General features: G+C 34.1%; 7 protein-coding genes across 7 annotated transcripts in view; 6 read left to right on the forward strand and 1 right to left on the reverse strand.

Annotated features, from left to right (window-relative positions):
• Positions 1-150, reverse strand: part of LOC114737069 (uncharacterized) — a 2,457-nt gene extending 2,307 nt beyond the window's left edge. Inside the window, exon 1 of the mRNA XM_028924966.1 lies at positions 1-150. This exon is cut by the window's left edge and continues 82 nt beyond it. Coding sequence (XP_028780799.1) covers positions 1-150 — 150 coding nt within the window.
• Positions 151-6,244: 6,094 nt separating this feature from the next.
• Positions 6,245-7,268, forward strand: LOC114737071 (uncharacterized). Its single transcript, XM_028924967.1, has 2 exons — positions 6,245-6,503; positions 6,649-7,268. Exons 1-2 carry the CDS (start codon positions 6,245-6,247, stop codon positions 7,266-7,268), a joined length of 879 nt encoding a protein of 292 aa, XP_028780800.1.
• A 12,419-nt stretch (positions 7,269-19,687) lies between these two features.
• On the forward strand, positions 19,688-21,432 carry LOC114737072 (ankyrin repeat-containing protein BDA1-like). Its single transcript, XM_028924968.1, has 3 exons — positions 19,688-19,855; positions 19,942-20,220; positions 21,052-21,432. The coding sequence occupies exons 1-3, from the start codon at positions 19,688-19,690 to the stop codon at positions 21,430-21,432; spliced, it is 828 nt and encodes a 275-aa protein (XP_028780801.1).
• A 1,246-nt stretch (positions 21,433-22,678) lies between these two features.
• LOC114737073 (ankyrin repeat-containing protein At5g02620-like) lies at positions 22,679-24,774 on the forward strand. The gene is made up of 2 exons (XM_028924969.1): positions 22,679-23,188; positions 24,214-24,774. Exons 1-2 carry the CDS (start codon positions 22,682-22,684, stop codon positions 24,772-24,774), a joined length of 1,068 nt encoding a protein of 355 aa, XP_028780802.1. The 5' UTR covers positions 22,679-22,681.
• A 10,379-nt stretch (positions 24,775-35,153) lies between these two features.
• LOC114737074 (delta-latroinsectotoxin-Lt1a-like) lies at positions 35,154-36,538 on the forward strand. The gene is made up of 2 exons (XM_028924970.1): positions 35,154-35,750; positions 35,939-36,538. The coding sequence occupies exons 1-2, from the start codon at positions 35,154-35,156 to the stop codon at positions 36,536-36,538; spliced, it is 1,197 nt and encodes a 398-aa protein (XP_028780803.1).
• An 8,026-nt stretch (positions 36,539-44,564) lies between these two features.
• LOC114737075 (ankyrin repeat-containing protein BDA1-like) lies at positions 44,565-48,306 on the forward strand. The gene is made up of 3 exons (XM_028924971.1): positions 44,565-45,161; positions 45,292-45,609; positions 48,127-48,306. The coding sequence occupies exons 1-3, from the start codon at positions 44,565-44,567 to the stop codon at positions 48,304-48,306; spliced, it is 1,095 nt and encodes a 364-aa protein (XP_028780804.1).
• An 11,230-nt stretch (positions 48,307-59,536) lies between these two features.
• LOC114737076 (ankyrin repeat-containing protein BDA1-like) lies at positions 59,537-60,373 on the forward strand. Its single transcript, XM_028924972.1, has one exon. The coding sequence runs from the start codon at positions 59,537-59,539 to the stop codon at positions 60,371-60,373; it is 837 nt and encodes a 278-aa protein (XP_028780805.1).
• Positions 60,374-60,948: the final 575 nt, after the last annotated feature.

Here is a 60,948-nt window from a genome sequence, read left to right on the forward strand (position 1 = left end):
GTCTACTGTTATCCATTCTTTTATACTGGTTACCCTTACACTCCCTCCAATATATTTAACTATCCCTTCACCATTTGCTTCAAAATGTCCACCAATGTGCACGTAACAGAACAACTCCTTCCCACAGCTTCTTCGGTTATTGAAATCCATTTTTCATACTAATCTGCAGCAAAAATTTACGTTTAGTCAGTACGTTAGCTTCACTAATAAATATTTACTCATTTATTCCATCGACTCAACCATTTACATACCAAATTAAAAACCAGTGACCTCCTGTCTTCCCAACATCACTTTAGGGCTTCACAACTTCACTTTAGGGCTTGACGACTTCAACACCGAAAATCATGGTATCGTCATTCCCTCATTCCGCGGCAACACCTCAACGTTCACGGTCAAACTAACAGCCATTATCCAACCTACACTCTGCCAAACCACTACACTCTGACCCCTTCCCCATCGCAACCAGCACCGTGCACTACAAATGACAGATGACCGTTCAGACTACGAAAACAAAAATATCCCACCTCCAACTAACCACAACCTCCTACATTGTGATATCTTTCATCTTCAACTACACCTCCCATTCCCTCCCTTCCTCCAGCCTACTCACCCACACAGCAGAGATGAAGATGGAGAATGTGACGATGTGTAACTCTTACGGGGAACAATACAAGAAGGGTTTACTCAGTAAGTTACTCGCATTATTGCCAATGTTAGAAGATCCCAATATCACACATACTCGTTCGGCTCATCCTACTCCACTAGCTCTCCCGCCACCCATTAAAATCCTGGTCTCTGCCTTCATTAACAGTGATGATGAGTGAGGGGCATTTCAGCCATTTAACACACATTTCATAATTGCAAATTGGGACCGGGTCCTCTGGAGCAATTTCTCAAATTCAGGGTCCCTGATTGCTATTTTATATATTGGGGGGTCTTTATTTGCAATTTTCCCTTATTTTTATGTGACCGTTAAATCATATGGTTTGCTAGTGTTTTTAGGTTGTGTTTGGGATAGCGATGGCAGAAGTAATTTTCTGAGATTAGGTTTTGGAAAAAAGTCAGTTTGAGAAGCTGAAACTTGTTTGACTGATAAATATAAAAGTAAGTTTAGATGTAAAATGACTTAAAAGGATATGAATTTTATTAAATAGTATATATCTAATATTAGATATATATGTATAATGCGACTATTTTTTAAGAAGTAAGAAAGATAAAATTATTGAAAGTAAAGAAATTTAATTCATTATTAGAAAGAAATTATATATATAATGTGACCATTTTAAAAGAAGTAATGAGAATAAAATTATTAAAAATAAAGAAATTTAATTTATTGTTAAAAAGAAATTATATATATAATGTGACCATTTCAAACGAGGAGTATGTGTGTGTGTGTGTGTTTTTTTTTTTTAAGTGAGGTGAGAGAAAATTCGTAAAAAATTTTAACACTCAAATAAATGTTCTAACAATATTTTCTAATGCCAAAAAAAGCAACTTCAAAGAGTTTCTTCCAGCAATCTATTTCAGACTCAGAAGGCAGATTGATCAAACATGTGTCCAAACATGTTTTAAACACTACCTCTTAACTTATTAGGCAGGGATACACGTTTGGAGACCCAACCATGATCTCAAACACAGCCTTAATAGTTAAACCTAACAGCGGATAACGGTCAACAATCAAAGTATTTTTGTTATGACGATAAACTTTGAACATATATAAAAATCAAAAAAATTTCAGATTTTAGTTCTCCTTTATAGATATTTTCAGGATATTTAAACATCTTATTAAAAAAAAACCTGAGTAGATTTCAAAGCAAAATGTTTTTACCCTGTAATTGATTAAAAAGAAGAATATATAAAAATTAATTAAGTAGATATAAGATTTTTACAAATTTAATTAGCAGTTAAGAGTTAAAAATACCCATAAATTTATGTTAAAAGTTCTTCAAACATTATAGAATTTTTAATAAAAGCATCAGAATACTTTCAATATTTTTTTGGTAGACATTATAAGTATCTTTTGAAAATAAATTATTTGTATCAACAGCATATAGAATTGTGTATCTATTCTCAAGCCTATGTTATCATGTGTAATAGTCAACTTAAAATTTCTTTTACGTTTAGGTTCAATTTTTTGGGAGAATTTAAAACACTACTTTTGATGGTGGGACCTATAATTTTTTAATAAAAACACCAAAGTACCCCAGTTAAAAGGAAAAAAACCTATTCAATTCGTGGGTCCAAGTGTCCAGAAAATGGATGTTTGTTCATCACAACAGTACTGGCATTATTGAGATCTTTTTAAATTTAAACTGATAGATTTAAGCTGAAAGGTAAACTTTTGGTATATTTTCAGGAATATTTTTTATTCTTAACCCTTTAAATAAATATATTCCAAAATTTATCTCTATTCAATTCTAGAATATGCATTTCTTCCTAATAAAGCATGTTTATGTAGGGAAAAAAAACAATAAAGCAGATAATTTAAAATAAGTCTTCTGAAAAAGACCCCTGCATAGAAGAAGGGGAGGATCGAATTAATGGAGCCAGCGAATTCACACCATGTAATTCTTTTAATTATTTAATTAAAAAGGTGGGTTATGTGTTTGGCCCGTTTGGGAAAGCGGGTGCACAACTTGTGAATATTATGACCTATTATAAATTTTACACTATTCCATTAATGGAATTATTTTTTTCTTGGTCACAGCATTAGGGTTGGAACTAGATTATGCTATATTTAGTTAAATAGACTTGAACGTGAAATAGAAGTCTAAAACTTAAATTTGAACCTCATCCGGAGCTTGAATTCGTATACAAATGAGTTAGTATAATTTCTTATTTTTCAAATTTTTTCTCATTTTGATTTTTGGTCTTTATAATTTAATAAAAATCTGGACCATTTACTAATTGAGGGATCAAAACCTATGACTTAAAATTTCAAGGACTGAAACCAAAATTTATGCAAATCTAAGGACCAAATGGTAAATTAACTCAAATTTTTTTAAGGCTTAATCTTAAATCGTTAAAAGGTTTAACATGGAACTTTTTTTAAAAGATTATGGGATAATTAATCTCCAGGTTTTTATAATTTCATTTGATTTTTAATTAGTTCCTATAAAATTTTTTTCTTTTTATCAGATCTTTTTATTTTCACATGTTTTAAATTAGATCCCTCCATTTTTTTTAATCAATTCCTTATAGTTTCACTTATTTTTTAGTGAGGTCCTTTGTAGTTTTAAAAAAATTATTTATTAACTTTACTCTTTAAAATTAATTTCATTTTTTAAATTAATAATTTTATAATTGGAAAAAATAATTAATATCATGATTTAGTACTTAATAATTAATCAGAATAATCAATTGTACTTAACTATAAATTATTTATAATTATATTCTAATTTCAGAAAATTTTATTATTATAATTTGAATTTTATAATTATAAAAAATGGAATTGAAAAATAAATAATATATATGTTTAAATTATTTATAATTATATTCTAATTTCAGAAAATTTTATTATTATAATTTGAATTTTATAATTATAAAAAATGGAATTGAAAAATAAATAATATATATGTTTAACTAAAAATTTAAAAGAATATTAACATAAGATTATTATAATAATTTATTATTTATGGACTATTATTATTTATAGAATAAAAAATAAAAACTACAAGGACCTAATTAAAAATAAGGTAAATCAATAAGGACTTGATAAAAAGAAAAAAAAATTACAAGGACTTGATTAAAAACATGTGAAATTATAAGGATTTGATAAGAAGAAAAAAATTATAGGAACCTAATTAAAAGATAGTTGAAACTATAAGAACTTACATATTAATTAGGAAAAATTACGCACAGGTCCCATAGAAGAGAGTTTATTTATCTAAAGTCCCACAAAATGTCAAAATTACTGACAAGTCCCAAGGAACCTCAGAGTAATATATTCTACTTGTAAAATGACATTACTGTCCTTCATATTCCAAATTCACATTTGCTTTGTCATTGCGATTTACAATCTCAGCAGTGACTATTATCAACCCAATGAGAGGGCGTTAACAACCTAAACAGTATCCGTTAACAACTTACTTTATAGAATCATATAACCTCCACATAAGAGTAAATTATAACCAAATAGTATAATACAACAACTTTAACACTAAAATAGAAAGCTTTTTGATATCATTAAGAATTTTAACTAAAAACCCAATAGGATTATAGCAAAATTTTAATGCGAAAATCCATTGACAACCTCAATGGTGAGTATTAATAACCTAAAGAGAACTGTTAACAATCTTAGTAGTGTCTGTTAACAACTGACTTTATCGGATAATATAACCTCTAACTATAACTAACTAAATTATACTCCTCCGGTCCTAAATGTAAGACCCTTATACACACTAGTATAAGGGTCTTACATTTAGGACCGGAGGAGTAACTAAATATTATTAAAGTTAATCTTATATAGTTGTTAGAGGTTATATTATCCTATAAAGTCAGTTGTTAATAAATACTGCCTAGATTGTCAACAACTCTCTTTGGGTTATTAATACTCACCGTTGAGGTTGTCAATGGATCTCCACATTAAAATTTTGCTATAATCCTATTGGGTGTAGTTAAAATTCTTAATGATATCAAAAAATTTCCCATTTTAGTGTTAAAGTTGTTGTATTATACTATTTGGTTATAATTTACTCTTATGTGGAGGTTATATGATTCTATAAAGTAAGTTGTTAATGGGTACTGCTTAGATTGTTAACACCTTCTCATTAGGTTATTAGTAGTCGTTGTTGAGGTTGTAAATCGCAATGACAGAGCAAATGTGAATTTGGAATATGAGGGGCAGTAATGTAATTTTACAAATAGAGTATATTACTCTGAGGTTTCTTGGGACTTGTTAGTAATTTTGACATTTTGTGAAGTCTTAGATGAATAAAATCTCTTCTGTGGGACCTGTACGTAATTTTTCCTATTAATTATCCTAAAGCTTATTGAAAATTGAGGCTTTAAATACGTTAAAAAGCACATGCCCCCAGTACCATATATAATTATTCAAGGATACTTAAAAGCTTATGTTATTATAAAAAATTACATATGATTTAATTATTAAATAAATCTAATTTAAATTTGTAATAAAAGAACAAAATTTTCATCATAACACCTCATAAAAACTAGGATCATTTGTTTATAATAGTAACAGAAATAATTATAAAAATTCATCAGGCCTATAGAGCAATAATCTAAGACACCAATATAATTTCTTCTTTATTATTAAATGACTCCTACAAAAGTAATCAATTCATTAATATTAAGCAGACATATTTAATACGGACTAGAAACATATTTTAGCTAGTGATTAGTATGTGAGTAGATTTTTAAAGCGGCGAATCAAAATAGGTTAGGGTGTTAAGTGTTACTCCTCCGATCCTTAATATATGGTCCAATTATTAAATTGATTTTGATTCTAAATATAAGACCCATTTTTCATATTTATCAATTTTCTCTAAATTAACTCTATGGATACTCCCTCAACTATAATCAAGTAGAAGAGAAAGATGGGATATTAAAAAAGATAATTATGGTATTTTAGAGAAAACATGTCATATTTTTTATAATTAACTAACTTACCTAATTTCATTGATCTAATCAAATTAGTGAAATAGATTTTATATTAAGGATCGGAGGAGTAATTGGAGTCTAGCTTACTTCCACCCTAAGTTTTGCTTTTAGCCTTCTTTTCATGAAAAGTCAACAAGTCTTCTCTTTAAAATAAATAAATAATTACAACACGGTAAAGCCACGGTGTGGGGTTAGTTATAAATACAAGCGACTAAAGAAAGCAATAAGTGTGATTTGATTATTTGTGGGGCAAAGGCCATGGACCAGAGGCTGGTGAAAGCTGCAATAGATGGAGATGTTCACACTCTGCACAACCTATTGAGGGAGGATCCTCAAATACTAGAGAAAGCAAGTTCAGTTCATTTTGCAGATTCACCTCTTCATGTTGCAGCGAGATCAGGGAAAGCAGATTTTGTGAACCACATTGTGACTCGAATGCCTTCATTTGTCACTGAGACAAACCAGCAATATGATCCCTTTACACCTGGCTTCTCTACAAGGTCAAGTTGAGACAGTGAGGGAGTTGTTGAAGGCAAATCTTCATGAAGATGGAGTGAATCAATGCCTTGGGAAGGAGGAGGAAGGCTGGACTCCGCTGCACTGTGCATCACAGAAAGGCAATATCATGGTGATGGAACAGTTAATGAGCGCATGTCCTCAGTGCTTGGAACAAGTTACAGCAAAAGGAGAGACTGTTCTTCATGTAGCAGTGAAGGCCAATCGATTTGAAGATGTGAAAGTGCTAGCTGACAGCATCAGTCATCACAGTTTGCACAGAGCGTTGAAAGCACAGGACCAAAAGGGCAAGAGCGCCTACCAACTGGCAGCAGCAAAGAAACAGTTGCAGGTATATATATTAAAAAAAGTGCAATATGTATGTGCATGTAATGAATATATACGGGTGTTTATATATATTAAAAAAAGTGCAATATGTATGTGCATGTAATGAATATATAAGTGTGTTTAGATATGTTGACTGGAATACACACATACATACATAAATATATGTATATATAACTGCGGCTGCAGGTTCTAGAGGTACTGAGGGAGATGATGAGGAGGGTGACAAAATAAGAGAGGAACGTTGTATAAACGTGGACGGGAAGGAGAGTGAGAGTGAAGAATGCAGAAAACAGGAGAGCAAGGACAGCAAGGAGATGCCGTGGAAGCTGGCTGATTTAATACTGGTAGTGGCCACCTTGATCATAACATTGACATACCAAGCTATGGCAAATCCTCCATCAGCCTTTTTCAAAGATGGCAGCACTAAAACAGACTGGGCCTGCCGTCTCAGCTCTTTCAGACATGCGTCAAATCTCGCAGACGCCCTGAAGAACTGTCCGGCTGCGTTGCCTTCTACTTTCTTGTTTTTCAACACGCTGCTCTTCCTCCAATCGATCTTCGTCGTGGTTATCACTTTGCGGAGCTCACGCTGGCTATTCGCCATTGTGCGAGTGCTCACGGTGTACCTCACCGTGATTTATAGTTGCATACTGTCGGCTGTCAACTATTACTTGGTATATCCTTCAACGGCTCTTTTAGTGATAGTGATTTTAGTTGCCATGCCATTATCAGAAAAAGCAATGGCGTTAATCTATAAAGATGGAAACATGATAAGGCGTTCACACCAACAGCAAGCTGAAGGATGATTTATTTCCAATGTATAATGAATTTGTTTTATACTATATATGGATGTAATGAAATCTTTCTCCTTCCCCACATTTTATGTTTGTGAACGGATTTTCACTTGTTTTAATGGGCTGTATGTGGTATTAACTTGCATCTGAATATGTACTCCAAATTGAATGAGAAGAGAATGATTCAATAAAACAAACCATTCATATGCTCTCACAAATTAATGTACAACATCCTGAATTATCCGGAATTATGTTTCCTCGTTTTTTCCTTGTTATTTGTCATTTGAGATTCACTTCAATGGCCAAAAAAAAGGCTTCTCACTTATTGTGTGATTTTTATTATTTATTGTGAATTTTTTGGGGTCAAAATATTTATTGTGAATTAACATTGAAGGCTCCTATCCACTTTTGAGGTTCGAATTTGGCCCATTTTAGATAAGGGTTAATTTTGCCTTTAGTACTATTAAAATTACTAAAACGACCTTCTGAAAAAAAATCCACTTTCATAAGATATCCATCTAGAAAAAGATGAACTCTTTGAAATATTTAGGTCTATTTGGTATGAGAAAAATGGAGGAAAGGAAAGGGGAGAAAATATTTTAATAGGCTTATTTTAAAAAATTGAAGAAGTGTGGTTAAATTTTTTAATTAAGTTTAATTACTTTTTTATCTAATTTTTTTAAAAAAATTTTAATCCCACTTCTTTAATTTTTTAAAACTAGCCCATCAAAAAAAAATTTCCGCCTTCCTTCCATTTTTCTCGTACCAAAACAGATCGTTAAAAACTGCAATGTCGTTGTCTTCCTTTCCATGATCCTCCGTCCCTCTCTTTCTTGTGGTGGCGTGGGCGTATCGGGGTTTTGTCGGTCTTGCAAATTTGGAGTTGTGTTCCTCTTCTTCAAGCCCCATCATTTGATCTCTACTTCTGTCGTTGGTGTTCTGGTTGTTTGGAGAAGGATTACGCTGCGCCTCTTACTTCTTCCACCTTCAATGTCGCTGCTGGTGAAGCTCTAAGTAAACTCAAATTCTTTTCTCTTTCTTAACCTGCATATTAGCTTTTGAGAGGAATCTTCACTTCATTTTTCTTCCCCTGTTTCGCCGCTACTATTGTGCGTGGTTGACATTATTTGATTATTTGCTTCTGCTCCTCTAATCGATACATACATGTTGGTATATTTGAAATGTCCTCCCTTTCCCTACATTTATGTCGGTAAAGTGTGCAACAATCAAACTCAGAAATACATGTAATATAATGACAGAACAATATCAAAGCAAATGCTATAATGTTCTCACCGCAATATGGATACAATCTTACTCAGAAATAGAAAATATGCAGAAAGGAAAATGTTAGAAGAGCAGACAAACAATTGCAGAGGGAGGGAGGGAGCCACAGAGAGAGAAGAGAGATTCCAAAGTCATTCTACACCTTCCGTAACCAATTTTACCCTTACTATACTGACTCTTCTGCATCCAAATCTCCCACTTTTCATGCTTTCCACTTGCTCCTATCTTAGCCTCCAGGGCCCCTAACTTGGCCCAAATACTTTATGACCGTTCAAAATGTTTGTGAAATTTTGTGACAAGAGGGATTTAATTAAAGTGAATATTTAAGTTAATAAATCGATTGTTGGAAAGCACATGATGTGGTTGATTAAATACTTGAAGAGAAGGAAATGTGGAAGTTGTTCTTCCCAAACTTATGGGTTAAGTAGTACGTAGTTACGATCGAGTACTAAAACTCTGTCATTATTCAAACTTGTAACTTTAATCTTCATAAAAAGGGGTAAGACTCAAGTTTTCTCACTGCTTTAAATGGTTGCAAATTAAGATTGTTTATGAAATTTATTATGTTGATGACTGCAAATACTAAGAATAAGGATCATCATGAAGTACAATGAAAAAGTTCTATCAAATGAGATTATATGAAATTTCTTTCAATAAATAAAAAAAATCTTTAACTGATGCCTTTCGTTTACGGATGTCAGGGGATTGAGGATTATATATATAATCTAGAGTTGAATATAGATATAAGTTATACTTTTCAGAATGCAGCAGTGTGCGAATGGCGTCCCATAATAATAATTTTCAAAAATTGTTTTACTATTTCTTATCAATTCAACTAAACATCAGATTCTCACCAAATGATCTAGCAAAGAAAATTTTATTGAAGGAGATGGAGATTATAGCACACTGCACAACCTATTGAAAGAGGATCCTCAAATACTAGAGAAAGCACGTTCAGTTCGTTTTCCAGATTCACCTCTTCCTGTTGCAGCACCATCGGGAAAGCAGATTTACTTAACCACATTGTGAATCGAATGCCATTATTAGCCATAGAAGGCAAAGCAGCAAAGTATGATCTCACTACACCTGGCTTCTTCAAAAGGTCATGTTGAGACAGTGAGGAAGCTTTTGAAGGCAAAACTTGATGATGACGGAGTGAATCAGTGCTTTGTGAAGGACGAAGAAGCTAAAATCTGCTGTATTGTGCATCACAGAATGGCAAATGAGGGTGATGGAAGAATTAATGAGCGCTTGTCCTCAGTGCTTGGAACAAGTTACAGGAAAAGGAGAGACTGTTCTTCATTTAGCAATGAAGGCTAATCGATTTGAAGATGTGTAAGTGCCAGCTAACAGCATCAGACATCACAATTTGCACACTCCGCTTAAAGGCTAGGAGGCTAGGACTAAAAGGGCAAAGAAACAATTGCAGGTATGTGTGTATATATATGTGTATTAAGAAATATTACCTCCAGTCCTTAATATACGAGTTAGTAGGGGACGAATTTTGTCTTAAATATAAAATCTTAATTCACTTTATCTCTCAATTTGTAAACTCTGCCTTCAAATATCCTTATTGATTATAAAATAATTACCAAGAGCTACTTCCGCTACACATGATTAAAGATGACAGTTTAGGGAAGTCAACCCGTTTGTTACAAATAATTAACTTAATTAATTTCTTTAATCTCCTCAAATCAGTTATTTAACTCTTATATTAAGGATAAGAGGTAGTATATAGTATGTGCATTCATCAGTATGCATGTTTGACTATTTATGTTGGTGGTATGGGATGTGACTGTGGCAGGTTCTAGAGTTATTGAAGGAAGATGATGAAAAGGGTGATGAAATGAAAGAAGAACATCGTATAAACATTGAGGGAATGTGTAGTGATGACACTGAAGCATCTAAAAAAGTGCAGAGCAATGTATCATATTTGTTTCAAGATGCAATCCCAGTAGTGGCCACCTTGATTATAACACTGACATACCAAGCTTTGGCAAGTCCTCCATCAACCTTTTACAAAGATGGTAGTGCTATAATAGACTGGGGCTGCCTTCACAGTAACGAGAATCACGGATCATTAGAAAGCTGCGTAAAATTCCTCAAGGAGTATCCAGCCATTTTGGCTTTATTGTTCATGATTTTCAGCACCTGGATCTTCTTCCAATTAGTCTTCATTGTGGTTAACACTTTGCGGGGTCCCATTACACTCCCTGTGCGACTTCTTATGCTGTTCCCCATATTGTGTTATATTTTCTTACTCGCGGCTTTCTACTATTATGCCGTATATTTTGTAATTCCCTTTGTATTTTTAGTGATTTTCCTCTTCTTATTCACAAAAAGGAAAAATCACCCAGAACCGCTCATAATTACCATATTTCGCTTGCATATTAGCGAAAATAAATGGCGTCAGAGGATGCATGTAACATGCTGAAATCTTTCTTTTTACGCATATTTTAAGTATGCTTGTTGTTTTCATGGGATTTGTGTGTGCGTTTTTTGCATATGAGTATTTACTCTCTACTAAATGCGAGGGGAATGATTCAATAAAAGAATTCTTGACCACTTGAAGCGTGCTGATATAATTAGTGCGCATCCCATGACTTCTCTTATGGTATTCAATACCAAACTTCATGCTACTGGCCCTGATTTTCTTGATCTAACATTTTACCTCAGCACAGTGGGTAGTTTCCAATATTTGTCTTTCACTTGCCCTGATCTCTCTCATGCTGTAAACCGTGTGTGTCAATTTTTGCATCAACCCAAAGAGTGTCACTGGACTGCTATTAACAGAATTCTCCATTATCTTTGTGCCACTTGTCACTTTGGGTTACATTTCAAAGGATCTAGTAACCTCTCCCTATTTTTCGCTGTTGTATCTAAAACTCTACCCATTCTTGAGGTCTATTCTAATGCAGATTGGGGTGGTTGTCTAGTAGATTCTCGATCCACTGCTGGTTTTATTGTCTATTTTGGTCCCAATGTGATATCTTGGAGTTCAGAGAAGCAGCAAACAGTTTCCCGGTCCAATACTGAAAGAATAAATACTTAACACAGTAACGCCATATAGTGAGGTTATAAATATAGCAGAGCAGCTTAGATAAGTCGAGGAAGAGTGGTGGTTGTAGATTAAAAGGAAGAAGTAAGAGGGCATGGATGAGAGGCTGGTAAAAGCTGCAAGAGTTGGAGATGTGACCACACTACACAACCTAATGGAGGCAGATCCTCAAATAATGGAGAGAGCATTTTCATCTCATTTTGCAGATTCACCGCTTCATGTTGCTGCACCATACGGGAAAGTAGATTTTGTGGAGCAGATTGTGACCCGAATGCCTTCATTAGCCACAAAGACGAACTAGCAAGGTATGATCCCATTGCACTTGGCTTCTTCAAAAGGTCATTTTGAGACAGTGAGGGAGCTCTTGAAAGCAAAGCTTGATGATGATGATGGAGTGAACCAGTGCCTTGTGAAGGATGATGAAGGCTGGAGTCCATTGCACTATGCATCACAGAAAGGCAAAATCAGAGTGATGGAGAGTTAATCAGCGAATGTCCTCAGTGCCTGGAACAAATGACGGCAAAAGGAGAGACTGTTTTTCATTTAGCAGTGAAGGCCAATCAATTTGAAGCTGTGAAAGTGCTAGCAGACAGCATTAAACGTCACAACTTGCACATAATGTTTAAAGCCCAGGACCAAAAAGGCAAGAGTGCCAAACAGCTACAGGTATGTGTGTGTGTGTGTGTGTGTATCTATGTATATTTTAAGAAAAGTATAATTTGTGCATCTCATCAACAAAAGTTTAAAGGGAAGCCTAGTCCCAAACAATTAGCCTATTAGATAGGAGAGTTTCTTGAACTTATAAACCACACTTGTGAATTCATAACATTCACTGTTATGCTCATTGGAAAATAACTGTGGCAGGTGGTAGAGGTACTGAAGGAAGATGATGAGGAGGGAGATGAAATAAGAGAGGAAAGTCAGATAAACATGGAGGGGGAGGCGAGTGGCAGTGAAGCATCTGAAAAAGAGGAGAGGAATGAATGGCAGTTGTAGGAGGATACAATACTAGTAGTGGCCACCTTGATCATAACATTGACATACCAAGCTGTGGCAAATGCTCCATCAACCTTTTTCAAAGATGGCAGCACTAAAATAGACTGGGCTTGCCTTCCCCATGACGAGACCCAGAGATCACAAAGCGACCTATTGTTCGGCTTTGCTGGCTTTCTTGTTCATGATTTTCAACTCTATGGTCTTCCTCCTATCAATCTACATCGTGGTTACCACTTTGGGGGGCCCAAGAGTACTCCCTGTGCGAGTGCTCACGCTGCTCTTCATGTTGTGTTATAGTATCTTGCTCACTGCTTTCTACTATAATACCCTCTATTTTGCAATACCCTATGCATGTTTAGTTACTGCGCTTTTCTTAATTCCCATATTAGCATGGATGACAATGCATCTGCTCCAGCAACGTGAACGATCATAGCCAATGAATCTACTTTAGCATATAATGTAATGAAATCTTTCTCTTATCCCACATTTTAAGAAATACGTTACTATTCCCGGTTATTAACATAATACCTGATTTGACTAATTTATAAGCGGTGCCATTGTCAAGTTATAAATAGAGAGGAGCAGAGGCAGGAGATTAAACAAAGCAACAAGTATGATTATTTGTGCAGCAAATTAAAGGCCATGGACCAGAGGTAGGTGAAAGATGAAATATATGGAGATGTTACCACACTGCACAACCTCTTGAAGGGGGATCCTCAAATACTGCAGAAAGCATGTTCACTTCATGTTGCAGATTCGGCTCTTCATGTCGCAGCACGATCTGGGAAAACAGATTTTGTGAACCCCACTGTGACTCGAATGCCTTCATTAGCCACAGAGACAAACCAACAAGGTATGATCCCACTACAACCGTGAGGGAGCTGGACTCCGCTGCACTGTGCATCACAGAAAGGCAAGATCATGGTGATGGAAGAGTTAATCAGCGTATATCCTCAGTGCCTGGAACGAGTTACAGTAAAAGGAGAGACTATTCTTCATTTAGCAGTGAAGGCTAACCAATTTGAAGCTGTGAAAGTGCTAGGGGAGAGGATCAAAAGGCTTCCAAATTTCTAGACACTGTTGAAAGCACAAGATCAAAATGGCAAGAGCGCCTATCACCTTGCAGCAGCAAAGGAACAGTCTCAGGTACTAGGGATACTGAAGGAAGATGATGAGAAGGGGACGAAATAAAAGAGGAAGGTCATATAAACATTGAGAGAGAGGGAAGTGATGACACTAAAGCATCTAAAAAAGTGAAGAGCAATGCATCGCATCTATTTCAGGATGCAATACTAGTAGAGGCAACCTTGATTATAACATTGACGTATCAAGCTGTGGCAAGTCCTCCATCAACCTTTTATAAAGATGCCAGCAGTAAAATAGATTAGGGCTGCCTTCACCATGGCGAGAATCACAGATCATCAGAAGTTCTCATAAACCGCCTCCAGGAGTGTCCAGCCATTTTATTGGCTTTATTGTCCATGATTTTCAACCCCGTCATCATCTTCCAATCAATCTCCATCGTGGTTAACACTTTGCGGGGTCCCATTAGACTCCCTGTGCTGTTCCTCGTATTGTGTTATAGTTTCTTGCTCACTATTATGCAGTATATTTTGCAACTCCCTTTGCATTTTTAGTGATTTTCCTCTTCTTATTCACAAGAATGAAAAATGATCCAGAGCCACTCGTAGTTACCATGTTTCGCTTGTATATTAGTCAAAATAAATGGTGTTAAAGGATTCATGCAACATAATGAGACATAGAAGAAATCTTCACACCGCTGGACAGGGTAGCGCCCTTTTGATAACGCAAATTAATTGGATAAACTCAAAAAAGCTCCTTACATCTGCAGATCATTTTAATAACTTAGCCATTTTTCTTGATGCAGTAAAATATCTATTAGACGTGACCTATATTTATAACAAGAAAAAATATCTAACACATATAACTCAGATCAATTGCCATTATTAAGTAAAGGGGCCAAAGAACTTTGATTGGCATGTAATGTCGGCATCTAAACCTTCAATTAATTAATGGATCCAGATTAATCAATTTTGTTTTTTCAACAACCTCTAGTCCTATTATAGGACCATTTTAATATCTTTCTGCCTACATTAATTAATGGGAAAATGACAGCAAAATACCATGTGAATTTCAAAAAGACAAATAAGGCACCTAAATAAACAAAATGACAAATAGGACATTGGGTACCAATTTGGAATTTAGATTTTTGGCCTAATGACTAAATTGCCCTGTCTGAAAGTGAGAGAAAGCAAAAAGGAAGACACTGATGAAACCCGGGACGAAGGAAAAAAGGATGTTGGAAATGCTATTATCTTACTCCTCCGCATCACTATTCTGTGGACATTGTTGATTTGGTGGGTTTTGGTAGTGGGAAAGAGGATTTGTAGCAAGAGAGGGAGTGAACCTGTAGGATTACATGAGTGAGTAGAAGTTGATGACGGGATTTGGATTATTCATTTTTGTGGCTGCTTCATGGTGAAATAGGAATAGGATTATTGCATTTGAGGGTTTATATTCAGTATTCAGTGAATGATAAAGCATAAATCAGAAAACAGTGGCAAGCAATCACGTAATGTAACTATTGTCATATGCCTGTTGGTTTTTGGTAAATCCCATTACGTGAATTGTAGATTTTATTATACATGTAGTTAATTATGGAAGTTAATACATTGCCCTGTCTGAAAGAACTCGTATTCCCTGAGATTGTCGCCGTCGAAGAGGTCGTTGAAGTAACATCAACTGTTATAAACAAGTAGGAAGCTTAAATATTATTCTTCATAGAGCATTTTCGATGGGTTCCACAGCTTAAAATGTTATTACCTAGCATTCCTCTTTTTGGTTTTGTCTCTATTCTTCGCATAAAACCATTTTCAGAGAATGTGAAGCTGTCTAGTTTTCTAGTATTATTAAACCATTTGTCATTAATTTTACAAAACACATATTGTGACTTACAACTTTCGTGGTGAAAGTGACCACTTTGTTAATGGGTTTTGCAACCTATTTTCAGGAGACAAACAACTTGTTTGTAAGAACTAATAAAATTCCACGCTAAATTTGACAAAACATATAGTGGGATTTACAATTTCCGTAGTAAAAATGACCACTTATTCAATGGGTTTTGCAACTTGTTTTCAGGGGATGTGCAACTTGTTTCTAAAAACTAACAAAATTTCATGCTAAATTTGACAAAACACATAGTGAGATTTACAACTTTTGTAGTGAAAATGAATCACTTCTTCAATGGGTTTTGCAACATGTTTTCAAGGGATTGACAACTTGTTTCTAAAAACTAATAAAGTTCCATGCTAAATTTTACAAAACATATAGTGAGATTTACAACTTTTGTAGTGAAAATTACCACTTCTTAAATGGGTTTTGCAACCTCTTTTAGGGGATGAGCAACTTGTTTCTAAAAATCAATAAAATTTTATGCTGAATTTTACAAAACACACAGTGAGATTTACAACTTTTCTAGTGAAAATGACCACTTCTTAAATGGCTTTTGCAACCAGTTTTCAGGGGATGGGCAACTTGTTTCTAAAAACCAATAAAATTTTGCGTTGAATTTTACAAAACATATACTGGGATTTACAACTTTTGTAGTAAAAGTGACTGTTTTGTTAATAGGTTTCGCAACATATTTTTGGGGATGAGTAACTTACTTTTCACCACCAATAAAATTTCACGCTAAATTTTACAAAACACATAATGTGATTTACAACTTTTATAGTGAAAGTGACCACTTCTTCAATGGGTTTTGTAAACATGTTTTCACCGGAAAGGCAACTTGTAAGCATAAATAAATCATTTAGTGAACATGCACCTGAAGTACGTCACAATAAACATTGAACTATTAACTTTCATAATTAACTACATGTATAATAAAATCTACCATTCACGTAATGGGATTTACCAAAAACCAGCAGGCATATGACAGCAGTTACATTACGTAATTGCTTGCCACTGTTTTCTGATTTCTGCTTCATCATTCACCGAATACTGAATATAAACCCTCAAATGCAATAATTCTGTTCCTATTTCACCATGAAGCAGCCACAAAAATAAATAATCCAAATCCCGCTATCAACTTCTACTCACTCACGTAATCCTACATGTTCATTCCCTCTCTTACTACAAATCCTCTTTCCCACAACCAAAACCCATCAAATCAACAATGTCCACAGAATAGTGATGCGGAGGAGTAAGATAATAGTATTTCTAACATCCTTCTTTCCTTCTTCCCGAGTTTCATCAGTGTCTTCCTCTTTGCTTTTTCTCACTTTCAGACAGGGCAATTTGGTTATTAGGCCAAAAATCTAAATTCCAAATAGGGCATAAATTTCAAATTGGTACCCAGTGTCCTATTTGTCATTTTGCTTATTCAGGTGCCTTATTTATCTTTTTAAAATTTACATGGTATTTTACTGTCATTTTTCCTTAATTAATGTGGGTGAATCAAAGATATTTAGGTAAAATATCTTTCCGCCTATATTAATTAATGTGGGTTGATCAAAGATGCCTAGGTAAAACGTACGGTAATAATTAATATACTAGACAATTTAATGGAAGTCTTATCAAAAAGACTTGGGCAGGTTCTCTGGGGATATACTTGCTGGAATATCTGGACGTATAAGTGCACTATACTCTTCAATTAACAAGAATCCCAGCAAGATGATGTAAATAGTTTTAAAAATTGATTTTTAGCGGTGACTTTTCAAAGTTGCTGCTAAAAATCACATTCAAGGTTGCTACTAAAAGTAAGACTTTCAACAACAACATTTTGAGTCATTGCTGAAATTTTGTTTTTTGTAGTGATAATAACCTATTTTATATAATATACACTATTTGATATTAATATTAATATTAAACGACCATTTATATATGTGCTATTTTCGTGACAAGTCAACAAGTCTTCTGTTTTTAAATAAAATCTATTTAAAAAGTAAAGTTGATCAATTTTAATTGACAAATCTTAAGGAAAGTTGGTAGCAAATGATGAATGCATCCTTAAAATGAATAAATAAATAACACGCTAGTTACACGTCAACTTATTTTCGGGCATTTTCAAAGTACAACTTATAAAAAAAAAAGATTAAATCCATTAAAAAAAAATTAAAAATTAAGTTGAAAAAATAAAGGGAGTGGAGGTAGGAGATTAATCAACAAAGCACAAGTGTGATTATTTTATAGTGCTAGGCTTGGTGAAAGCTCCAAGAGATGGAGACATGAACAAACTGCGCAATATATTGAAGGAGGATCCTCCAATACAGGAGAAAGCATGTTCGGTTCATTTTGCAAATTTACCTGTTCATGTTGCAGCACGATCAGGGAATGCAGATTTTGTGAACCGCATTGTGACTCGAAAGCCTTCATTAGCCACAGAAACAAACAAGCACGGTAGAATAAATAGATCCCACTGCACTTGGCTTCTTTAGAAGGTCATGTTGAGACCGTTAGCTATAGGGAGCTGTTGAAGGCGAAGCTTGATGATAATGGGGTGAACCAGTGCCTTTTGAAAGACGACGAAGGCTGGACCGGGCTGCACCGTGCATCGTAGAAAGGCAAAATGGGGGTGATGGAAGAGTTAATCACCAAATGTCCTGAGTGCCTGGAACAAGTGTACAGCAAAAGGAGAGGCCAATCAAAAGGCTTCCAAATTTCCAGACACCGTTAAATGCCCGGACCAAAAAGGAAAAAGGGCCTATTAACTTGCAGCAGTAGCAAAGAAAAACTTGCAGCTGTGTGTGTGTGTGAAGAGAAGTATAATATATATGTGCATGTAATTAATAAATATATTTCAGTGTTTATATATACATGCATGTTGATTGGAATATATACGAGTGCGGCAGGTAGTAGAGGTACCGAGGGAAGAAAATGAGGGGGATGAAATAAGCATTGACGTAGAAGAGGGAGGGGAGTGAAGTTGAAGAATACAAAAAAAAAAAAAAAAAGAAGCTGATTGTCAAGCTTGGGCAAGTCCTCCATCAACCTTTCTCAAAGAAGGCAGCACTACAATAGAATGGGACTGCCCTAATCAGAGATCACATCAAGGCCTCGTAAAAATGCGTCAAGCACTGCCTTAATCTGAAGGATCACAGGGACATAGCCAGTGAATCTAAAAAAGAAATGTGTTAAAATAAGAGGTAATTGAATGCTGTGATGTCTTTCTTTGTATTTCCTGGCCATTTACTGCTCATTCATAAGTGATGAGAGTGACTAGGTCGGTTTGACACAAATCAGAGAGTTCCTATCTTATACAAATGACTAGTAAATATTATAACATTAGTTCTGAATTTACTGACATGAAACTGTTAATTCTGATAAGGTAGTTGTTAATAGAGTTATTGACCAAAAAAAAAAACGCTTCTTTTTTCTTTTTACCAGTTATAAAAGACTAGTAAATTTCATGAGGTTAAGTTGGAAAAATTGTCTCATTTTATGATGCAGGCACATGCATGATTGAGGGATGCATAAACATACATGAGTGGAGTTTTGATTAGTCCAACCTAATTTGTCCGAGCAATTTTTTGAAGTCTAATGTTGGAACTTATTTCGATTTTTCAGTCTGGTCTGCATGACGCTGTTTAATTGAATCATTTATTCTGGTTATTAATAAATTCACAAATCATTTGTTTAAAATGATTATCTATTGGCCAAGACTTTACTGCTTGCGTGTGTGTTTATATATTATATTATCACTAAACCTAACAGTTATATTAATTTGATCAGCATTGTAAAGTTGATACAAACACTTTAGATTAATTAATGGAGCCCATCTCTATTAAAATTTTTTTATCATATTAATCAAGTCAATGACCTCACACAATGTAAGCTCAATCATTTTTTTTAAAAATCAAATTAGTTTCTTATCATTTATCAGGTCAGCGAGTTCCCGCCGTGATGATTATGGTTACATAAAATATATCAAGATAAAAAGTTAAGCCAATGACTTAATATGTTCATCCTAAAATGAACAAATTATAATTAACACGATAACGCCATATTGTGAGGCTATAAATACGTACAGCGGAACCGCGTTGAAAAGTCGAGGAAGAGTTGGTGAAAGGTGATGGATCAGATGTTGGTGAAATTTGCAAGAGATGGAGATGTTAACAGACTGCTCAACCTAATAGAGGCAGATCCTGGAATACTGGAGAGAGCATCTTCGGGTCATTTTGTAGATTCGGCGCTTCATGTCGCAGCGCCATACGGAAAAGCAGAATTTGTGGAGCAGATTGTGATTCGAATGCCTTACGTAGCCACAGATCCTAACCAGCAGGGTATGATCCCCTGCACCTGGCTTCTTTGAAAGGTCATGTTCAGACAGTGAGGGAACTTTTGAAGGCAAAGCTTGACGACGATGATGGAGTGAATCAATGCCTTGCGAAGGATGACGAAGGCCGGACTGCGCTGCACTGTGCATCACGGAAAGGCAAAATGAGAGTGATGGAAGAGTTAATGAGCGCCTGTCCTGAGTGCTTGGAACAAGTGACAGCAAAAGGAGAGACTGTTCTTCATTTAGCAGTGAAGGCCAATCAATTTGAAGCTGTGAACAAAGTGCTGGCAGAGAGGATCGAAATGCTTCCAAATTTCCAGGAACTCGTAAAAGCCAGGGACATCAATGGCATGACCGTCTATGACCTTGCAGCCGCAAATTAAAGAAAGAGTTGCAGGGGTGTGTGTATGTTAAGCAAAGTACTACCTCCACTTCTCAATATAAGAGTTAGTTGACTAATTTGAATAAATTAAGGAAGTGTTAAGTTAGTTATTTATAATAAACATAAATTGAATTCTCCAAAATACCCTTACTCATTATGTATATTAGCTAGAACTACTAATTGATAGAATATTTAACATGTGTAACTACCACAAGAACTATTTTAGAAAAATAGATAAATATGAGAGATAAAGTGAATTGAGGTCTTACATTGAAGACCAAATTAAAAGTCAAACTAGCTCTTATATTAAGGACCAGGTATGTAACGATCTAAATTGTAATATCTCAGCACAATGGAATGACAAGTATGTATTTAAGATTCAATCCAGTTTATAACAATTACAGGCATCTGAAAATACATTGAAAGAAGAGGAATTAACAGGGAAATAGAGGGAAGAGAGAAGAGAGAAGAGGAAGCTTGACGGGGACGAAGAGAGCCAAGATAAAAGATTCCCGAAGAATGGGACCAGAGAAAAGATCATCCAAATCATCCACACCCTATTCTCATTTTGCCTCTCCCTTAATATAGTGTAATCACCTCTACACCACTCACTCCCACATTTGCAACGTCCTCATGATAAACACATTCCCTTTTCCATTTTCTTGACACGTGGCCTTTCTTAAGAATATCCTCATATTGAGTCGTTACAAGGTAATAGAATTTGCTTATCTCATCTAGACTCTTTCTATATGTGATTGGAAGGTGAATGTGGCAGGTGCTAGGGGTACTGAAAGAAGATGAGGAGGAAAGAGATGAAATAAGAGAGGAAAGTCGTATAAACGTGGAGGGGGAGTGGGATGGCGGTAAAGCATCTGAAAAAGAGAAGAGCAATGCATCGCAGTTGCAGGAGGATGCAATACTGGTAGTGGCCACCTTGACCATAACACTGACATACCAAGCTATGGCAAATCCTCCATCACTCGTTTTCAAAGATGGCACTGCAGTAGAATGGGGCTGCCTTCGCCTTGGCCTGATATTTGGTCGGATATCTCCAAACAACCTCAAGGACTGTCCAGCCCTGTGGGCTTTTTGGTTCTTGCTTCTCAACACCATGATCTTCTTGACATCAATCATCATCGTGGTTTCCACTTTCTGAGGCCGAACAACAATCCATGTGCAACTGCTCACGCTATCTCAACCTAATGATGTTGCAATATGTTGTGAAACTGTTCACGTTGGGATTTAGCACTCAAAAGTATTAACTATGATTCTTAATGTATGATCTAATTTGTAATGCAATTTAAACTATAAGTTAAATCTTATATTAAGAGTTGGAGGTCGTATTATATAACATTAATAGGTTAAATCATAGCAACTGGACAGGCTTTTTTAAGTTATAGAAGAATCACATGAAACTATATTTTGCAATTTACTTGATCCAAATTACAGTTTGTTGATGATTGAGTCAATTATTTCCCTATTTTGTTCATCATATTTCCATTGCATTTTGTTTGCTTACTTTGTGAGTAGCAGATGGATACGGTGTCTAACTTTTTGCTGATTTTGATTATGCATGCTATGCTGATGACTTTAATATATTCTTTGCCTTCGACTTAATAATCTATCTTTTTGGCCAAACAAGTAAATAATCTAAAATTTAAACCTCATTCACTTTTCTCAAATTTTGTCCTTTCAGGGATATATTCTTTTCTTGCCATTAAATTGAATATTATATTCTTATTTTATTAACAAAGGACGGGTGATCTAACATTATAAGTATCAACGACTCACTGACGAAGATTAAAAAAACAAAAGGAGAATCACGCTTTAAGTCCCAAAAATTCAATTTATTCACAGTTATTAGGTCCCAAAAACAATTTTTTTTTTGGATGACAATGATATGATAGGAAGGAGTGACATTTCCCAATCCTATCAAACAGATACACCATTGGCATGTTGGGAATATCAATCATTATTGAACTCAGAATTATTATGCTGTATAAGTAAATAGCATTCAATTTATTCCAATCTTAACTCTCTGACAAGAACACTTATAGAAAGGAAGCAATAACTATAAGAGTTCACACTGACTGGTGGAAGAAACAACACATGAAAGTTGTGTCAATTTTTTTCTGAAAAATACAATAAGAAAAGCTATCACATACGTAATTCTTGACGGGGACACTAGCTAACTTCGGACATATATGGCATATTGGAATAATAGGAGACAGATTGATCTTAGAGCAAGGCATATATGTACGGACACACGAGACAGGTACACATGCATATTAATACAAGGAATTCTCTAAATCTGACCGAGTGACTGTATGGTACGGTAATATCAAGCAAATATATGGTATCACATTAAGAAAAGAAATCATGGATCAGAGATTGTTGAAGCTGCAATGGTGGGAGATGTTATGGCATTGCACAGAATAATGGAGGAAGATCCTCAAGTATTGGAAAAAGCGTCTTTAGCCCTATCTGCAGACTCACCTCTTCATGTTGCAGCATTATCAGGACGAGTGGATTTTGTGAAGCGGATTATGAGCCTGATGCCTTCACTAGCCATGCACACAAACCGGGAAGGTTTAATCCCACTGCACATGGCTTCAGCACAAGGCCATGTTCAGACTGTAAGAGAGCTTTTGAAGGCGAAGCTTGAAGATGAGGACGATGAAGTGATGAAGAACCAGTGCCTTTTGAAGGACAACGAAGGTCGGACTCCACTGCATTACGCAGTTTCCAGAGGGAGAGTTGGGGTGGTTAAAGAATTGATGAGGCGTAGTCCTGAATGTGCTGAAGAAGTAACAGCAAAAGGAGAGACAGCTCTGCATTTAGCAGTGAAGGCCAATAGACTTAAAGTGGTGCAAGTGATGGTGGAGAGCATCAGAAGGCTTCCGAATTTCCAGGCACTGTAAAAAGCCAAGGACATCAACGGCAAGACTGTCTATGACCTTACAGCCGCAAAGAAAAACTTCATGGTAATACACCAAAAAATTTACCACTTCTTCTCTTATATATTATATATATATATATATATATATATATATATAAGTTTGCTGGTAGAACCACCAGAGTAGTTACAAGGTCGTACAAATATATGCCCGTTGAATTGGATTTGGCGTGTTTGCTACTCCTCTTATGCTTGTCCCTAAACTTTTTGCACTTTCCACACGTTTTTTTGAAAAAAAATCACTCTAAAATCAATGAAACTTCTTTTTCAATTAGAGACAAAGTATTTGAAAACTCGTAAAAAATTAAAAACTGCACTATTTTTTGCTAATGAGATATCAAAATATCACTATTTTATATAGAATTTAATAATTAAAAAAACATTTGGAAAGTGAGGAAAATTTAAGGGGCAACAGAGAGGGCAACGAGGGAGGGGCAGGCACACACCCCAAATCCGGTTGAATTACGTATTTGTTGGCACTCGCTCCATCATAGATATATATAGGGATTAGTTAAACTAATTCATACCGATTAAGAAAAAATTAGGTGAATTAGTTTTTTGTAAAAAAAAAAAATGCACCGGTCCTCCTAAAATACTATTTATTTTAATGATTTAATCTCTTAAACCTATTTATAAGTCATTTTCAGTATTTTTTTTTTACTACAACCACTAAAGAAAACGTTAAGACTCGATAACATGGAATAAGGGTAAAATGAAAAAATTGTAATAAATAATTAATACATTGGGCTGTTATCAACATAGCCAGTACATCATAATAAGAATCCGGTCATGCGGGTAGGTTTTTTTTTGGGGGGGGGGGTTGAGCCCTTATATTTTGAATCAAACCAAACCACTCATCTAGCCCGTACATATAGAACTGAAGGGACTAACTTCTTTTATACACACAAATACAAGGAAAAATCCCTTTTTTAACGTAGTGATTATGAAACAATGTGTATAATGAATACAATATGGTGGCAGGTAATACTAGACAAAGGGAAAGAAGAAGACAAAGATGAGATAAAGGAAGAAACTAATATAACGGTGGAGGTGGAAGATGGTAGTGATGGCTGTGATGAAGCACCTGAAAATAAAGAGAAACAAAAAGCAGCGTCAGCAGAGTTTCAGAATACAGTTTTAGTAGAGGCAACGTTAATTATAACGTTGTCATACCAAGGTTTGACAAATCCCCCTTCAACACCATTCCAAACAGACACGAAAATAGATTGGAGCTGCATATCTCTGAGCTATTATTCACCAAATCATGTGTTATTCCCCAGCATAAAAATAATCAAGACCTGTCTGGCCTCATTAGCTGCATTGTTCTTGGTGATTAACTCCATAATCTTCACCCAATCAATCTTCCTTCTGCTTTCTAGTTTACGTGGGGCTCATGGATTCCTTTTGATTCTTCGATTGCTCGATTTATTCGTCACGTACAATTACGTTGTGTTACTGGAGGCTTTCACCTTGTATGCTGCATATGTTACGCTGCAATTTACTGGCTTCTACTATCTTCCTCTTTTACTTACTGATCAGTGAACCTTGGATCAAAGGAAAGCTAATGGCGATCTGGAGGAATCCCGGCTCTGCGTATCCCTGTTCACCAACTGCGTTCAGTTCAGAACGTAGATATATTCATAATAAAAATTATAACGTACTGTGAGGAGAAAAGAGCAGAAATATAATACTTTTCTTTTTGACTTTCCTTGATTTATTTTTTTTGGGGCATCCCACTTTTATGTATATCTTAATAGTTATTTTGTTATTGCTCATGTTAAAATTCAGTCACTATTGCTGCGCAGAAATTAATCCACCCAGGAAAAATTCACTGGTCTACGACTTTTATGTGTCCCTTTGTTCTAATTAATTTTTAACAGACCAAGGATGTTTTCCTTCGTTAAGTAAAACCTTAATTGGTTGCGTTCTAATTAATCACTCAAGTTACAAGAACCTTAATTTTAGTTTCGCCTAATTTCCCTGCATTTTCTTTTATTTGCAAATTTTAATTTCTATAAAAAGATCTCCAAAAATTTTAAATCAGGCAATGGTCGTGAAGAATCAAATGAGAGACTTAGAAATTGTTTTGGAGCCAAGAATCACTGAACATGGGCTGTATTACTTCTAGCATGATTCTGTGTTAAATTACTGTATATGTGTGCCACTATTCTGGGCTGAAAAGTGCATATGTAGTAGTTTAAGTTCGGCGAGAATTTAAATCGGGCATTTAACTTCTGCAATCCTTGAAGTTGTGTTTTGTTCCGAAAAGTGCTGCATGCGGTCAATGTTTTCCTCAAAATTCCATTTAAGTTCCGAAAAGAGCAATATTTGCTCTTGTTTCAGATTAAATTTCTGTGAAATATGTTGTTTATTAATTAAAAAGTGCGCTGGAGTTCTGTTTAAGTGTTTCATGTTGATATTAAAATTCAACCCAAGCTTATGATTCACAATTGTGGCTTTAGTTCTTAGACTCTACATCTAGGTTGATTTTCTTATGAAGAAATTTTCAATACGGTTGCGGTGAGTTTTAGGTTTCAATTGTGCCGGAATTTAATGAGGCAAACCTAGAGCGTGGATATACGAGATGGTTGCTTCCTAGCTATCTTCTAATTTAAAATCCTTTAGCTGTGTCTCCAGATTTAATTAATTTGTACAACCTGAAAAACCATCTACTGAGAAAGTAGAACTCTTATTTGAACTAGCACGCTTGGCTTTGGCAAAGTTTACCTAAACCGTTTTTTTTTTTTTTACTTTAGTTATGTATAGGTATCTTTTTATTAGAAACAATTTTGTTTAATATACTATTAAGCACTTTAAGCACTAAACTGATTCTTTGCAGTTGTTCATGGGCCTGAAAGTAATCATGACTTTGACTGATAATTGCCAAAACCCAAGACACTTGAGCCCGGAAGGTGATCCAAGGGGAAGCCCAAGCCAAGGACACGTGTCTGACAAGGCGTAAAGAAGCCAGAGGGTGAGAAGCAAACCCTTGGAGCTGTGAGAATTGGGTGGTTGTTTCTCCCAGACCTTGTTTATATTGAATATTATATTCATGATAAGATATTCTCCATATTTTAATTTTAACAAAAATTTTAACAAGGGGAGAGTTTGGGCTTGCCTTTAGGGGAGGGCGGCTAGTAATAAAATATAAGTATGTGCAAAGATCAAACTAGATCAAATTAGTTATCAACTCAGAAATCTAGTTTAGATAAGATATCAGGCTGAAAAAAATAACTATTGGTTTGGTCTGGTTCGGTTCTAATTTGAGGTCGAGTTAGACCAGACTTGATCCACTAGTCCAATACCTCAATTTATCCTTTTTAGCTCTTTTTTTTTTCCCCTTAATGAAAGGCAAGACTTTAACTTAATAAACACGATTAAGACAAAAAAATACTTATAATCATATCAAACTCATAACAAAACATTAAAATTTAATTATAAATCCATAGTAATCTCTAACAACAATAAAAATTAACATTCAATTCACAAAATATCAAAGAAATAATATTGACCTGGATTGGACCAATCCAGATGGTTTGGTCATTTAGTCTGCTTTTAAATTCAGTCTAGCTTGACTAACCAGTTGAGTTTGATTTTATTAATGAGCTTATTTGGACCAAAACAGACCACCTTGGATTAGATTGGTTTAGACCAAACCACTAGATTCTTACATAATCCTAATAGAATAGAAAGGGACAGGGTTTGTGAGAAATAACTATGAAATAAGTGGTAGGGTTAGCCTGCCACATATTTTATATAAAAAAAAATTTAATCTTTTGGTCCTTATATTTTTGAGATTTTTGTCACTCAAGTTCCATACTTTGACTCGATCTCTATAATTTTGACTCGGTTGTAACTTAATCCTTGAAGTTTGACTTATTGCAAACTTGGTCTCTATAGTTTTACACATTTTATAATTAGTCCTTATGTTTTAGAATGAAAATTATATACCTAATAAAAAGATGGACTAAATTATAAAATAGTTAAAAGTATAAGGATTGAGTTACAACCGAGTTAAAATTATAGTAATTGAGTTGTATTGAATTAAAGTATAAGGATTGAGTTGCAAATAAGTTAAAATTATAGCCTGCCATATCCCCCCCCCTCTTTCCTGAAGATTCTTTCATTTCATATTTAAAGTATTCTTATGATTTTTCTAAAGTTTTCAAATTGTCAATTCTTTTTTTTTTGTTCACTTTATATTTAAAATATTTTTTTAAGATTTTTTTATAGTTTTAAAATTTAATTCACTTATTAAAATTCTTTATATTAAATTATTTTAAATTCGTTATATTATGTAAAATATTTTTTTTAATCATATTTTATTATTTATTAAAACTCATACTCATTTTGGTTATTTTACAACTAAACTTACTTTTACTCAATCATAATCCAAATAACTTTTTACTAATCTTACTTTTATAAATTAGCTTTTCTGAACTCCAATCCAAATACAATTCAGCTTATCTAATTTAGTTTTTATTCAATTTCACTTTTTCACAAATTAAATTGACAATAAGTTATTTTTCTAATCGCTGATTCAAACAGACCCATTATCATAACAAAAATACCATGGCCATTATTAGATTTGACCATTAAAGACAATGGTTAAATCACATGATTTAACGGTTACATAAAAAATAAGCTTTTAGAGTGTATAAGAGCTAATAAATACTTTTAGATGTTAGGTGTTTTTTATAGATATTTTCAGGGTATTTAAATACATTATTTTTTATTTTCTAAGAAATATTATAAGAAAAAAATTTAGAGAGAGAGAGAGAGAGAGAGAGGTATAAAAGACGCATGCCCTGTGAAAATTAAAGGAATGAAGGAGGAAGCTTCCGGGAGAGAGTAAAAGCAAAAAGAAAAAAGGAAGGAAGCTGAAGGGAACTGACAAAGGCTATGTTTGGATTGCAGATGGAGAAGCCAAAAATACATGAGAAAACGTGAAACTGAGGTTAGTGGCTTATTGTGGCTCAGAAGATTATTTGGATGGGACTTCTTTTCTAACTGACTTATGGGAAAAAGTAACTTTTCTAACTGACTTATCCAACGCAATCTGAATCAACTTTTCTAACTGACTTATGAGAAAATTGTGCAAAACTTATGATCTAATTAGTAATGTGACTTCATTTACTTTAATTAAAGACTAAATAAATTTTAATTTATATTCTTATTTATCCATTATGTATATTTAATTAATTATCTACAATGTGTTTTCAAATTTTTCTCCGTAACAAATATTTTTATTTTATAATCTTACAAATAAACTATTTATATTTTATCATAATAATTTTATGTATTAAACTATTATCACATTAAAAACATAAAATTTCAAACATTACTATTCAATAAAGTCCATGTCATTTTCAGTCATTTACAACTAAACTAACTTTTCTATTAATCATCCAAACAACTTTTAACTTCTTTAACTGACTTTTTATAAACATCTATCCAAACATAAATCATATTATACTAATTGACTTTTACTCTAACTTCAGTTACAAAAGTCAGTTAGACTATAAGTCAGTTTTGTCCAACGCCAATCCAAACATACTCAAAAAGGATGCAGTGAAGCATAAATCAATCGAAATCTAGGTTTTGAGATTCGCTACGGACACTAGGACTTTCGGAAGAGAGACTAGAGAAGAGGAAGATAGGGTTAGCTCCTTCAAGCTCTTTCCTCTCAGTTTCTGCATCCATCTCAAATGGGATTTTTTTGGAGCGAAACGCGGTAAACTCGAAAAACATATGTCCAGATCCTCTTATAATCCTCTCTTTTCCACATCTTTACCATTGAATTAAAAAAAAAAAGAATGGTTCAGATTTAATTTTTAAAACAATAAATATCGACCTCTCTCTTTTTTCATATAATACTACCTCCGGTCCTTATTATAAGACCCAGTTTGACTTTTTGTTTGGTCCTAATTATAAGACCCCAATCCATTTTGCCTCTCATATTTATGCATTTTTTTCTAAGATAATCCTTCTAATAATGATAGTTCTAGCCAATATACTTAATTAGCAAGGATATTTTAGGAATGACAACACTTATTTATTACAAATAACTAACTTAACTTACTTCCTTAATCTCCTCAAATAAGTCAACTGGGTCTTATAATTAGGACCGGAGGTAGTACCATAATAATAATTTTATAAAATATTAAATTAAATCATCCACCTTTTGATCCAAGGTGAAGATTAAATTAAATCATCCACCTTTTGATCCAAGGTGGAAATGGAATTTTAAGAGGAAATGATGATAATCTTACCAGAGTGCTTCAAGAACATATAGGTAACGACGCAGGCCCCAAGGCAACAATATTTGATTGTACTTTTCTTTCGTCTAGAGGAAAATGACACAGTGACCTAAGAAATCAAAATCTCAGTTAAAAAAAAAATATATATATATATTTGATACTACTTCCGATCCTAATTATAAGAGTTAGTTGACTAATTTAAAAAAATTAAGAAAAAAAATTAAATTAGTTATTTGTAATAAATAGGTGGTGTCTTTCCTAAAATATCCTTACTAAGCAAGGATATTAGTTAGAACTATCATTATTACAAGGACTATCTTGGAAAAAATATATAAATATCAGAGACAAAGTGGATTAGCGTCTTATATTTAGAATCAAAATAAAAATTAAATGAGATGTTATATTAAGGACCGGAGATAGTATAATATTTTGTAAATGTAATTAAATAACTAAAAAAAAATTATATCATATTTTTTACAAAAAAAGCTTCCAAACTCATACATTTTTTGTCATTAGTTATTCAACACTTATCATTAATTATTCAACGTTTGTTATTATCAGTTCACAACTTATTAATAAATAATTTGTCATTACCAGTATATTTCTTATTATTTATTGTTCAATACTTATTAGTCTCGATTCACAACTTGTTAATAAACTTTTTAATGTAATAAGATGGAAACCATAAGTAATGTTACATGTCCCCAAATAAAATTTCTTTATAATCTTTCCCCTTCATGTCAGATGGTAAGAGGAATGCCTCTCAATACAGAATACAGATATGGCTAATGTTATTTGCCCAGTCGTGGATAAACACTTCTCCTTCAAGAAGAGAGTTTAGATTTAAATATGCGCGCATCTTCTAATAATAGCATATTTAAACATTCACTTGTTAATATGAGGGAGGCAAAAAAGATAACATGACATTTTGATGAGAAAATATTAGATAAAAAAATATCTTCAACATCATGTGGATTTTCCTTAGTGAAAGAAAATAGATGACATGTTTCAGGAATTTAATAGTGAGCCAAAAAACCTTTGTCTTAGGCTTTGTACAAATAAAATCAACCTTATGATATTCTGAATAGCACAGATAGTACACAGTCAGTTGAAAAAATTACTAATCAAAGCCATGAGCACTTCACAAATTTGACAACGGGGCAATTGGGCAAATGTAAAATATATAGTAGCCCATACGGTAATTGCCAATAACTTATTCTCCGAAATGAAACAGTTTAAGCAAAGTTTTGCAAAGCCAAGCGTTCGGTTAAGGAGAAGACTTGTTGACTTGTCATGAAAATGATAATACACACGAACGATCATTTATTATAAACATTAATATCAATTACTGTAAAATATATAACAAGCCCCAGTATTCACAAATTGTGTCTCCGCTTTCTAAAACGCATAATCCACCCTTTTTAATTAAATAATTAAAAGAATTACTTTGTGTGGTTTCATTAATTCGATTCTCCCTCATTTTTACGCATAGGTCTTTTTTACTAGACTTCTTTTAAATTGTCTACTTTATTAATTAATTGAATTAATTTTCATATGTTTTATTTTCGTTAATCAATTATAAGATAAAAATGAATTCTGTTATGAATTCTGTTCACATTCTTTTTATTTTGTAAGAAATATTATAAGATTTAGGAAGGAATGAAGAGTGAGAGAGCAAAACGAAAAGAAGGAAGGAAGGTGGAGAGAACTGATGAAAAGCAGAGGGAGAAAATGCAGCCGCCCAGGCAGTGAGCGTCAATCAAGCGAGACACTGTTGCTCCTTTGGACGTTAATTGGAGTGAAAAGCGGTGAGGCCATGGCAGAAGCTGATTTGCTACGGACCAAAAAGATTGTCGGAGGCGAGGTCAAAGAAGGGGAAGGAAAATAGGGTTGGTTTCTTCAAGCCCTCTCCGCTTATTTTCTGCGGCAATTATTCTGAAATATGAAGAGCTTATTTCCACTTGTGGGCCCAGTACTTGCCCCCCACGCCACAATTTCACCAGTGTGAAAGCGACACGTACCGCCATCCACCCAGCACCTACTCTTATGGCCCTGCCTTCACGTCCATCCCCCCCCACGGTACCTTTTCCCTCACAACCCTTCTTTCAAATTAATAACATCTTCCTCTTAAAATATCAAATATCTCTCTTATTTATGCCGCTCCCTCGTCAAATTCTCCCCATTCCCCACTTTTTTTTTTTGACCATGACCCCATCCCTTTTTTAATATATATACAAATATATCCGTGTGATCGTAAACAAATAAATGTTGGTCAGAGAGACGCTGTGTTTATATACGTGTGTTTAAGTGGGAGGGAGTTTATTCTTCAGTTATTTTCTGTCATAATTTTTACCCCTTTTTTCCTGGAAATTTTTTTCATTTTAGATTTTAAATATTTCTTATGATTTTTCTAAAGTTTTCAAATTGTCAATTCTTTTTTTTCATGTTCACTTTATATTTAAAATATTTTTTAATAATTTTTTTAAAGTTTTAACATTTAATTCACTCATTAAATTGCAATTCTTTAGATTAAATTATTTTAAATTCATTGTATTATGTAAAATTATTTTTTAAATCATGTTTCATTATTTATTAAAACTCATATCCATTTTGTTTATTTTACAACCAACTTTACTTTTACTCAATCATAATCCAAACAACTTTTTACCAATCTTACTTTTGCAAACTAACTTTTCTGAACTTCAATCCAAACACAATTCAACTTGTCCAATTTAGCTTTTACCCAACTTCACTTTTCTACAAGTTAAATTGATAATAAGCTACTTTTCTAATCGCTGATCCATACGAACCCAATAAACTTTCAGTATATATAAAAATTAAAAAAATTCATATTTAAGTGATCCTATATAGATATTTTCAGTATATTTGAACATCTTATTCAAAAAAACATGAGTAGATTTCTAAGCAAAATTTTTTTATCCTATAATTGATTAAAAAGGAGAATATATAAAAATTAATTAAGTAGATATAAGATTTTCATAAATTTAATTAACGGTTAAGAGTTAAAAATACCCATAAATTTATAATAAAAGTTTATCAAATATCATATAATTTTTAATAAAAGTATCAAAATACTCTCAATATTTTTTGGGTAGACATTATAGGTATAGTTATTTGTATCAACAACATATAGAATTGTGTATTTATCCTCAAATCTCTGCTAGCATATGTAACTGTCAACTTAAAATTTCTTTTACGTATATACTAAATCCTTTGACAGAATTTAAAGTGTCACTTTTGATAGTGACACCTACAATTTTTTAATAAAAGCACTAAAATACCCCAGTTAAAAGAAAAAAAACCCATTCAATTCATGGGTCCAAGTGTAAAAAAAAAAAAAAGATGTTTGTTCATCTTAATAGAGCTGACATTATTGAAATCTTTTTAAATTTAAATTGGTAGATTTGAGTCTAAAAAAAGTTTATAGTATTGGGTGAATTTTTTGTATATTTCCAGGGATTTTTTTTAATTCTTAACCCTTTAATTAAATATATTCCAAAATTTATGCCTATTCAATTCTAAAATATGCATTTCTCGCTAATATATAAAGCATATTTATGTAGGAAAAAAAGCAGAAAATTTAAAATAAGTCTTCTGGAAGAGACCGCTGCATAAAAGGGAGGATCGAATTAATGGAGCCACTGAATTATATTCACACCATGTAATTCTTTTAATTATTTAATTAAAAAAAATGGGTTATGTGTTTGGGACAGCAGGGTAGCACAACTTGTGAATATTATGACTTTTTGTAACTTTTACATTATTTCATATTAATGTTTATATTAAAAGACCATTTATATTAGGGCTGGAACTATTATTTTCTTGGTCACAACATTAGGGTTGAAACTAGATTCTTGAACGTGAAATAGATGTCTAAAATTTAAATTATCTGGAGCTTGAATTCGTGTATAAATGAGTTAGTATAATTTTTGATTTTTCAAATTTTTCTTATTTTGATTTTTGGCCTTTATAATTTAATAAAAATCTGAACTATTTTACTAATTGAAGGACCGAAACCTATGACTTAAAATTTTAAGGACTAGAACCAAAATTCATACAAATTTAAGGGACCAAATATTAGATTAACCAATTTTTTTTTGGGCTTAGTCTTAACCATTAAAAGTTTTAACATGAAACTTTTTTAAAAGCTTATTGAAAATGGAGGCTTTAAATAGGCTTAAAAGCCCCCAGTACCATATATAATTATTCAAGTATAATTAAAAGCTTATGTTATTATAAAAAAATAATGCATGATTTAATTATTAAATAAATCTAATTAAAATTTGTAATAAAAGAACAAAAGTTTCATCATAATATATCATAAAAACTAGGATCATCTGTTTATGATAGTAACAGAAATAATTATAAAAATTCATCATGGTCACACCAACAAAGCAATAATCTAAGACAACAATATAATTTCTTCATTATTAAATGACTCCTACAAAATAAATCAATTCATTAATATTACAGAGATATATTTAATACGGACTGGAAACATTTTAGCTAGTGATCAGAATGTGAGTAGATTTACAACGTGGCGAATCAAATTTTGAATTTTTGTTAGGAGATGTATTCATATTTAGTGTGCGATAGTGTCTTAAACATAATTGCCTTCTAAAAGGATACCATTGCCCTACCAAAAAAAAAAAAATAAAAGAAGAAGAAGAATATGAGTAGATTTTATCACAAACTTTTTATCCCATTATTCATCAAATAAAAAGATATATAAAAACTAATTAGATAAGTATAAATTATTCATAAATATAATTAAATATATTCCATAATTTACACCTATTTAGTTATAAAATATGCATTTATCATTAATCCAACATATTTGCGTAAAAAATAATGCAATAAACAATTTAAAAGACGTGTCATGAAAAAAAACGACCGACGCGCACAAAGGTGGAAGTACTGAATTAATAAAGTCAATGAATTCACACCACGTAAAGTTGTAAATGTTTCAAGCTAATAATTTATTTATTTTAATTATTTAATTAAAAAGGTGAATTATGTGATTGGCAGTACGGGGACACAATCTGCAGTCAATGAATTATTTAATGTTTTTAGGTAATTAATTAATTATATAAAGTGAATCATGTTGATTAGGACGGAGGGGACACAACTTGTGAATATTATGACTTACTGCTTCCAATCCTAATTATAACAGCTAGTTGACTAATTTAAGAAGATTAAGAAAAAAATTAAATTAGTTATTTGTCATAAATATGTATTGTCTTTCCTAAAATATCTTTGCTAATCAAATGTATTGGCTAGAACTATTATTATTAGAAGGACTATCTTAAAAAAAATACATAAATATTAGAGACAAAGTGGATTGGGTTTTATATTTAAGATTAAAATAAAAATCAAATGAGGTCTCATATTAAGTACCGGAGATAGTATCATATATTTTACATGAAGTGATGTTAATATTTATAGGGTAAATGTCCAGTTTTATTCTCGTGACAAGTCAACAAGTCTTCTCTTTCAAATAAATAAATAAGTATCACACGGTAACGCCATAGTGTGAGGTTGGTTATAAATACAAGGGAGCCGCGTTGACAAGTAGAGGAAGAGTGGTTGTTGCAAAGATTAAAGAAAGCAACAAGTGTGATTATTTGTGGAGCAAAGGCCATGGACCAGAGGCTGGTTAAAGCTGCAATAGATGGAGATGTTCACACATTGCACAACCTATTGGAGGAGGATCCTCAAATACTGGAGAAAGCGTGTTCAGTTCATTTTGCAGATTCACCTCTTCATGTTGCAGCGAGATCAGGGAAAGCAGATTTTGTAAACCACATCGTAACTCGAATGCCTTCATTAGCCACTGAGACAAACCAGCAAGGCATGATCCCATTACACGTGGCTTCTCTACAAGGTCACGTTGAGACAGTGAGGGAGCTGTTGAAGGCAAATCTTGGTGAAGATGATGGAGTGAATCAGTGCCTTGTGATGGACAGGGAAGGCTGGACTCCGCTGCACTGTGCATCACAGAAAGGCAATATCATGGTGATGGAAGAGTTAATCAGTAAATGTCCTCAGTGCCTGGAACAAGTGACGGCAAAAGGAGAGACTGTTCTTCATTTGGCAGTGAACGCCAATCAATTTGGAGCAGTGAACGTGCTGGCAGAGAGGATCAGAAGGCTTCCAAATTTCCAGACAGTGTTGAAAGCGCAGGACCAAGAAGGCAAGAGTGCCTATCAACTGGCGGCAGCGAAGAGACAGTACCAGGTACACACACACATTGAGAAATACGACTTTTGGTCCTAATAAATACATATAAGATCTAGTTTTGCAGTGTAAATTCCACCACAAAATAGATCTTATAATTGGGACCAGAAGTATAGTATATAATTTGCTGTGCATCTGATCAATATATCTGAGTGTTCGTGCTGATTGGAATATAAGTGTGGCATCAGGTACTAGAGGTATTGAAGGAAGAGGAGGAGGAGGGTGGTGAAATAAGAGAGGAGCGTCGAATAAACGTGGAGGGGGAGGGGAGTAATAACGAAGCATCTGAAAAAGAGGAAAGTAATAAGGAAGGGCAGTCGCAGGAGGATGCAATACGAGTGGCGGCCGCCTTATTTATAACATTGACGTACCAAGCTTTGGCAAATCCTCCATCAGTCTTTGTTAAAGACGGCAGAGTTACGGCAGACGGTACTCAAAACTGGTTGCTTTTTTGGTTCTTGACTATGAACACCATGATCTTCCTCCTGTCAATCCACGTCGTGGTTCCCACTTTGGCGCTGGGCCCAAGAATGGGTCCTTTGCCAGTGATCACGTTCTTCCTCGTCGCATGTTATGTCATCTTGCTCGCGGCTTTACACGATGATATATGTCCAAAATTTTTTGTTGCCATTTCACTGATAGGGCTCGTTTTCTTGTTATGGTCACGAGCCAAAGAACAAATCTCACACCTGGCAAGTATGTTGGCAAGAAAAATGGCGCCAAAATTAAAATGGATAGATGACAAGGTGTCCATACCATCAGCAACCTGGATCTTAACCAACATATAATGAATTTGTTTTAGAATTTAGGGTGTGTTTGATATGTGGGAAATGGAGGGAAAGGGAGGGGAAGGAAAGTTTTAATGAGTTCAATTTAAAAAATTAGAAAAATAGGATTAAAAGCTTTTAACTAATTTTGCTTACATTTTTATCTTACATCTTTTTTTTTTTATCAAAATTTATAACCCACTTTTCAATTTTTTTAATTGAGCTAATTAAAATTTTTCTTCTTGTCACTTCTCTTTTAATTCTCTCATACCAAACATAGGGTTAATGTAATCAAATCTTTCTCTTTTCCTACATTTTATGTTTATGCAAGCATGCCACATACTTGTTATAATGGGTTGTATGGATTCACTTGCATATCAGTATTTGCTCTAAACTGAATGAAAAAGAATGATTCAATGAAGCAAACCTTTCATGCTCAAGAGTCAAGACAACCGAATGATGAGAAACTCAAGCTCATCAAATTTGGATTGTTTAGATATGATTTGAATGGTTTTATGTTTTTTAAAATAATTATTTTAGTAGTATATAATTAAAATAAAGATAATCTCTTAATTGTCATTTCTTAAAAAATATAAATATTTGAAAATTTTGAATTAGGGCCATTCATATTAAATCAGAATGGTTCAAATATGATGAGTTTAGATACTCATCGATCCCCCTTAATAAGTACTCAAACCAGGTCCTAAGGACAACATCTTGAAATATTCAGAATTCTCTAATACTTTTTGCTCATTATTTGTCAAAACTACCTAGTTTTGGTGATCATCATCCTTATCCTTGCAGTGAGATCTGCATCATGTAAATATAGTTTTTATAATCTAGGTCTAAAATTTTCAACTCATAGTTTTAAAAATACAAAAAATCTTATTTTGAAAAAAATTACATTAAATTAGGTCAAATGACATTTTCATCTAAAAATTTTTCGCGAAAGGGCTGTGTATATCTGAAAGAGCTTGTTACTCATCGGAATAATTTACATGATGATAAAGTGATATTTTTGCTACCAGGAAATTGGAAAAGCAAGAGGAAAACATAGATGGACAACTGACATATAACTAAGAGAGATCTTCTATGCAACTCGCTTGAGATGCCAATGTACATTGTCTTATAGGCATTGCGTATTGACAATGATATATTTTGTATTTCTTATTCAAATTGGTTGTGAATATTATACAAGATTATATGTAATTTAAAATCATGTTAGATCATGACATGTTACTTAAAATCTAATAATCTCATTATTTTAAATCGTATTTTTAGTAGCAGGGAATTAATAAGCGAGGGTGCTGCCTAACTTGCATTTAGAGCCGGGAATATGGGTTGGAGCCCGCGGGCCAACCCGTCAACCCGCCATAAAAGAGCGGGTTAGGGTTGGCATTTTGCCAGCCCGTCAAAATACGGGCTGCTCTAGCCCGTACCACATAACCCGCGAGCTGTGGCAGGCTAGCCCGTGGGTTGGCGGGTTGGCCCGCCTAACCCGCCATCTTTTTTTTTTAAAATTTTTTCACATAAATAATATATTATTATATTTGAAATTTTTCTTCTCTCATTTACATCTCAATTTTCATGTTACATAATACATATGTAAACAATAAATATTTTTTAAAAATAAGCATACTATATTTGCAGCAAAAATTTAATAACTACAATTAAATACAAGATAATATTTATTACAGAAAAAAAGTATTTTAGAAAAATATGGTGAATGAACTTTAAAAAAAGTTAGATAAATACACTTCTAATTTATTAAGAGATAGTGTTTTGTATCAAACATGACATTTGTATAAAAAAATTTTAAAATTTATCACTTGATAAGTTAATGTTGAATGTTAGTCATGTAAAATATTTATAATATATTGTTTTATATTTATATTGACTATTTTAAATGTGGTTAAATATAATTTATACTTGTGATTACTTTTGAAATTTTGGATCACCATCTATTAGTTTAAAAATTAAATAAAAATAAGATTTAAAAATTGAGAATTAAAAAAAAAAGGATGGGGGGCTGGCGGGCAACCTGCTGTGGTGGGTTAGGGTTGGGACTTTTCCAGCCCGCCAAAATGCGGGCTGATCCAACCCGCACCGCATAACCCGCGGGTTGTGGCGGGCTGGCCCGTATTCCCAGCTATACTTGCATTGGCAATGTCAAATTAACATATCACATTAAATCATTATAATCTAACAAAAATCATTAAATGGATGTGAAATTATAAATCTATTAACTGAAAATTATAATAAACAGCATAGCATATAAATTTATATTAAATTCAGGTCTGTTTAATTCTCATTTTCTGAGAAGCATGGTTGGGTTTGGAAAGTATTTGGACTAGCCGTAATTTCACAGCGTTTGAGATAAATATATAAAATAAATTTCATCTCAATTTAGCTAAAAATATTTTTTCAGAAAAATTAATTGGTTAGTTCTTATAGTTTTATCGAGTTTTGAATTAGATTCCTGTAATTTTTTTCCTTTTTATCCAATCTTCATTATTTGCTTGGTTTTAATATAAATCCCTCCGTTACCGACGCCGTTACTTTAACTGGGAGAGTGACGCGGCACTAAATGAGACGAAGCATGCGTCTTCTCTGCCTCTTCTGGTTCTCCCCTGCATCCAGTCTGCTCCGCCTCTCTCTCCCTCCTCCACTCAATCTCAGCAAACAAACACCATTGTCTCTCTCTCAGCGGTAATGGCACCCTCTTCTTTCTCATTTTTACAGGGAAGAATTATACTCAAATCCTATTAAAAAGAAATAATTATTAAAAAGTCCAATAACAACCTGAACAATATATAATACTCCTCCGGTCCTTATTATAAGACTCCATTTGACTTTTTATTTTGTCCTAATTATAAGACCCCAATCTATTTTGTCTCTTATATTTATGCATTTTTTTCAAGATAATCCTTCTAATAATGATAGTTTTAACCAATATACTTAATTAGCAAGGGTAATTTAGGAATGACAACACTTATTTATTATAAATAACCAACTTAACTTACTTCCTTAATCTCCTCCAATAAATCAATTGGGTCTTATAATTAAGATCGGAGGAGTAACAAGTTTTAAAGTAAGAAATGATACTTATTTTATAATTTTTTTCCCGAGATCTTATTTTAATTCTCTTTGTACCGGACTTACATTTCAGCTAAGCCTTTGCTACCTTCTCAGTCCTTCTCTCTCTCTCTCTGTGTTATTCTCGAATTAGCACATTCCCGTATGCAAGGAGATGTTGAGACTTCATCAACTTATCTTCATTTGTTTTTTCTACAAAAACACTCCTTCCCTTTCTTTCTTTCTTCTATCTTGCATCCCACCTCCCTCACTCTCTCTCTCTCTTCAAAAGTATAAATTGTGGACTTTCATCTCTTTCATGAATTTTCCTCTTTGCACCTTTATGACTGACGACAATATTGCATAGTCAAACAACTAAAATATAATATAATTTGTTTTCTTTGCTAGCAACCTGCTTGTAGTGAAGCTAGTCAAGTTAATTCCCTTATCCGAACTGAAAAATCATTTTTGATCTTTCATTTGGTCTCAGAAACCAACAGCGACACTCTTGGCCCTCTCTCGGATTTTCCATTTTATCAAATCAACTGAAGAGTTCTTCAGCACTGATGGTCCATCCCTTCCCTTCATTTTCTCTTCACTGCTTTGTCTCTCTCACTATAAGATCGCTCTCTCGCTATGAGATCGCTCTCTCACTTTCACTTTTTCTCTCTCATTCATATCCAGAGTAGAAGAAGAAGAAGACGAAGAGCCATAGAAATTGCAAAGATATTGATCACCAGGAGAGGTAAGCTTAACAAGAATGAGGAGGAGGGTAATATTACAACTGAGACGGGAGAGAGAAGTTGAGGGAGAAGTGTTGCAGCCTCACAGGAGAGGAAGATGTGTCCTTACTGTTGCTCAGCGCGACATCACTCTCTCTCTCTCTCTCACAGCTTCAAGTAATGGTGTGTGTAACGGAGGAACTGATACTAAAAGTGAGCAAACAATAAGGATTCGATAAAAAGGAAAAAAAAAAAAAATACAAGGACTTGATTCAGAAATTAGTAAAGCCATGAGGACTAGCATGTTAGTGTTTCCTTTTTTTTGGAGTGGTTATGAAGGTTGTCAAACTCACCCAGAATATATCAGCCCCAGTGAGGCAGCCGATTTTGACCACAAATCCACAATTAGCCGCGGCCTTACCGCGTTTATTCCAATGTTAATGCCAGGTCCAACTTTTTTTTTTAAAAAAATTCAATTCTCCGGTTTTTCCCCCCCCCCCCCCCCACTTTAGTGCACAATAAACTGAAATTGCAGCCTGCTCCTTAAGTCCTTTTCTTTTCGCAGGCCCACCTCTTTTACCCCTCTTTTTTTGTCCCTAATTTTTTCTGCGTCAAATGTTATAATATTTCTTACAAAATAAAAAGAAAGCCAATAGATTTTTTAATTATCCTATAATTAAATAAAAAATAAAATACACAAAATTTAATTCAATATGTCCTAAAATTCACACACATTTAATTATAAAATATGCATTTGTCATTAATAAAACATACCTTTGTAAAAAAAGACAATTAATACAGTAGACAATTCAAAAGAAGTCTTCCAACCAAAAAACAAAAGACCCCACGCGTAAAAAAGAGGGATTTGTTTAATCTTTACGTATTATAATAGGTTTAGGACTAAATCAGGATTAGGAATTAATGTGATCGGGAAGTAATCTAATATTACAACTTTTTAACTGCCAAGTCACTGGAGAAGAAATCTTTCTCTTTTCCTACATTTTCTTTTTGTTTTGAAATTTCAATTAATTATTTCATCCTGTATTTGTACGGAAATAATTATATGAAAAATTAGAAATAAGGGTAATATAACGAGTGTTAGTTCAATATTATTATTGAATTTTGTTATGGTCCAGCTTATTTTATATTTTTAAATTTATGTGCGCCACTTTAAAATGATAATTATTTCAAAAAATGGGACGAAGTGAAAAAGACATTATACTCCCTCCGCTCGTATAAAAAATTACATTCACACACTGTATGGTTCAGGGTTTTTGAGGGGGAGGGGAGGGAAGAAGTCACTGTGTTTGGTTGGAAAAATAGAAGGGAGGGGAGGGAAATATTTTGTCTTTTTTCTCTCTCCTTCCTTCTTCTTTCTTCCCTCTAAAATTGAGATTTTTTGCGAGGAAGAGAAATTTTAGGTTATTTTCAGTCAATTTTATCCCTGCCATTCTTGTATTCTCATGTTTCTCATTAGCTCTCCGACTCTAAATCTTCATCTTCTTTCTCCTCCTCACTTGGACTCGAACATGGTGTTGCTGCTCACCTCTCTCTCTCTTAGAGCCCGGAAAACGGGCCGAGCCTGTTGGGCTGAGCTTGTTTAAGTCTTAAAATTATGAGGGTCGGGCTTGATATTTTTCTCTTTAAATGGGAAATAAGTTTTGAAGGGCTGGTCCTGGAGGGCCGAGGGCTTAAAAGGACCGTCCCTGGAGGGCTCTGGGCCGGCCTGTTTAAGCCATTTTATAATTTTTTTGTTTTGTAAATTTTTTTATATAATTCTAATGTTATTAATTTTTTACATTGTTAATAATATTTCAAATATTTAGTTATTATTATCATTTTAAAATTAAATTTAGTTTTAGACAATAATTTATCCAATTAAATTTTTAAAAAAATGGGTTAATTTGGATTTTAATAATGATTTGATTTATATTATATGCATTGATATTTTTGAACTATATATATATATATTTGATAATAGAGTATTTTTATACTTATATAACATGTAATTCTATAATTTGAATTAGAAATTCATGAGTTTCAACAACAATATTTCTCACATTAAAGTAAAATAATATCTAGATTGAAAAATTTAAAAGTAAAATTCCTATAAAGAAGAAAAACTTGATATTTTTGTTACGAAAGAAAATCATACTTATAAAGAAGAGTAATTAATTATAATGATTATGAAGTTTTAAGAGATTAATAATAATGTTTATTTATTATACAATTGCACTATAGATAAAACTCTTGGATGTTGTTATCTTGTTAATAAATGTTTTAGATGTTCTTGGATGTTGATGGATATTTATATATGAGGATATTTTATATTTGTGACTTAATTTTATTCATATTTATGTCTTTTATTAATAATTTCATTGTTTATTTTTATTTTTTTATAAAAAGATGATAAATATAAAAAATAATATTTTTTTCTTAAACGGGCCAAAAGCCCACGGGCCGGCCCTGAGCCCTCTAGTTTAAGGACCGGGCCTAGCAAATCAGGGTATTTTTTAAATTTCAGTCCTGGAGGGCATGCCCTTTTAAGCCCACCAGCCCTGATTCCCAGCTCTACTCTTTCTGCTACTTCAAGCTCACCGTCTCTTTTTATTCTTTTTCAATTGTCTCTGTTCGCAACTCATTTTTTTTTTTTAAATTTCGGTGAAACCCGTTCCCCAGCATCTTATTGTTGTAATAGTTATATAGATTTATATTATATTATACATATAATAATACTTTTAATAATATATATAAAATGTTAATACGTCACAAAAATATTGTTAATATATGTAATATTATATGATAATAATGTTAGTATTCTTTTTTATTTCAAAATGCATATAAAAATATTTTATTATACAAAAATAAAATAAGGATAAAATTGTCTATATAAAAATTTTTCCCCTCCCCTCTCCTCCTGAACCAAACAAAGTAACATTAAAATCCCTCTCCTCTATTAAAAATTTTCCTCTCCTCCCCTTCTCCTTCTTTCTATTAAAATCCCTCCCATTTTCCTTCGTTGAACCAAACAAACCCTTAATGAACAAGCAGTTAAAACTAGTTAAAAATAATAACTAGGTAAGGAATTTATATATATTTTTCAAATAAGAAATGCATTTTTTAAAAAATATGTCTTTATTTATTATGAGAATAATTGATGGAGACTATAAATGAATAAATGATGAAAGAAAATATATGAGGCAGTATATGTCATTCTCTCCCTATCTCGTAAATAGTTAGCCACCTTTCTAATTAATACTATAAGCTTCACTTTTGAAGAAATATCTGGTCCAATATATAAGCTTTATTTTGAGTTTTGTCTGAACATTTAATATTTTTTTTTTAATTTTGTCCTTTGCAGTGACTTTTGTCCCCAAAACATATCACTAACTTGCGCTGAAAAATGCCGCGTGTGGTAAATGTTTTGTTTAGAAACCCCATTTATATTCTCAACAGCTTCAGCTTGTAGTTTTGTCGTGAGCTGAAAAGTAGAGCACAGGGTTGATCAAAGATTTCGGTCAATAACTCTATATTCAGATTCTGTCAAACGTGTTTCACATTGATGCTAAAATATTGGGATTGAATTCTGCCTTTAAGTGTCGCATATGTTGATATTAAAATCCTGTCCAAGCATGTGAAAGCTCATGGTTCACAATTGTGGTTTAGTTCCCAGCTAGATTCTGTATCTGGGTTAATGAAGCATTCTGTATCTATATTTTTATTATTAAAATACCACAAAGCCCTAATTTTGGGGGAACAAGTCTTTCAAATTTGAACCATTGATTGCCTCCTCTATCGAACCATTGCTCATCATCGTCCGAAACGCAGCCTCCCACAATCTCATCGGCCACCGTTTGGCCAACCCTGAGAATTAGAGCCCTACACCAAGCCACCAAGAACCAAAATTCATGATACAGAGGATATGAGGATGGAAAAAACTAATCCCACACAGTGTAAAGATGAATTCTCACATAGAGAGTGATGTTGATAGATCTAATGAACTTTTCTATAATGAGAATTATTCATCACTTTGATAATATAACTTTATTCCAAATGTAAAGGAAGGCTATCACATACACAGTACTTGACGGGAACACGAACGCTTGGAATAATAGGAGATAGATTAATATTGGAGCAAGGTATATATGCACAGACAGAAATATAAGGAATTCTAGATTGTATAGTCAGGTAATCAAACAAATTAAAAAAAGCAGTAAGCAAAGTGTGATTCTTTGTATAGTGCAAAGGCCATGGATGAGAGGTTGGTGAAAGCTGCAAGAGATGGAGATGTTACCACACTGCTCAACCTATTGGAGGCAGATCCTGTAATACTGGAGAGAGCATGTTCAGTTCATTTTGCAGATTCACCTCTTCATATTGCAGCGCTATGCGGGAAAGCGGATTTTGTGGAGCAGATTGTGACTCGGAAGCCTTCGTTAGCCAGAGAGACAAACCAGCAGGGTATGATCCCACTGCACTTAGCTTCTTTAGGTGGTCATGTGGAGAAAGTGAGGGAGCTTTTGAAGGCAAAGCTTGATGATGATGGAGTGAATCAGTGTCTTCTAAAGGATGAAGAAGGCTGGACTCCGCTGCATTGTGCATCACAGAAAGGCAATATCATGGTGATGGAAGAGTTAATGAGCGCATGTTCTCAGTGCTTGGGACAAGTTACAGCAAAAGGAGAGACTGTTCTTCATGTAGCAGTGAAGGCCAATCAATTTGAAGCTGTGAAAGTGCTAGCGGACAGCATCAAGCGTCACAATTTGCACATACTGTTGAAAGCCCAGGACCAAAAAGGCAAGAGTGCCTACCAACTGGCAGCAGCAAAGAAACAGTACGAGTCGCAGGTATATGTATTAAGGAAAGTACAATATGTATGTGCATGTAATGAATATATACGAGTGTTCAGATATGTTGACTGGAATACATACATGCATACACACACACACACACACACATATAAAACTGTGGCTGCAGGTACTAGAGGTACTAAAGGAAGATGATGAGGAGGGTGACAAAATAAGAGAGGAACGTTGCATAAACGTGGAGGGGGAGGAGAGTGAGAGTGAAGAATGCAGAAAACAGGAGAGCAAGGACAGCAAGAAAATGCAGTCGAAGCGGGATGATGCAATACTGATAGTGGCCACCTTGATCATAACATTGACATACCAAGCAGTGGCAGATCCTCCATCAACCTTGATCAAGGATGGCAGCACTAAAATAGACTGGGACTGCCTTCACTCCTCGAAACATACTTCAAATATCGTAGACCTCCTGAAGAGCTGTCCGGCTGTGGTGCTTTCTACTTTCTTGATTTTCAACACCACGATCTTCGTCCAATCGATCGCCGTCGTGTTTATCACTTTACGGGCCCGAAGGTGGATGTTACTCATCCACATACACGCATACATTGAGTAGTGGCTGCTCATGGTGTGCCTCATCCTGCATTATTGCTGGTTGCTCACGGCTATCAACTATAACCTTGTATATCTTACAATGGTCTTTTGGGTGATAGTGGCTGCAGGTGCCGCGTTATTATTACAACCATCAATTAGGTGCACATTTTACAAATTAGCAAAACAATGGCGTTAAGATTAAGATGGAAACATGACAAGGTGTTCACACCATAAGCAAGGTGAAGGATTATTTATTTCCAATGTATAATGAATTTGTTTTGTAATATATATAGATGTAATGAAATCTTTCTCCTTCCCCACATATTATGTTCGTGAATGGATGTCACTTGTTTTAATGGGCTCTGTGTGGTATTCACTTGCATCTGAACATGTGCTCCAAATTGAATGAGAAGGGAATGATTCAATAAAACAAACCTTTCATATGCTCTCACAAATTAATGTACAACATCCTGAATTATCCGGAACTATGTTTCGGTTTTCCTCGCCTTTTCCTTGTTATATGTCATTTGAGATTCATTTCAATGGATTAAAAAAAAGAAAAAAAAAAAGCTTCTCACATATTTTGTGTAATTTACACAAGAGGTTTAGTATCTTTATCATTTATTGTGAACTAACATTGAAGGCTATTATCTAATTTTGAGGCTCGAATTTGGCTCATTCTAGGTAAGGGTTAATTTTGGCTTTAGTACTATTAAGATTACTAAAACCAGAGTCTAAAAAAATCCACTTTCGTAAGATATCCATCTGGAAAAAATGAACTGTATGGGCATTTAGAAACCCCAGTGTCGCTGGCTTCCCTTCCATAGTCCTCCCTCTCTTTTTTGTGGCGGGTGTGCGCGTATCGTGGTTTCGCCGGTCTTGCAAATTCGGAGCTGTGTTCCTCTTCTTCAAGCTCCATCATTTGATCTATCTTTTGATGTTGGTGTTCTGGTGGTTTGGAGAAGGATTACGCTGCGCCTCTTACTTCTTCCTTCAATGCCACTGCTAGTGAAGCTTTAGCTAAACTCAAATTCCTCTCTCTTCCTTAACTTGCATAGTAGTGTGTGAGAGGAATCTTCACTTCATTTTTCTTCCCCTGTTTCGTTGCTACTATTATGTATGGTCGAGATTATTTGATTCATTTCCTCCTGCTCCTCTACTCAATGTATGCGTGTATGTGGTGGTATTTTTCTTTCATTTATGTGACTGCCGTGTGAGTTTTTGGAATACATGGAGCTGCAATAATTTATTTGAGGTTGTTTCTGTGATGCTCTGCGTGGTGTAGGAGGAATGATAGAAGCTTAAACAAGCTGAAATTGTAGTTTAATATGTTTGGTGAATTTGTTAAATTATAGTTGCGCCCAAGGTGTTTGTTATATGTGTAGGAGAAGAATTTAGTTAGACTGTTGCTGAAATTCTAGCCAACCAAGGTTGGCGTTATAAGAGGAAACTTATTTTGTTAATTTTAACTTCGATGCATGGCAAATGTTTGACGAAATGTTTAAGGGAACAATAAAATTTGAGTGAATGGTAAGCTGTGATTGAAGTGACATAGACTCAATAGAAGTGAGAGATACTTCTTTTATATTGAAACTCGGTGAAAAATTGGACTTGAGCATTACTGGGCAAGAGAGTGAAAGGTGAAAAGTTTGATAATATTATCTGGATCTTATGTCGGTAAAGTGTTTGTGAAATTTTGTGACAAGAGGAATTTAATTAGAGTAAATTGTTTTAAGTTAACAAGTGGCTTGTTGGAACGCACATGATGGGGTTGATTAAATACTTTGAGCAAAGGAAAAGCGGAAGTTGTTCTTTCAAACTTATGGGTTCTGTACATAATTATGATTACTAAAACTCTATCGTTATTCAAACTTGTAACCTTAATCTTCATAAAAAAGGGTAAGACTCAAGTTTCTCACTACTTTAAATGGTTGCAAATTAAGATGGTTTATGAAGTTTATTATGTTGATGACTGCAAAAAGTAAGAATAAGGATCACCATGAAGTATAATAAAAAAGTTCTATCAAATGAGATCGTATGAAATTTCCTTCAATGAAAAAAAAATCTTGATCTGATTATTAATGCCTTTGTTTATGGGTGTTAGGGGATTGCGGATTATATATATAATTAAGAGTTGAATATAGAGACAAATTATAGTTTTCAGAGCACAACGGGTCCGTGATTAGCGTCCCATAATGATAATTTTCAAAAATATTTTTGCTACTTGTTATCAATTTAATTAAACTATCAGTTTTCTCACCAAATGATCTAGCAAATAAAATTTTATTGAAGGAGGATCCTCAAATACTAGAGAAAGCATGTTCAGTTCATTTTGCAGCTTAACCTCTCCATGTTGCAGCACCATCAGGGAAAGCAGATTTACTTAACCACATTGTGACTCAAATGCCTTCATTAGCCAGAGAAGACAAACCAGCAAGGTATGATCCCACTGCACCTGGCTTCTTTAGGAGGTCATGTTGAGACAGTGAGGAAGCTTTTGAGGGCAAAACTTGATGATGACGGAGTGAATCAGTGCCTTGTGAAGGATGAAGAAGGCTGGACTCTGCTGCACTGTGCATCACAGCAAGCAAAATGAGGGTGATGGAAGAATTAATGACAGCATGTCCTCAGTGCTTGGAACAAGTTACAGCAAAAGGAGAGACTGTTCTTCATTTAGCAGTGAAGGCTAATCAATTTGAAGATGTGTAAGTGCCAGCTAACAGCATCAGACATCACAATTTGCACGCAGTGCTTGAAGCCTAGGAGGCTAGGACTAAAAAGGCAGGAGTGCCGATCAACTTGCAGCGGCAAAGAAGCAATTGCTAGTGTATATATATGTATTAAGAAATATTACCTTTAGTTCTTAATATAAGAGTCCGTAGGGGGTTGAATTTCGTCCTAAATATAAGATCTCAATTCGCTTTGTCTCCCAATTTATAAATTTTGTCTCCAAAATATCCTTATTGATTATAAAATTTTTTTCTCAAGAACTATTTCCATTACACATGATTAAAGATGGCAGTTTAGGGAAGTCAACACACTTGTTACAAATAACCAACTTAACTAATTTCTTTAATCTCTTCAAATTAGTTATCTTCTTATATTAAGGATAAGAGGTAGTATATAATATGTGCATTCATCAGTATACATGTTTGACTATTTATGATGGTGGCGTGGGATATAACTGTGGCAGGTGCTAGAGGCTTTTTTTTTTTTTTGACCAGCAGGTACTAGAGTTACTGAAGGAAGATGATGAAAAGCGTGATGAAATAAAAGAAGAACGTTGTATAAACATTGAGGGAATGGGAAATGATGACACTGAAGCATCTAGAAAAGTGCAGAGCAATGTAGCATATTTGTTTCAGGATGCAATACTAGTAGTGGCCACCTTGATTTTAACATTGACATACCAACTTTGGCAAGTCCTCCATCAACCTTTTACAAAGATGGTAGCACTATAATAGGCCGGGGCTGCCTTCGCCTCAACCAGAATCACAGATCATCAGAAGGCCTCATAAAATTCCTCAAGGAGTGTGCAGCCATTTTGGCTTTATTGTTCATGATTTTCGACACCTTGATCTTCTTCCAGTCAATCTTTTTTTCCTTTTTTTGGGTCCATCCAACACCCCCATGTTGTTTATTTAGTTACATCCAACACCATGACCAGTACAGCACTGGATGTGTTAAAAATAAGATTAGGGTGCTGTGTGCATTAAAAAAAATGATGAGGTTGTTGTATGCACCATAAGAAAGATCAGGATACTAAATGTATCATTACCCAATTTTAAATATTGACTGGGTCACTAAAACTGATCCCCGGAATAATTCAATAAAACAAATATTTCATGCTCTCACAAAGGACAAGATCCCGAAACATACGGAATTATCCTATTTGTCTATGGCGAGTCCCAAATACACTCCCCATCAACTTTCTAATTAAGCAAAGATCCAGATTCTAGTTGCTGTATCGATTACATGCCTCCGCCATACTTGTTAATTTAATCTCTATCTCCATTTGCATCTCGCACCCCCAATTCACCCCCTCTTCTTTTCTAATATTGCTCTAGGAATTATATTAGATAACTTATCAATAAATCAGACAAAGCAAGAGGAGGTAGAGGGACACGATCGAGTAAAGGAAGAATGTATAGGAAAAAAGGGGGTAAAAAAAATTTATTCATGTAAAGTGAAAGCTACAACGAAGCATACATTATAATAGGCAAAGAAAGTGGTAGGCATAATAGCCCATCGATTATTAAGATTCGTTTCATCTTCTCCTTAATTCCTTCCCTTGATTGTTATTAATAATCGTGGCCAACCACCCACGTTATTTTGTTATCGAGTCTGCGTGACGTCATTTAATTTATTGATTGACTTGTTTTGGTCATTAGTTTATTCACAAATCATTTGTTTAAATAACTGATTTTCTATTGACCAAGACTTTATTGCTTGCCTCTGTGTGTGTCAATAAACCTACCTATACATTAATTTGACCAGCATTGTTAAGTTCACATATATACGCTTTAAATTCATTAATTAAGAGTTAAGGTGTATCCAATATCATGAAGCAACTTTTTAGTAGCACCCATGAATGGACGTGGAGCAATGATTGATTAGGACTTTATAAACACACACACACGCACGCATATATTTATCATTATTAATTAGGAATATTTGGTTTTTAGTTTTGATTATTATTTTTTATCATCAATTATTATTTTTATTTAACTTTTGGATTTTAAGAATATTATGCATTTAATTTTTAGGGTTAGAGTTGAGGCTATAAATAACTCTTAACGCATCTCATTTTGTAGATGCCTTTGAAAATTAATGAGTTGAATAATGAGTATTAAGTTTCCTCTCTTCCTCTTCTATATTCATCTAATTAATTTCCTCCCAACAATTAAGACGTTTAGTTAATGACATTAATTATCAGCACCCACCTTTTTTGGGTTTGGATCTTCTCAGAATCCTTCTTTCTCATTTTCTTCTCAATATCTGATCTTCACGATTGGATCAAATGATAAATGGTTCAAATTTCATAATTTATAAAACTATTATTATAACATTACATAAATAGGAGAGAGAAGGTGGACATCTGTTTTTTAAAATATTAAATTTGAACTATCTATTATTTGATCCAATAGTGGAGATGAGATTCTGAGAAGAAAAGAAAAAAGAAAGATTCTGAGAGGATCCAAACCCCGTTTTCTCTTGATATCTTTCCATTTACTCCCTTCTGTAATTTGTTTCATAATCTTTAATTTTTTTGACCGGATTTAGCCTCACTACCAAAAAAGGAAAAAAAGACTTTAGGCGGCGACCCTGGAAAGTCACTACTAAAAGTAGACTTTTAGCGGTGACTATTAGTGTCGCCTTTACTTTAAGCGGTGACTTTCTAATATCACCGCTAAAAGTATAATATAATAATATATATTTAATTTTACAATAGTAATAAACAAATTCAATCCAACTCAACAGTAAGAAGATCGGATGCGAAAAGAGGTGGTTATGAGTTCGAACCTTAAAGAAGACACATTTAAAGTGAAAATATTTGGATAGTGACGTGGCAGGGGAGGAGTGATGTGGCAATGACGTGGAGATGGCTGACGATGATGTGGAGGTGGCTAGTGATGATGTGGTGCCCCAGCAGTGATGAGTGGTGGCGGGTAGCGATGATGTGGTGTCGATAAGCCCAATTTTTCTTGGACATCACTTTCAGCGATAACAAAAAAATCGTAACTGAAAGTCACTTTTGGAGGCAACTAACTTTCAGCGGCGATAGATTGTTGCCGCTGAAAGTTCTTTAGCGGCGACAAGAAGGTTGCTGCCAAAAGAAAATTGTAAAAGTGGCTGTTGAAAGTGTCTTTTAGCAGCGGCATTTTTTATCACTGTTGAAATTTTTCAGCCATGGTTACTATGGCAATGACTTTTTAACGGCAACAAGTTGCCACTGAAAACTTTCAGCAGCAACTTTTATACCACTGAAAGTCAATTTTTTTGTAGTGCCTTTTATAGGTAAAAAGTTATGTGCTTCGTCTTGCTTACAAGCTCAAGCCGATAATGTCAGCCTTGGAGATTAAAAAAAAAAAAAAGGTCAACAAATTAACACCATGTAAATGTTTCTAGCTGGCATATAGACGTAATTACGATGGAGTGACGTTTCTATTTATTTTTAATTATTTAATTAAATATGATGAATTATGCCATTGGGAGTTGGGGGCCCAACTAGTGAATATGATGAGCTAGTATAAATTTTACAATGTTTGATATTAATATTTATACTAAAAGACCATTTGTCTATATTGTTTTTTGGGTGAATTACAATCGAGTCCCATAAAAGAAAAATAATTACTAAAAAATCTCAATAACAACCTTAACAGCCTATAATAACAAGTCTTATAGTGAGAATGACAACCTCTGGAACTTGTTTTTTAATTGTTTTCCTTGCTTAGAATTTCATTATAATTCTCCCTTTATTTTTATGACAAGTTAGCAAGTGCAAGTCAATATATCTCAAATCCATGAATCACGCAGAAGAAACAAACCAGTGATTACTTCCCCAAAAAAATCAAATATCCAACTATATACTTTTTAACTCTAGTATTCATAAATCTTACCGAATCACTTTTATTTCTTCATTATTAATTAGGAAACCCTCACATGGCATCTCCTACCCTGCAAGTCAAACCTCTTCAAGACTTGAACGTTAGAAAATATAATGATTTAGTATTTATATTTGCTAATTAATTTAAATTAAAAACCAACAATTTGCAATAAGACAAGTAGAAAATAAGGCTTGAGATCCCAAATTCAAATTCAAAACTACATCAACTTGTGGGTCGAGGGTGCCCAAACTCAAATTATGTTCTCTTGGCCACTTGACTCAGATCAAGACATATGGCCTTGAAATACTAAAATTGTCTGTTATAATTTAAAAATAAAGTGTTCCTATCTTCCTAACATAATGAAAAATAAAACCATTCAAAGCTAATTTCCAAATTTTTTTAAATGTATATCAAAATAAGTCACAAAAAGTAATTAAAACTTCAAAAATGAATAAAGGCAATACTATAACTTAATTAATTGATTGAAACCTAACATTTATTGCCTTCTTTTTTTAAGAAATCATAATTAAGTTGGTCAATTTTATTTAGTCGATCCACAAATCCTAAGGAGAGTTGATAGCAAAAATGAACGAGTCAATTATTGCATCCTTGAAATGAATAAATAAATAACACAGTGACAGAGGCCGCTGTGAGGTTATAAACACGGGCTAGTGGAGGAAGGGGGTTGACAGAGCAACAAGTGTGATTATATTTAATTTGCGGTGCAAAGGCCATGGACGAGCGGTTGGAGAAAGCTGCAAGTGATGGAGATCCTGAAACACTAGAGATAGCATCTCCAGTTCATTTTGAAGATTCAGAGCTTCACGTCGCAGCAAAACTAGGGAAAGCAGATTCAGTGAAGCAGATTGTGACCAGCGTCCTTCGGTAGCCACAAAGAGAAACCAGCAAGCTATGTTCCCATTCCACTTGGCTTCTTTGAACGGTCATGTTGAGACTGTGGGGGAATTGTTGAAGGCAAAGCTTGATGGTGGAGTAGAGAAGCAGTGCCTTGCAAAGGACGATGAAGGCCGGACTCCGCTGCACCTTGCATCAAAGAATGGCAAAATCAAAGTGATTAATGAGTTAATCAACGCATGTCTTCAGTGCTTGGAAAAAGTGACAGCAGAAAGAGAGACAGTTCTTCATTTAGCAGTGAAAGCTGATCAATTTGAAGCTGTCAAAATGCTTGCGGACAGAATCAAGCATCACAATTTCCACAAGGTGTTTAAAGCACTGGACCAAAAGGGCAAGAAGAGTGCCTATCAACTAGACCTGGGAAAGCGGGCTGGCGGTGCGGATACGGGCCAGCCCGCCGCGGTGCGGGCTGAAGTAGCCCGCACCAAATGCCAGCCCGAGCCCGCCAAGGCGGGTTGGCGGGCCAGCCCGCCTAAATTTTTTTTTTTTAAATTTATTATATTAGTATGAGTTAAGCCTAATTTGAAATGTTGAAATTAGGCTCCGAGTTTTAAACTTGAGTAATGGATTCTAATAAAAAAAAAGAGAATTAATTTATAATATTAGAAGAAATTTAAGAAAAACTAACATATATATTTTTTATAAATAATTAATTTAACTAGTTTTCTTATCCAAATTAATTAAGTAAATCTTTTATGTGTGTGTATGTATGACTATATGAAAATCACATATTTATCTAATCTTATGAAGCCGTGCATACTAACGACAAATAGATATAAAAATAAAAGATGGATAGTGCTCTTCATATAACCATACATATATATGAAGTGCTTAATTAATTATATATATAATGATATGGGTGAGGTAATGTCCATATGAAATTTAATGGTCAAAATCATTTAACTATATTATATAATGTATTAAAAATCAGAAAAAGTAAAAAAAAAAAAAAAGCGAGTTGGCAGGCTAGCCCGCGGCGGAGCGGGCCAAAAGCGGTGCGGGCTAGAGTAGCCCGCACCGTGGCGGGCTGGGAAAACATCAACCCAAAAAGGCGGGCTGGCGGGCTGGGCCCGTGGGCCCAGCCCGTATTACCGGCTCTACTATCAACTTGCAGCAGCAATGGAACAGTTGCAGGTATATTGAGAAATACGTTACTATTTCCAGTTCTTAACATAAGACTCAGTTGACTAATTTACCTGATTTGTAACTGATGTATAATCTAATGCTACACATAAGTATTTTAAAGAGATCATGTAACTTACACTATAATTAACTCATTATTTAGCTTTCTCAATCTTCCCAAATTGGTCAACTAGATCTTATATTCTTTCGGTTCTAAATATAAGATCCCTTTTGTGGTGTAATTTGCATGACAAAATGGGTTTTATATTTAGGACCGGAGGAATATTAAGGATGGGAGGTGGTACGTTACTATCTTTGATCCTTAATATAAGAACTAAATAGCTAATTTTAGGATAATAAAAAAATTAGTTAAGTTAGTTATTTATAATAATAAATAGGTTTTGGCTTTTCTAGATAACCTTGTAAATCTTGAGGGGTAATCAATAGAGACATCTTGGGGGAGAAAATTATGAATTGAAGAGACAAAATAGATTGAGATCTTATATTTATAACAAAATTGACCTTCTTGTCTAGCTCTTATATCAAGGATTAGAAGTAGTATATAATATGTGCATCTGATCAATATATTTGTATATTGATGGTGATTGGATTATGACTGCGGCAGGTACTAGAAGTACTAAGGAAGATGGTGAGAAGGGGAGGGAAGTGAGAGTGAAGCATCAAAAAAGGAGAGAAATGAATCGCAGTTGGGTATTTCCCATTGCAATTTTAGCTGTTGCACTCTTCTCATTCTCAATAAAGGATGATCTTCCCGAAGCACAGCAATAATGTCAAACGATGCATGACAAGGCGTCCACGTCAGCAATCTGAAGGATCATAGCCAATGCATTTATTTTGGAATATAATAATGTAATGAAATGCTTCTCTTATCCCAGATTCTATCTTTTCTTTTTTTGGGGTAAGATCCCAGATTCTATCTTGAAGTATGCATGCCACGTACTTGTTTTCATGGTCTGCACTTGCATGAGTATTTTCTCTGTATTGAATGAGAAGTGAATGATTCAATAAAACCATTCTTCCATTCTCTTACAAAAGACAAGATATCCTGAAATATAACGAATTCTATCATGATCTAAATGGTAATATATGTATGTATGCATGCATAGTAGTTATTCTTTCCCTGATTTATTTCATCCAAGATTAATCTAAGATTTCGAAGTGTATGTTAATACTATGGGCTAATTACTACCAAGGTCCAATAATAAACAAATCTTATTTATAGTGCATTCAATATTCTAAATATTAGTAAGATTCTGAAATATTGATAGAGAGTTACTTCTGTTAACTAAACAAAAAAAAAGTAAAATAGGAATTCTTTATAAAATTACTTCTGTTAGCTATCAATGGCATGACACAAATCATCGACACTAGCCCCTTTCTTTGGGTGAGACTCGACCTCCCTTCCTCAATATACGCAACGGTACATAACCCTTTTATAAATATTTATAGGGTTAGCAACTAACTACATGATTAATACTAACAACAAACTAATCAACCTGATTAATTCAATCTTTCAATGCCCTCCTTTAAGTTGACACCACTGGACTCAAGGTTTGAACTTGCCAACACAGAATATTAAGAGAGGTGAAGTGAACTAGACCAATGACAATGACAAGTAACGATTCTGCTTCCTCCCATAGTTGGTATCCTTATTTTCATGAGCATAGCTTCTACATTCAAACTTGAATGAGAAACGTCATGTGATAGGTGAGCCTCGAATTTTAGTGACCCTCAAGTGCAACACCAGCTTACCCTGGCATGGTCCTCTGGGCATAATAGTAGCAGAGGCTAGTTGAGATCAATGAGCGAACCATTTCTGAGAGTAAACGTGCCAAAAGTTGATTGAGTCTGTGAGTCCTTGGTGATTTAAAGACGTGATCGATGGCTTTTGTCTCGTCTCGTTGTTATAAGGACAGGGATAACAATTCTGGAATGAAACAATGAGCCATGTGATGATCACATCACTATATAAAAAAATGACTCCCAAACGATGACTCTCAGTGGCAACTCAAAATGTCCTTGTAAACTTCAGTGGCAACGTGAAAAGGGCTTTTAGCGGTGACTCATCAAGTCAAATGTGGTCGCTGAAAGTAACTTGCAGCAGTGACTTTCTTTTGTTGCCACAGAAAGTCTATTGTAAATTTTTATTTTAAGCTTTTTTAAAAATTATCATATTTAAACAATAATTTAACAAAATAAAGTATTTTTACTTGTTCTAGTGTCAGAGAGAGGGAGGAGGAGAGGGAGAGATAATGTAGTGTGTGTTTGAGAAAGTAAGAGAGAGGGAAGGAAGAAGGGATGAGTGTGTGTAAAATAAGAGTGAGATATTATAATTGCGTGCTTGTGAGAAAAGAAGAGAGTTAAATAATCATAATAAAGTTTATACTTTTAGCAGCGACTCCGCTGAAAAGTATCAGCGATAGTCGGTGTGGTAACAACTTAGCGATAATTGCTGAAAGTCTTCTTGTTTTTTTTTGTAGTGCTTGAAATGCCATACCCATAAATCTGCCCAAAGCAGCCTTGTTGGATGGACAATAGAATAAGAGTAGTCTGGAATGAGGACCACCAATGAGTTTTTTATGAGTGCTGAGGTTTCTTAAGTTTGAAAGTCAATTAGATGTATGCAAGTACAAAGGGAAGTTTGGATGCCATTTCTAAAATGTAAATATAAGAAGCATCTGTCATGAATCTCACGTCGGAAAGGTTACCTATAAGTAAAAGCCTTATAAGTCCTTGAACCCTTGCCCAAATTCTGCAAAATTTAATGACGTGCTTGCTGCTACTGCGCAAGCTCAGTTGTGCGGATGGTTGTGAGAACTACACACACATAATGTGTAAATAAATATATATACAAATGGATAGAGGTTTGGAGTTAGTCCAACACTTTTGTTTTCCCTGATAGAGTTTAATTATTTGAAATTACAAAAACATAGACCCCATCCCATGTATATACTCGTAAAAAAGACGAAGGCAAAGTTCCTAAGACCTTGGTGCAAAAAAGAGGGAGTATCGAACTAATAAAAAGTCAACGGATTCATACCATGTAAATTTTTCTAGCTGGCATGTGGAGATTATTCTGACGAAGAAAAGCTTTTATTTATTTAACTATTTAATTAAATATTATGAATTATGTGATTGGGTTGGGAGTGTGGGGATATAACTTGCGAATGTAATATACTCATGTGGCAAAATAATTATATTTTCCTGATGCTATTTATAAGGCACTTCTAGTAGATTTTACACAAACAAAAAAAAATGTTAAGGGTCAAAAACACCCATAAAAATATACCAAAAGTTCACCCAATACCATGAACTTTCTTTGGGTTCAAATCTACCGATCAACGTTTAAAAAGAGGTCAATAATGCCAGTGTCGTTAACGTTCGTTTTTTAAGTAGTGGGACCCACAATTTTTTAATGAAAATACCAAAATACCTTCAATGAAAAAAGGTTAAGGGTCAACAATACCCGTGATATTTTCATGGGAATTTTCGACCCTTAACCCAAAAAAAAAAGCCTTAAACTGCATCAACTATTCATTAAAATGTAACAACTTTTCAACTTTGCTCATATGTATTATATGAACCTTTAAAAAAATTATTTACACTATAATAAATAAACAATAAAATAGTACATTCATAGTAAAAATTTAATGAAGTGCTCCATAAATAGGGTAAAAAAATTTTTTCTCTCTACTTTATAAATAGGACTAGATGACTATATTTTACATTATTTGATATTAATATTTATATTAAAAGAACATTTAATTTGTATGTATTATTTTTATGAAAAGTCAACGAGTCAATATCTCAAATACATTTTTTAACTCTAATATTCAATCTTATGGAATCACTTTTATTTCTTCATTATTTACCATGAGGAAACTTCACATGGCATGCATCTCCTACCCGGCATGAATTATTTGTTGACCAAGACTTCGTTGCTAGTGAAGTGAGTAAAATTAATCAAGGGGCCAACATATATGATTTGATTAATGATGTCAGTTTGTCAAAAGCTTCAATTAATTAATGGAGTCCAACTCAATGTACAGTCATTCTACATGGCGCATGTGATCGAGGATGATGATTGAGATGAAGTGATGAAGCGGTTATTTTTTAATTATTTGATTAAATTAGGTGAACTACTAATCCTGCCTCGTAAATAGCATAATTGTTATAAATTTTATGTTTAGTATTGATATTAATTAATTAATTTAAATTAAAAGACCTTAAGCATATTTTAATTAATTTTTTTGTTTTAACGGCTACAAAATTTAAAATAAAAATAATTTTATAACTCACATTTTTTTAAAAAGATAAATTTATTATTAAAAAATTGTATAATAACAATTTTAAATTTGAACCATGCATACTAAATCTTGAATAGTTTAGATTGCATCGTAATGATGAACAAGGCCTGAGATCCCAAACTCCAATTAAAAAGCTACCTCACCTCGTGAGCTTTGGGCACCTAAACATAATAAGTAATGGATTTCAGATCAAGAGGGTTTGAATTTTACTCTTTTTTTTTTCAACTTTACACATCCACTCACAATTAAATTATCTTCTCGTAGCCACTTGACCTAGAGCAAGCCTCATGCGGCGTTGAAATTTAAATACTAAAATGATCTATTCAAAGATAGTGCTCCCATCTTCTTGAAGTAATGAAACTAAAATTATTTAATTTCAACCTTTTTTTACTTTAATTAGTTAATTAATTAATTAATTGAGATCCGACATTTATTATCTTCTCTTTTAAAGAAATTGAAGTTGATCAATTTTGTTGAACACATATTAAGGAGAGTTTGGAGTGAAAGTGAATGAAATCAGTTATCGCATCCTTAAAATGAATAAAAAGTTAATATAATTTTTGGTTTTTTAAATTTGTCCTCATTTTGGTTTTAATTTCTCAAAAATTTTGTCAGTCTAAAACTTTGGCCCCTATTATTTAATAAAAAATTGGACCATTTTGCTCATTTAGGATCAAAACTTATGGTTTGAACTTGAGGAACAGAAACTAAAATAAGGGCAAATTTAAGAGACCAATGATTATATTAATAGATAATATGGGGATGGCATTGTCAAGTTATAAATACAGAGGAGTGGAGGCAGGAGATCAAACAAAGCAACAAGTGTGATTATTTGTGCAGCAAATTAAAGGCCATGGACCAGAGGTTGGTGAGAGCTGCAATATATGGAGATGTTACCACACTGCACAACCTCTTGAAAGAGGATCCTCAAATACTGCAGAAAGCATGTTCAGTTCATTTCGCAGATTCAGCTCTTCATGTCGCAGCACAATGTGGGAAAACAGATTTTGTGAACCACATTGTGACTCGAATGCCTTCATTAGCCACAGAGACAAACCAACAAGGTATGATCCCACTGCACTTGGCTGCTTTTGAAGGTCATGTTGAGACAGTGAGGGAGCTGTTGAAGGCAAATGTTGATGATGATGGAGTGAATCAGTGCCTTGTGAAGGACGAAGAAGGCTGGACTCCGCTGCACTCTGCAACACAGAAAGGCAAGATCGTGGTGATGGAAGAGTTAATCAGCGTATATCCTCAGTGCCTGGAACAAGTTACAGCAAAAGGAGAGACTGTTCTTCATGTAGCAGTGAAGGCTAACCAATTTGAAGCTGTGAAAGTGCTAGCAGAGAGGATCAAAAGACTTCCAAATTTCCAGACACTTTTGAAAGCACAGGACCAAAATGGCAAGAGTGCCTATCAACTTGCAGCAGCAAAGGGACAGTCGCAGGTACTAGAGTTACTGAAGGAAGATGACGACAAGGGTGACGAAATAAAAGAGGAACGTCATATAAACATTGAGGGAGAGGGAAGTGATGACCCTAAAGCATCTAAAAAACTGCAGAGCAATGCATCGCATCTATTTCAGGATGCAATACTAGTGGTGGCCACCTTGATTATTACATTAACATATCAAGCTTTAATTTGGCAAGTCCTCCATCAACCTTTTACAGAGATGGCGGTATTACCATAGACTGGGGCTGCCTTCGCCGCGGCGAGAAACACAAATCATCAGAAGGCCTTATAAAGCGCCTCAAGGAGTGTCCAGCCATTTTGGCTTTATTGTTCATGATCTTCAACACTTTGATCTTCTTCCAATCGATCTTCAGCGTGGTTAACACCTTGCGGGGTCCCATTAGACTTCCTGTGCGACTGCTCATGCTGTTCCTGACATTGTGTTATAGTTGCTTGCTCACGGCTTTCTACTATTATGCCGTATATTTTGCAATCCCCTTTGCATTTTTAGTGATTTTCCTCTTCTTATTCACAAGAATGAAAAATGATCCAGAACCACTCATACTTACCATGTTTCGCTTGTATATTAGCCAAAATAAATGGCGTCAAAGGATGCATGTAACATAATGAAACTCTTTACCCATATATTCAGTATGCTTGTTGTTTTCATGGGCTCTGTGTATGTATGTGTGTGTCTATTTATATATATAGATATAGATATAGATATTCACTTTTTGCATATGAGTATCTACGACTCTGCATTGAAAGAGAAAACAGTGATTCAATAAAACAAATCTTCTATTCTCTCGAAAA

Source organism: Neltuma alba, unplaced genomic scaffold (genome assembly GCF_004799145.2).
Source record: "Neltuma alba isolate B1F8T4 unplaced genomic scaffold, ASM479914v2 tig00013403_pilon, whole genome shotgun sequence".
Lineage (NCBI taxonomy): Eukaryota > Viridiplantae > Streptophyta > Magnoliopsida > Fabales > Fabaceae > Neltuma > Neltuma alba.

What these genes read in the sequence shown, in the direction of transcription:
- LOC114737072 (XM_028924968.1), top strand. Translation starts at nt 19,688, where the DNA reads ATGGATCAGATGTTGGTGAAATTTGCAAGAGATGGAGATGTTAACAGA. An exon ending in CAGAATTTGTGGAGCAGATT is followed by an intron (nt 19,856 to 19,941) that starts GTGATTCGAATG and finishes GGTCATGTTCAG; the next exon opens with ACAGTGAGGGAACTTTTGAA. An exon ending in TTCCAAATTTCCAGGAACTC is followed by an intron (nt 20,221 to 21,051) that starts GTAAAAGCCAGG and finishes TGAATGTGGCAG; the next exon opens with GTGCTAGGGGTACTGAAAGA.
- LOC114737076 (XM_028924972.1), top strand. Translation starts at nt 59,537, where the DNA reads ATGGACCAGAGGTTGGTGAGAGCTGCAATATATGGAGATGTTACCACA.
- LOC114737074 (XM_028924970.1), top strand. Translation starts at nt 35,154, where the DNA reads ATGGACCAGAGGCTGGTTAAAGCTGCAATAGATGGAGATGTTCACACA. An exon ending in CAGCGAAGAGACAGTACCAG is followed by an intron (nt 35,751 to 35,938) that starts GTACACACACAC and finishes GTGTGGCATCAG; the next exon opens with GTACTAGAGGTATTGAAGGA.
- LOC114737071 (XM_028924967.1), top strand. Translation starts at nt 6,245, where the DNA reads ATGGTGATGGAACAGTTAATGAGCGCATGTCCTCAGTGCTTGGAACAA. An exon ending in AGTGCAATATGTATGTGCAT is followed by an intron (nt 6,504 to 6,648) that starts GTAATGAATATA and finishes CTGCGGCTGCAG; the next exon opens with GTTCTAGAGGTACTGAGGGA.
- LOC114737075 (XM_028924971.1), top strand. Translation starts at nt 44,565, where the DNA reads ATGGATGAGAGGTTGGTGAAAGCTGCAAGAGATGGAGATGTTACCACA. An exon ending in AGAAACAGTACGAGTCGCAG is followed by an intron (nt 45,162 to 45,291) that starts GTATATGTATTA and finishes CTGTGGCTGCAG; the next exon opens with GTACTAGAGGTACTAAAGGA. An exon ending in TGAAGAGCTGTCCGGCTGTG is followed by an intron (nt 45,610 to 48,126) that starts GTGCTTTCTACT and finishes TGCCTTCATTAG; the next exon opens with CCAGAGAAGACAAACCAGCA.
- LOC114737073 (XM_028924969.1), top strand. Translation starts at nt 22,682, where the DNA reads ATGGTGGGAGATGTTATGGCATTGCACAGAATAATGGAGGAAGATCCT. An exon ending in GAAGGCTTCCGAATTTCCAG is followed by an intron (nt 23,189 to 24,213) that starts GCACTGTAAAAA and finishes ATATGGTGGCAG; the next exon opens with GTAATACTAGACAAAGGGAA.